Genomic DNA, 72,089 nt, shown 5'->3' with positions numbered 1-72,089 from the left:
GCCTATTGTTGAAACTACATGATAGATAAACCTACCTATGAGTCCTAGCATAGGTCGAGTAGCTGCTATGTTTAGGCTATCGGTAGCGTGAGTAACCTGCCGTTACTCGTAATAGGTGATTATTATTATCACTCTCATAATAAAATGGTGAAAGGAAAAATAGAGACCGGGCAGGGATATGGTACGGGTATTGGTGGGTGTAATATGTTGTGTCCCAAGGCCAATAGGGCATAGCTTGGTTATACTATTTTTCCTATCCATATCGGTTAAGGACCGACCATTGCATTGGATTCTAGTCAGGTCACAGACTTATTATCTTGAGCACATTCTTACTTATGGGAGCAGGAAGGCTCGTTGCTCTCTTGTTGTGGGTTCTGGCTCTTTTCGAGCTGACTGATTAGTGGCGGGGATGGTGGAGGTCTATCGACAGAATATCGTAGGGCAGTCCTCTAAGGAGTGTCCTACGAAGGTAGATTGATCGGTAGAGGTTTGTGTAATCAAGAACAAAAAGACAACAGAGACACAAGAGTTAGATAGGTTCGGGCCATTGGTGTGATGTAATACCCTACTCCTGTGGTCTGTTGGTTTGTATTGGCTTCGTATGATGTTGCGTGTGATCAGATGCCTTAGGTTAGGCCTAGGATCTATATGGGGATGTCAACTAGGGAACCCCTACCCCTCCTTATATGCTTTGGAGGGGTAGGGTTACAAAGAAAGTATCCTATTTGGTATTATATAATATCTTATTGTAGCCTTGCGGTGCACGCCTTGATCTTATAGGCTAGGCCACCTCTGATGGTGTGACCCATGTCTTGTCTTATGGATACCAGGGGTCATATCCCCCATAGCTAGTCCCCGAGCGCCTTGTATCCTTTGAGCAACACTATCTTGAACAAGTCCAAGCACTTTAACGTGAAGTTGATCAGTTTAACCGGTGATCCGAGCAGTGGAAGTTGAAGCTGACAAGTTTAGCTGGTGACCTGGGCGGTGAAAGTCAAAGTCGGGCAGTTTAACTAGTGACCTGGGCGGTGAAAGTCAATATCGACCAGTTTAACGGGTTAGAAGACCTCGGACTTAGCCAAGTAAGGCTTGCTAGAAGGATGTAAGGGGCTCAAGATAAAATTTGAAAATTCTTTCACTTAGGAGAAGTGTAGCCACTTGGACTCCATCAATAAGGAGGGTAAATCAAGAAATAAGCACTACATTCACCGCTAGGTGAAGTGTAGCCACTTAGTCCCCGAGCCTGCTGGAAGATGAAGAATGAATCTTGTAGCGGGGTCAAAGAAAAGAAGTCTAAAAGCTTACCGACGTCATCTGACATGCGCGTATCAAGACCCCAGACTAGCTACCCCAAGATTAGCACCCTGATTCAAATAGCATACAATAGCTTGATAGCACACTAACAAGACATAGCAAGATCCGACCACCAAGGGAGTCCTCAGCTTAGCTGGCGACGCTTGCACGAAGAATTCGAGCACCGGGGAGTCTCCGACTTAGCTAGTGATGCTTGCACGAAGAATCCAAGCACTAAGGAGTCCCCAGCGTATCTGGCGATGAAGCCCATGTGATGAGCAGTCCAACCAACTAGTCATCGAGCAGGAGTGAGCACCGAGCAGGGGTGAGCATCGAGTAGGAGTGAGCACCAAGCAAGAGTGTGCACTGAGTAGTCCAACCAGTTGGTTGGTGGTGAAGTCCGTTTGATAGGTGGTCCGACCACCAAGGGAGTCCCCAACGTAGCTGACGATGAAGTGATGAACAATCCGAACATCGTGGAGTCCCCAGCTTAGCTAGTAAGCCCCCAGCGTAGCCGATGATGAAGCATGCGCGATGAACAGTTCGGTCAACTAGTTGGCGGCAAAGTAGAAGCGATCGATGAACAGTCCGATCAACTAATCAGTGATGAAGTCCATGAACCTAGCGGTCCGACCAGTTGATCGGTGGAGAAGTCTGAGCATCAGGTGGTCTGACCACCTAGATGATGATCTTGTAATACAAATATATAGAACGGGTAGTACATGATGTAAAATATATGAACTTCAGAGCAGAATCAGCAATGGTGATGAAATAGCATATGTAGCTCGATGATCAGTTGGTGTGAACACTTAGTGTTATTATGAAGATGTATTTATATTTAATATAAACCGCTCGACCAGTTAGTGTGCAGCTGAGTCTCCAGCCCTAGCTAGCTTGTTAATCATACTGTAGAGCGCGGGGCCCGTGTGCATGTAGGAAGAACAAAGCGTCGCTAAGGAGTCGCTGCCGACCACCCATAATGCAGAGGGCAGACACTCGTGTATGCGTAGGGAGGAACCGAAGATAGGGTTGTCTCTAGGGACATCCGAGCGTCAACATGACTATTCGGGGGTTTGCCTTAGACTTAGCTATATGTCATCTTTAAGATGATATACAAGAAAGAAAATCGTTTGGTGAACAAACATGGAGAAAACAGCTCAGAGAACATCATGGAGATATATGAAGGTTGGAGAATATTTAGAAAAATATTAAAGCGTGACTTAGCTTTAGACAGAACATCTGGTCAGCGACGTATGACGTTATCTGGTCGATGTTGACGGTGAACACCCGGTGGGCGTTAGTTTTTTATCTCTTTTATTCTTGATGGCGGTGAGGCCCCCAAAGATAGTGGCAACCACTTTGTCGTGATCGTAGAAGGCATTATTATTGTCCCTAGGAGGTCAGTGAGCTTTTAGCCATCCTGATTGATGGAAGCGATCAGATCGTCGTTGCCGACCAGCTTCCTTAAGTAGTGGGGCAGCTGGCGGCGAGCTATTGGTGAAGGTGACCTCAAAGGTGGTTCTGAGATCGGATCTGTTGTTGTAGGGGCTAGCATGGCCGGTGTAGAATCAATCTGCACTGGATTGATGATCTCTTCGTCTCCATTAGCATTGATGACCCAGAAGATCGATCTGACCATAAAGATCTGGCTGAGCTGTGGAAAGGACGAGGAGCCTGCAAAATGTACCATCTTGTTTGTCATGGAAACAACACGCACACCCCTACCCGGCGCACCAACTATTGATAGAATATCATCGACAGTCCTCTGAGGGGTGTCCCACAAAAGTAGATTGATCGGCAAAGATACGTGTAATCAAGAACAAGAAGGCAATAAAGACACAAGAGTTAGACAGGTTTAGGCCATCGATGCAACATAATACCCTACTCTTGTGGTCTGTTGGTTTGTATTAGCTTTGTATGATGTTGCGTGTGATTAGATACCTTAGGCTAGGCCAAGGATCTATATGGAGATGTTGACTAGGGAAGCCCTACCCCTCCTTATATGCTTTGGAGGGGTAGGGTTAAAAGAAAAGTATCATATTTGGTATTATACAATGTCTTATTGTAGCCTTGTGGTGCACGCCTTGATCTTGTGAGCTAGGCCACCTCTGATGGTGCAGCCTATGTCTTGTCTTATAGATATTAGGGGTCATATCCCCCATAAGGTCTAAGCACCACACTTAGTCTGGGACTCAGGTGTGGAGGCTTGGAGTCTAAGTTTGGATGGGGACCTGGACCCTTTGATAGGAGAGTGGTAGGTTGGTCCCGCTTGTGCCTAGGGTATAAGTGGGGTATGTGTTTTAGGGTACCCAGCTAGGCTACATTGGTTCATGAATCACCGTGTAATATGGTACAACTTGTCTACGATCTAGCACCGTAGTAAGAACTAGAAGATGAAAGAAAACGAATGAATTTGATTGCTCAACTCTTGCTTGAAAGTAGAACAGGTGCTTACCTAGAATGGTTAACTAATGAATTAATCATTACTGCTAATAAAATACATACATAAGGATTCACTACTAGTAATACTTTTTTGTAAAAAGGGAACCAAATAAACCATAAAGCTTATCATATCCTTTGGAGTTAAGAAATTATTCTCCCTAGTCAGGTAAGTCTTGCGAGTACATTGTGTACTCAGGGTTTATTTACCCCTGTTGCAGGTATAGCTTGAGGAATAGCTATTGTGTGGAGGATTCTTCTGGTGGGCACAGACGGTGTAACACCTCTAGTGTTACGATCTTGCTTAGTACTTAAATTAAGGCCTAAAAGAAATTAATAAAGCAAGTTTTTGGGTGTTAAAATTTTTAAAACTCACAAGAAAGGATAATTAAATTGTAGGTCTCATTTTTATGAGAAGAGAAGCGAACGGGATATTGTGAGTAGTTTAATTAATGTGTAAACATGCTTATGAAATTCTAATAAGAAAAATAGGATAAGTTGTTTTAGGTGTTCGGCATGAAAATGATTTCTATAAATGAAAATGTGACATAGCTTATAATTAGAAAGTGTCATTTTTGAAGAATTATAATGTGCAAAATACTTAAATAGTGCTTTAATATTTTGCTCCCATGGGTTAGTATAAGGTATGGACTATGGCATGAAGTATTTGTTGGTTGAGGTTAGCAAGGTTTAGAGCTATTAAAAATTGCGACAAAAGAGTTAATGGTTACTTAGTTCTAATTGAAAACCATAACGTTTCTAAGTATGAAGGGTGGTAGACAATCCTATTTTGGCATTTAATTTCTAACAAAAATGTCTAAACACTAACTTTATGTTTCCACACAGTTGGTTGCACCAGGTGAGTACATGAGCATGGTGTAGGTTGGCATTCTGTTGAATGTCACGTGGTCCACTCTAAAATTGCCCTAACATCGCTAGAACATGTTGTGGTTAGGTTTTGGCGCTCTGTTCACGAACGGGTGTTTGGCACGATGAGCTCATATTGGCATCCATCTATCTCCTTCCCTACTTGCTCTCTGGTCATGACGATGGTGTTGCTAGGATGTTGGCAATGTGGACTTCACGATAGGAGAGTTAGTTGGACCTCAACTGTGATAGTTAGTAACTTTTGCTACGCTTAAAAACACGTGCACGTCACCTAGGGCAGTCGTTCGGATAGTGTTCATGATCACCACACATGTGGGCACTACTGGCACTAGGCTTAGGCCATGGTAGGGCTACTGCCGCTGGCCAGCTTGCGTGCTTGGGTGATGCCACGCAGCGACTATGCCTTGGCATTGGCTGGTCCCAACTGGCTACGGCTGGTCCTACTGCTGCATGCGTGCCGAGCTCACATGGCTAGTCGCTGGCCACATAGTGGATGTGACTATGTCACGTGATGGACATGGTGCTCGACCCGCCCCTCGTTCTACTTACCCCGCCTGGTCCTCAAGCTGAAGCCTTGCCGACGTGACAAGTCGAGGGTCAGATGCAGCAACGATGGACGTTTTCCCTACCTCACCCTGTTCCGCTAGCTAATGTCGGTGAGCTGCTCAGGTGTTGCCCCTTCATTCAAGCGCATCATGATAGGCTGCCTAATTGCGTCACCCATGTGCACATGCTCTTACTACAGCTATCGGTCAAAGCCGCCGTCTTAATCCACTTGAGCTCACTCACGTACCTCTCCATGGCATGACCTTGGCTAGAACACCATGCTGCTGTCCAGTGGTTCACCTAGCTCAGGTCCCCACAGTCCGATTCCTCGCACTAGTAAGAGGCATAGGAGGTCAATTAGGTGCCCCATCTTCCCCATGCCCCGCCAGGTGTTACCGTCTACCAATTTAGCGTTTTGCTCGCCGCCGGCCATGGGCGCCGCCGTAGCCCGTGGATCAGAGGTAAGTCCTCATCTATGGGGAAAGAGCCCATGGATTGGGGGTAAGTCCTTATCCATTTCTGGACTCGTGTTGATACCCTCTAGCTAGTGCTCAAGATAGGTTGGTTTGGTTTCCCATCGTTGGCACGGTGGCACGTCGGTGCCATGCTCGGGGCGTCGCCGCATGGTGTGGGCACACATGGATAGCCTGCCCCACAACTCCCCTGCTTCAACCATCGTTGGAGTGTGCACCTAGGAGAGCTGTTGATGCTCTATGACCACCTCTACCCTTCCGAGAGCGCATAGGTTTGTCGGAATAGGCGCGCTGCCACCGTGGTTAGCTGCTCACCGCTACTACTCCCGATAGTATGCCGCTAAGTCCCTAACCGCCACTCATGCTTGTGGATTTGGCCGTAGATGGAGGTCGGCCCATTATTCCTGTCGCAGTGGGTCTAGCTCGCCTGTCGTAACCACCGTTGCTGTCGGTGTGCCATGCCATCGCGTACGGGTATGCTAGGGCCCCCATTACGAAGGCAACATGTTCCAAGGTCCTTAATGTAAAGTACATCTCTCGTGCAATAGTGATCCAAGGTGACACGTAATAACCGATTAGTTCGGGGGTTCTTTTGCAAAATACGAGTGCGCGGGGGGGCCTTTTGGTCTTGGACTACGTTGGGCCGTTGCGATGCGCGCGTGGCCACCCCCGCGGTGGGCTGCTGGGCCAAATCGGTTATCGCCAGCCCTTTTCGATTTCTAGAGTATTTTCTAATTTAGCTTATAAGATAAATTTGTAAATTCAATATAAAATTTTACAGTTAACCAAAAATTATGAACTAATTTTGTTAGATTTCTAAAATCATGATCTATCTGCTAGTATATTTTGTTCACATAGTTTTATAGTATTCTTAGGAGTTATATAATTAAATTAAGATACTTAATATTGTTAAAATATAAACTTATAGGAATTGTTGTGAGAAATTGGTGATAGTGTTGGCTCTTAAATTTTTTACACTAAAAGTCCTAGCGATATTAGGTGCTCACTGTAATTTTTGTAGCTCCATAGGAATTAGTTTGGTAAGGTAACTAAATAAGCCCTAGTACAAAAATATATATATATTTAATCAATCAAATGTCAAAAATAATTAGAGGTTTGTAGAACGAAAATATTTTCGGGAATGAGCCTCACTTGATGACGTGGATACGTAGACTAGCACATTAGAGCTATCTCGTTAGCTTATGAGGCGTAATCAAATTTCTAAGAGTTTCGGCTATCATTGATTATTTACATCTATACGTTGCATCTACGTATATCATAATAGGAACAATGATGGACTATGGAGACGATCGGAGTAGTAGAAAAGATAGTGCCTTGGTAATCGCGTCGCCATGATGGAATTCTAACTTTTGGTTATATCTTAACTAGGCAAGCCCCAGTGCATAACCTCTATTATTCTGCACTTTATTTTATGCCTGTGCATTAAGTTTTAAGGGGTTGAATGAAAACCACTTGTATATATATATATATATCCTATGAGTCTTATTAGTATGACATGATCGTATAGATTGCTATGCTATAGGACTCCGGTAGAAGTCGAGTGTTTGTCTGTCACTCGTGAGAGATAGAAAAGATATTATTATTGCTATTATATTATTATCATCTGGAAAATATATATGAATAATAATTGGAGACCAGGCGAAATGATACTTTAGATCTGAACTTGGTTTGGCATTCGAGCGAGGCTCAGATTGCACTTGTTCCACCTATGTCGGTTAAGGACTAGCCATTGCATTGGGTTCTAGGTAGTTCACAAACTTATTATCTTGAGCACATACTTGTTTATGGGAACAGAAAATGTTCGCTGCTCCCTTGTCATGGGTTTTGGCTCTTTTTGGACCGACTGATTGGAGGCGGGGATGGTAGAGGTCTAAGCACCATACTGAGTCCAGAACTCAGGTGTGGGGGCTTGGAGTCCAAGTTTAGACGAGGACCTAGATCCCTTGATAGGAGAGTGGTGGGTTGGTCCTATTTATGCCTGGGGTATAAGCGGGGCATATGTTTCGGGGTACCTAGCTGGACACATTGATTCACGAATCGCCAGGTAATCCGGTATAACTTGTCTACAGCCTAGCACCGTAGTAAGAACTGGAAGATGAAAGATGGTAAAATAATTCTGATTGCTTACCACCTATTTGAAAGTAGCACATATGCTTATATAGAATGGTTAGTTAATGAACTAATGCTGACTGCTAATAAAATTGAATATAAGGACACACGTTTAGTAATGCTCATGCAGATACAATAAACCCACAAGCCAGATAGCCTTCCATATCCTTGGACTCTTTTCTTTCCTCCTGACAGGTAAGTCTTGTGGAGTATAATTAAGTACTCATAGTTTGTTCTACCCTATTACAGGTGATAGAAACATGTAAAGCTGACACTTATGTGTGAAAACCTCCTGGTGGGTTCAGCGAAGATTTACTTAACGTTGCAGACATAGAGTTTATTTGAAACTTTCACCCAAAATGTTTTACAATGGAAAAACTTATAACATATTATGATGTATATAACGAATCATCATGTTAATATTTAACTTGTCATTAAATGATTTTTATTTTCACTAAAACTCTGATAACATGATTATATTCCGCTGTTATAAATATTAAATATTATACTCTGATGTTGCATAAAAAGTGATATAAGAAATAGCTAAATGTTTTAAGCTTTATTTTCTCATTTGTGATCCTGATGGAAGAATATGGATTTTCGGGTTCTCCCATAGGGTGTGCCCGACGAAACTACGTAATTTAGTATCCTCCTTTGAGTACTTAGTGTCTAATGAAAGACAAGTACTTCTGGGAGGTATTAGATTAGGCTGTTCTACCACAGACGAATCCTTATATCTTATCGTTAGATGTTTTTTTAATTCCACTATTTAAATTTTATACTATGATCTTTGTATTGTAATAATATATTTCTGAGAACTCTTGTTATATGAAATGGACTAAGTATTGTAAACTCGTTTTTATTATTGGATCCTAGAGGAAAATGTGGATTGTTCGAGTTTTTCCTTAGGGTGTGCTCGATGGAACTGTCTGATATAGCCAACTTTCGAGATGCTTAGTGTCTAGTGGAAGATAAGCGCCTCCATAAGCGTGCTATTTCGGACGGTTCTACTCCTTCCATTTTGCTACTCCTTTCGTTCTAAATTATAAGTTACTTTAACTTTTTTTAGTACATCCATTTTGCTAATTATCTAGATAAATAATATATCTAGGTACATAGTAAAATAGATGAAAAAAATCAAAGCAATTTATAATTTAGAACAGATGAAGTAACAAAGATTGCTATAGTGCTTCAAAGAAAATTTTTATAGGCCATTCACTAGTCTAGCCATTTAGATTCTATCAGCGTGGGGACTGGTGATTCTAGACCAACGAGTGGACCACCGGCTCTGCACCCATGGTCTAGCAATGATGCATGCGTGGCCGATCTCGTCGTAGAACTAGCTCTCCCCACTAATGGAGCACACATGTGTGGCTCTCCGTTGATTGTTTCTCAGCCATAACCCACACCTTCCATTGTGTATGGATTGGTGGGATATGAGCTCATCTTATGCCTATCCCATACCGATTCTTATCCCATTCTCGATATATAAACAAGGGTTATGATATCCACCTCATATTTTCTATTCCCACTGTCCTTTTCCCATAATCCAAACGTCACCTGACCTTTCGCTGCTCCAGCTAAGGCACACAACCAACCACTGTTTCTTTGGGCTTATTTGGCAGGGCTCCAGCTCTACCAAAACAGCTTTGGATCTGGCTCATCTGAAGAAGTAGCTTCAGAAGTAGAATCGTTGCTGTTTTGGTAAAACATTTGGTAAAAACAGCTTCTCCTGGTATATAAGAAGGCTAAAATATCTGTAATACCCCCATTTTTCTTTTCTTTTATCTTCTTTTACTTATTTTGTTCTTTCCCATAGAGCAACTCCAGCAGAGCCCCTACTTAAGCTCACATAGCTAAATATGGGTGTCCTGGCCACAAACATCATAGACCCATATTTGGTTGGGCATCCATATTTACCCCAAGGACCCCATTCTTGTTGGCTCGCCTTCAGCCCCCATCCCACCGTTGCGGCCATTTCTCCTCACACGCTCGCACGGAAGGACGGTCATCCAGCTCTCACTCACGTCTCCCCGTTGCGGCAGCGAGCTCCAGCATCAGCGTCGCTGCTCCCTTTCTTCTCCCCGATGTGGCAACGAGCTCTAGCAGATGGTGGCGCATCTCCCTCTCTCCTTCCTTGCCTGCACGCCGCCAGCTCCTTCTTCCCCGGTGGAGCTCCTCCATCCACGGCAGAGCTCCCTCCATGCCCGCACATGACAAGCTTAGGTAGCTCGTGGATCCCTCCGTCCTCGACGAGTCGCTATCTCCAGCGGATCTCCTTCTTCCATGCATGGGGCGAGCTCGGGCCAGGTTCAAGCGGTGGGTCAGGGAGGGAGGAGCCAGTGGAGGGGCCTCTCTGGAGACCTCGCCTGCCTGATGGATCTCCTTCTTCCACGTAGGGGAGGGGCCTCCTTCTTCCATGCTGGGGAGGGGCCTCCTTCTTTCGTGGATCTCCTTCTTCCGAGCCAGGGAGGGGCCTCCCAAGGACCTCGCCTGCCTCCGTTCGAGCGTGGCCGTCGCTAGGGACCTCGTTTCCTAGGTGAGCGGCCTCCGTGCGAGCGCGAGTGCGGCTATTGCCAATCTGTCCGCCTCCGCGCGAGCATTGCTTTCTACATGACGCAGGCCAAGAGGGCCCGTAGGGAGGACAAGGAAGAATACAGAGTGGCAAGCGGGCCCTATTTGTCAGCATCTACTTGAATGAATTTGGGGGCTTAAATTTAGGTACTGCTGCTAGAGCAGAAGTGAAAAAACTATCCCAACAAAAATAGGGGGAGCACCCAAAATCAAAAGTAGTGGCTCTGATTTGGGTGTTCTTGCTGGAGTTACTCTTAGAGTCTGTTTGGTTACATGAACTAAAGTTTAGTCTTTGTCATATTAGATGTTTGATACTAATTTGAAGTATTAAACTTAGATTAGTTATAAAACTAATTGCATAGATTGAGACTAATTTACGAGATGAATCTATTAAGCCTAATTAGTTTGTTATTTGATAATATGGTGCTACACTAAATACGTGTTAATGATGAATTAATTAGGCTTAATAGATTCATTTTGTTATCTGTTCATGTTTAGTCCTCTAAACTTTAATCCCTACTTCCAAACATGAGAAAAAATCTACTTAACCCCCCATCTATCAACCATGGTCTACTTCACTCCTCAAACTATAAAATCGTCTATTTTACCTAGGGATGAAAACGGATCGGATACGAACGGATATCACTCATATTATATTTGTTTTCATATTTCTGTTCGGATTCGGATTCGGACACGGATAGCATTTGGATACATATACGAATACGGATTGACTCGATTATAGATACGAATAATGAGTATCGAATACGGTATGAATCGGATTCGAAGAAGGTCGGATACAAATATCTATTCGGATATTGAGTAAAAGCATCATATATATATATATCATACGTGCACAAACCATTACACCACTCTATGAGTCCATAATCCATCTAGATTAAGCTGAAAGACTAAAGAGTAAAGCAACAAATAAGATAAAGATACAGATATATTATACATCAAACATCATACAAGCACCAATCTTCGCGGCATGAGTAGAAATAACCAAGCTCATGGCTTCATGGGTCTCATGGAGTCATGGTCATGGATTTAAGATCTACAATCCTTATATAGGCCATTTTTTTCATTTGAGAAAGTTTGAACAAAATGTAGTTCAAATTTCACAAGTGTGTGACATAGTTTTAGAAAGTCTATATGAGATTCAAGAATTTATGACTAGTGTTTGATAAAACTTTCTCAAATGGGAAAATGAGCTATGTAACAATTGTAGATCTTGCTGAGATAATCAAACTTGGTATTCAGAGTTTTTTCATCTGAGGTCATTTAGTGTCTCATTTGAGCAAGTTTGACCAAGTCAAATTTGGTCAAATGAAAAAACAACACTTTAACTCTAGTATTATGAACTCTAAATGACTTCAAATTGAAAAGTTTTGAATACCAAGTTTGTTCAACTCATCAAGATCTACAATTCTTGTTTTGGTCAACTTTCCATTTGAGATAGTTTGGACGGTTTAAATTTGTGATTTTTAAATTTCGATGCTTACAAACTAGTTTTCGGAACCCTAGATTGTCTCAAATTGAAAAGTTTTGAATACCAAGTTTGTTCAGCTCATCAAGATCTACAATCCTTATATAGGCCATTTTTCATTTGAGAAAGTTTGAACAAAATATAGTTCAAATTTTACAAGTGTGTGACATAGTTTTAGAAAGTCTGTATGAGATTCAAGAATTTATGACTAGTGTTTGATAAAACTTTCTCAAATGGGAAAATGAGCTATGTAATAATTGTAGATCTTGCTGAGACGATCAAACTTTGTATTCAGAGTTTTTTCATCTGAGGTCATTTAGTGTCTCATTTGAGCAAGTTTGACCAAGTCAAATTTGGTCAAATGAAAAAACAACACTTTGACTCTAGTATTATGAACTCTAAATGACTTCAAATTGAAAAGTTTTGAATACCAAGTTTGTTCAACTCATCAAGATCTACAATTCTTATTTTGGTCAACTTTCCATTTGAGATAGTTTGGATGGTTCAAATTTGTGATTTTTAAATTTCGATGCTTACAAACTAGTTTTCGGAACCCTAGATTGTCTCAAATTGAAAAGTTTTGAATACCAAGTTTGTTCAGCTCATCAAGATCTACAATCCTTATATAGACTATTTTTTCATTTGAGAAAGTTTGAACAAAATGTAGTTCAAAATTTACAAGTGTGTGACAGTTTTAGAAAGTCTATATGAGATTCAAGAATTTATGACTAGTGTTTGATAAAACTTTCTCAAATGGGAAAATGAGCTATGTAACAATTGTAGATCTTGCTGAGACGATCAAACTTTGTATTCAGAGTTTTTTCATCTGAGGTCATTTAGTGTCTCATTTGAGCAAGTTTGACCAAGTCAAATTTGGTCAAATGAAAAAACAACACTTTGACTCTAGTATTATGAACTCTAAATGACTTCAAATTGAAAAGTTTTGAATACCAAGTTTGTTCAACTCATCAAGATCTACAATTCTTGTTTTGGTCAACTTTCCATTTGAGATAGTTTGGACGGTTCAAATTTGTGATTTTTAAATTTTAATGCTTACAAACTAGTTTTCGGAACCCTAAATTGTCTCAAATTGAAAAGTTTTGAATATCAAGTTTATTCAGCTCATCAAGATCTACAATCCTTATATAGGCCATTTTTCATTTGAGAAAGTTTGAACAAAATGTAGTTCAAATTTTAGAAGTGTGTGACATAGTTTTAGAAAGTCTGTATGAGATTCAAGAATTTGTGACTAGTATTTGATAAAACTTTCTCAAATAGGAAAATGAGCTATGTAACAATTGTAGATCTTGCTGAGACGATCAAACTTTGTATTCAGAGTTTTTTCATCTGAGGTCATTTAGTGTCTCATTTGAGCAAGTTTGACCAAGTCAAATTTGGTCAAATGAAAAAACAACACTTTGACTCTAGTATTATGAACTCTAAATGACTTCAAATTGAAAAGTTTTGAATACCAAGTTTGTTCAACTCATCAAGATATACAATTCTTGTTTTGGTCAACTTTCCATTTGAGATAGTTTGGATAGTTCAAATTTGTGATTTTTAAATTTCGATGCTTACAAACTAGTTTTCGGAACCCTAGATTGTCTTAAATTGAAAAGTTTTGAATACCAAGTTTGTTCAGCTCATCAAGATCTACAGTCCTTATATAGGCTATTTTTTCATTTAAGAAATATTGAACAAAATGTAGTTTAAAATTTACAAGTATGTGACATAGTTTGAGAAAGTCTATATGAGATTCAAGAATTTGTGACTAGTGTTTGATAAAACTTTCTCAAATGGGAAAATAAGCTATGTAACAATTGTAGATCTTGCTGGGATGATCAAACTTGGTATTCAGAGTTTTTTCATCTGAGGTCATTTAGTATCTCATTTGAGTAAGTTTGACCAATTCAAATTTGGTCAAATGAAAAAACAGCACTTTGACTCTAGTATTATGAACTCTAAATGACTTCAAATTGAAAAGTTTTGAATACCAAGTTTGTTCAACTCATCAAGATCTACAATTCTTGTTTTGGTCAACTTTCCATTTAAGATAGTTTGGATGGTTCAAATTTGTGATTTTTAAATTTTGACGCCTATAAACTAGTTTTCTATTTGAGAAAGTTTGGACGGTTTAAATTTTGAAGCACTAAATGATTTCAAACGAAAAAGTTGTAAATAACAAAGTTTCATAACTTTTTGAGATCTACAATTTTTATTTTGATCATTTCTCCATCCAAGATCGTTTGAATAATATCCGGATAATATCCGTTTTTAAATATTCGGATATATCCGCCGGATATCCGATATCCGCCGGATATCGATGATAAGATATCCGTTTTAGTATCCGTATCCGAAAAAAATTACGGATATCCGAGTAACTATCCAGATAAGTGTTCATATTTGTTCGGTCGAACGGACGGTCGAATAAATATCCGTACCGTTTTCATCCATAATTTTACCCTCTGAACTTTTTAAAACTGTCTATTTTACCCCCCAAGCGGGTTTCGACGGTGGTTTTGCTACAGTAATGGTGGTTCTGCTATAATGATGGTGGTTTTGTCTTTTTCTTTTTTATTTATTTCTGGTGAATCTTTAAAAAATCATAGTAAATCACAGAAAAATTATAAAATGGAAAATCTAATTTTGTTGGACTCCACATGAATAGATATACACAATGAACATATAATATGATATGCTTTAGTACAAAATTTTTGCTGTAGTTTTAGATTAATTGAAAAATCTAATTTTGTCTGTAATTAATTAGAACAATTCATAGCTGCAGCTTCTGTGGTCCAATTATGGTGAAATTTTTATGGTAGGCTAATTATTGTATGCTTGAACTATAGTAAAAATTCGTACTCATTAGACCATGTATAACTTAGTTATAGATAAATTCCAATTAATTATAGACAAAATTAGATTTTCCAATTAATTTAAAGGTACAACAAAACCTTTGTATTAAAGCATACCATATTATATGTTAACTATATAGATCTACTCATGTGGAGTCTAATAAAATTAGATTTTTTATTTTATAATTTTTCTATGATTTATTATGATTTTTCAAAGATTCAACGAAAATAAATAAAAAAAGAAAAAGGTGAAACCACAGGTAGCGTAGCAAACCATCGTTACTGTAGTAAAACCACCGTCGAAAATTAAAAAGTTTGGAGAGTAAAATAGACGGTTTTATAGTTGAGGGGTGAAGTAGACTATGGTTGATAAACGAGGGTTAAGTAGACTTTTTCCTCCAAACATGCCCTTAGTCGTTAGCCCAGCGCTGGGGCTGGGGAGACGCCGGGGATCCCGCGGCGCATCACCAACTGTTCTTTCTTCTCCGCCGCCCCACCGCTCCTGCTCGGACTAGCACCACCGCCCCACACCTCCCGTCGCGCCGCCGAGCGACGGCGCGCATCCGCCTCATCCGCTCCGTCCCTCCCGCCCTGCCTCCCGCGCCGTCTCGCCTCTCATCGCCGCCCCGCCTCCCTCCGTCGTTCCTGGCCGCGGGGCTTCTTCTCCGTCGCCGGCTACGCGCGTGAGGAGGGAGGAGGAGCCGCAGCGCGTGGATCCAGGCGCAGCGGCGTCCATCCCGCGTGAGAAGGGAGAAGGAGCCAGTGAGATCTACTTTTTTCAGCTCCTCCATCTCTCGCAGCTCTCTCTCGGTGCGTTTTGCGGAGATTCGTCGGTAGCGACGGCGGGGCAGTCCCAGGCTCGCGGCGGCGTCAGGGATACTTAATTGGAAGCGTTACCTGTCCGCTTAGCGCTTCAGCGTGCTTCAGCGTGCGCTTAGTGCCGCTTTTTGGAACCCTGAGCTTAGTAATGGCGACTTCGGCAATCTATACTGATCGTATCAATACCAATGCTTGCTTAGATGAATATCACATGTCTGGAAATCAGCCTGTGGAAGAAATGAGATTTGGCAGTGCACATCCCTTTGAGCTTCCATCAGAAGTATATATTTATTTTTTCATACAATTAAGTATCCCTTTCTGTTCACTGCATTTTTTTTGTTAACTGTTAGTTGTTTGTCTTCTACCAGGGAATGGTAGCTGATTCTGAGGAAGAAAGCATGCCATCCAGCCCTGACACTTCATCTACCAGTAATTATGATGTGCCGGGTAATATGCTCGACTTTTGTAATGGCCTCTGCTTGAACTGTGTTCAATTCTGGTAATCATTGTGCAATTCCAGGTTATATGGAGCAAAATTTGCAGCATATCTATAATTCCTATGATGCGCTGGTATGTCTCCTTAAATTATAATTTGTGATTGTACGGTAAACATTTTGGATAAAAAATATTAGATGTCCAATACAACACCGCTTCTGTTTGTTTGTGCTCGCATCTTGACATCTTCTCTCTCTTTCCCGATAAGTGGTTAGCTACAAAAAGGATCTTTTTAGGTGAACATGTCAAACCTTTTCAGTTTATTTTCTGAGGAAAGCTTGAGTAATTGCATTGGAAGCAATTCATAAGCTGTGGGGCCATACATTAAAATTAATCATCAGGATTTTGATGCGTGCAATTACTGACCTTGGTATACAAGCATGATTTATGAGCCTTTTCTTTAGACTAGTTAAGTGTGAGTTGACCTACATCCTGATGTCTCTCTTCTTCTTCTGCACTGAGTTATGTAATATACAAATTTGTATAGGCAACATGTCAAGGCCACCTAAAATCTTCTAGTATGCTTTTTAAAATTTCAGTACCCTGCCACGATAGAATTTCGTCGTTTCCCCTTCAAGGTTACTCTAAACTGTTAATTTATATGTTTGATCTTTTTCTTAGATTGCTGCAATTTTAGATGCTTAATATATTTTATGCCACCTTGGTCTGCTAGATTTTGGACCACTATGTTGCTTAAAGCCACCGGCACTTGTAATTTTCTTCTGGGGCCTCTTTTTAGGTTGACAAAGCAGGACTGGTTGTACTTAGTCCTGCCTTCATGACATGTGACAAAACTTTGTGTCTTGAACCTCACCTTACTTTCTCATTGGACGGGATCAAGATTGAGTATTTGGATTTAGATTCCTTGGAAGATGAGAAGTTGGTAGCTCTACAATGGGATTTATCTAATATTATTTCCATCAGTTGTAAATGGGCTCAGAGTGTAAGCAATTCACTTTATTTTACTGTTACTATCCCTATTATTTTGTGTCTTTCATAGTTTTCTTTACCAATTTATCATCCTAACCAGGTTGGATCTGCCTTAATAACACTCCTTGTTGGATCCGAAGCAGAAACAGGAAATGCAGGTATCATATGTGTTCAAGATATTGTATTCCAGATTTATCTGCTTTCCTCCATATTTCAATGCTGATGACATATATCTGTTATTAATACTAAAGCGGCAACATGAATCTTTGTCCGTCGTTTTTTTTGTATTTGGTCACGATCATTTTTTTCGCTCATCTGTCTTTTTATTGGGGTCACATTTTTTTCTTCGTCAGTTGTTTTCTTTTTGCCTTTTCCCCGATTTTCCCCTCTTTTCCCCGTCGTTTTTTTTCTGTTCTCACATGCTTGTTTTTTTTTTGTTCTAAGTTTTCTTTGAACCCTGTGAAGGGGGAGCGGTGGCCGGTGTTTTGGATGAAACCAGGAGTACAAGGGGAACATAAACATAATTATAACAAAATAATAATAAATATGAAAAACATTGATGAAAAGGCAACATCATGGGCTTTCGAACCCTTGACCCTTCCCTTAGGAGGCTGATGGTTGAACTAATCAAACCGTTAACTGAGATTTTGATCGGTTCGTTGTTCAGTCTGGTCTAAATAACTTTGCCCCTGGGCTGTACACATGCATTAGTGGAATCTGCAGCGAGGGCGGCACATGGAAATCGAGAGAGGTCTAGTTTTCATGTTTGATGGAAGTGTAACAATATTCCTGCCACTAGCAGAGGTCAACATTAGTTTTCTGTCTTCGATAGAAAATTCTATGTGGTCCCCTGACACATTCTCGGTGACCCGAAAGTAGTATGATGTTGTAAAATATGACAACAGTTTGGCTTGCACAATAGTTTGTATATTTTAAGCTTATAATAAGGTGGCTAAGGGTGTTTTTTTTTTTCATTTTCTGTTGCACTGTTGCGTGTGTTTTGTTCAGGAAAAATGTAAACTGAGGCTAATACTGAGTGGCAAAGTAACATCCGTTTCCATGTTCATCGAGTTAGATTTTATTTTTAATTTTCACATGTTTATTAGCTAGCTTGAAATATTATCAAGTACTAAGTACCATAAGTTTGAGGTGATTTGAACATTTGGCATTGCCATCCTTTTTTTATCTAAAAGATATATTGGGTGTTGACTAGAAAAATTACCTGTGCATTGCAACAGCAAAACGGACCAAACAATTAAACACGTGCACATAGTTCTTGTAAGAATGGTGTCACAGAGAATACAAATGAGAAACATGTAACTATTACCATTTACAAATGAAATAAGACAGTCAGCAAATTCCCATTACTTAGAGTCAGAGGCAAGGTGGGTAAATAAGAAAAAGGTTTTGGGGACAGATTGGTGGTGGTGGCAGGCACAGCATCACCACCAACTCCTGTTTTAAGTAGCAGAAAAATGTACCAGTTTTGCACATTTTCAACCTTCAAAAGCCTAGCTCTAAATATGCCACTATAATGGCGGCTTATTATGCCCACTAATGGCGTCTAATAAGCCATATTTGTCATTAGCATCCCATTACCCTTCCAATTCGCTTCCCCACACCTGTCACATTGTAGTAGTTCTGGCAGTGGCTCTATGTTAAACCATATGCTTTTCATGAAGTTCACGCAGCGGCTAGCAGCGCAGAGTGGAGAGCGCATTGCCTCTGCATGGTTTAGGATGGTGCCAGATGCATCCTGTCTGGAATGCATCCTACCACTAGGGTTCATGTTGGTGGACATGGTTTTCAAGGAACCTCCTATGTGGCATGTCAAGGTCGGTGATCCCATTTGGCATGTGCTGTTGATTGTTGACAGCTGTTCCCTTGCTGCTGCCGAATTCCCCAGACTGCGTTGGAGATGAGGTAGCTTTAGGCGTGGAAGGCACTTGTGGAGGTGCGTAGTTGCTGATGATGTTGGGGCTGAGCAGTGGCGGAGCTGGTCAATTTCTATGCCTAGGGCCACTATCTAAATGCCTAAACAACTTATACCAGGCGTCCAGGCCTAAGTGCCGATAGTCAACAGTGGTTCTAGGATTTTCACATTAGGTATAACAAAGAACAGAAAAAACACATATTTCTTTTGGGTATAGGTGAAGGAAGGCTCATAAAAAGAACCAAATAGTTTCATAATCTATACAACATAATGGTTTATATAAATTATAAACTAAACGTGAAATACTACAAGTTGATTGGAAGATGGGTTTGTTGAAAATGAGAGGTTGTGGCTTTATCAGTTATCACCGACTTGTAGAAAAATGGCTTTTATTTTTGATAGATCAATTATAAGCGTGGAATCATCCAAATATTGATTTCCTGCACTATTTCTTAGCTTATTCATCTCAAAACGAATGTAGGCACTATCTAGAAGGTAAAATATTCAATCATGAGGCTGAATCTCCCTCCTCACTGCTAGAGGTAGCTCTAGCTGCTGCACTCACAATTGGCGGACCACAACGGGGAACTAAATAGAGATTGGGGAATGCGTAATTCTAATACCTTCAGACCTGCTGGAAGTGCTGGCTGTTGTCATGCTCGCCAACGCTCGCAGACGGTCGTTCGTCTACATGACGGAACGAGATCGGGAGCACGGCGCGCTGAGCACAGTCGCACGGCCTCTGCTAGCCACTCCCTGCCCATGACTGGCTCGTTCATCAATTTGGCAGCACCGTCGCTCACTGCTCATCCTCGATTGGCCAATTTGGCCATGGCCCCACCCAATATGGCCACTTCGCCACTGGATTTTGCCATGCCGCCGGTGCTACCGCGCTAGGGTATCGTATTGCGGAGAACGGCCAAGGGCCAGCTGCCTACCTACGAGTGCCGTCTGCGCAGAGATAGAGAGTGAGCAGGCTGCTGTCTTGCTGGGCCATGAGATTCAATGGATTGGGCCATAAATTTTCGACAGGGTAAGTGCACTTTTTGGGACACGCCCTAGGCCCATATCCGCCCCTGGGGCTGAGGGATAGGCATGGTAGGACAGGTGACGGCAAGAAGAGTGGAGGTGGAAAAGGTGGGGCAAAGATTCAGAGCTACTCTCTTGACGTTTTTTTACATGTATGTGTGAGATGTTTCTGGGCTTGTTGGCTACTGTGGGATAGGGAAATAGGGATAGCCGGGGAGAGGTGGTTCTTTTATCTTTTGCCCTTTTTCCATCCCTCTGTGTTTGCCATTTCTATCTAATCACCTCTAGGTTCTGTTTTTATGCCATCCATTTGTCAAGTGTTGAGCACTTCTGTGGTATGAAGGTGGTAGATTGCCTCCCCTCCATTTACTAACTACAGTGATTTCACGGAGGAGCCGGAGCCCCTGGGAGCTATGCCAAACACAGCCTAATAACCATGATTCGGGGATTGAACTTAATTATCTCCAGATTGGGGTGCACCAACTTTGGGTGTCCTAGATAGCATCGCTTCTGAAAGCAATAGAGATTGCGTGGAATATTAGATTGGATTGATTGGAGAGTCCTATGTACATATATATAGGGAAGAGGAGATCTTGTGGCTTATAGAAACAGAACCAACAGAGATCTCCTCATATCTCTCTAACCAAATATAGTCTAACCAAATATAGGGCTGGCTGGCTATACCAGGCACAGGCCCACCATACACGCACAACACATATACATGTATATTCTAACACGCCCCCACAGTCACAGCATCGATGGGTCGAACGTTGAGACTGGACCGAAACTTCGTGAAGACAGCAGTAGGCAAGCCTTTGGTAAAAATGTCGGCGAACTGGGACGTCGTCGGGACGTGAAGAACGCGGACAGCACCAAGAGCCACTCGTTCTCGGACGAAGTGAAGATCAATCTCAATGTGCTTGGTACGCTGATGCTGAACAGGGTTGGAAGACATGTACACGGTGCTGACATTGTTGCAGTAGACCAATGTGGCATGGCACAGGGGTGTATGCAGCTCAGACAACAACTGGCGCAACCAAGAAGCTTCGGCGACGGCATTGGCGACCGCACGATACTTAGCTTCAGCACTGGAGCGAGAGATCGTGTTCTGGCGCTTGGAGGACCAGGAAATCAAAGTGTCACCGAAGAACACCACGTAGCCCGAGGTGGACTTACGAGTGTCAGGACAGCCGGCCCAGTCGGCATCGGAGTAGACAACAAGATCAAGCTGACTGGACGCTCGAATGTGTAACCCCAACTCCAAAGTGCCACGAACATAGCGCAATATGCGCTTCAAAGCTGCAAGGTGAGGCTCTCGCGGATCATGCATATGAAGACACACTTGCTGCACGGCATAAGCAATGCCCGGCCATGTGAAGGTGAGATACTGCAGAGCTCCTGCCAGGCTGCGAAAATCCGTAGGATCTGCAATGGGGTTGCCATCAGCTGAGAGCTTCGGGTTGATATCAACCGGAGTAGAGCAGGGCTTGCAATCTGCCATACCAGCACGATCTAAGATGTCCAGCATATACTGATGTTGAGATAGGAAAAGACCACAGATGGTGCGCTGAACCTGCATGCCCAGAAAATGATGGAGTTCTCCCAAATCCTTCATAGAAAATTCCCGCTGAAGCGCTGCAATAATGCGCTGGCGCAGATCCGCTGAGGAAGCAGTCAGCACAATATCATCAACATAGAGCAGGAGATATGCAGTCTCAGAACCCTGATGATAAACAAATAAGGATGTGTCCGACTTGGCCTCAACAAAGCCCAACTGGAGAAGGAACGTGGCGAACCTACTATACCAAGCACGGGGCGCCTGTTTCAGTCCGTATAAGGACCTATTCAAGCGGCAGACAAAATCCGGGCGAGAAGTGTCCTCAAATCCTGCTGGCTGGGCGCAGTAGACTGTCTCGGAGAGGGTCCCATGGAGGAATGCATTCTTCACATCAAGCTAATGAACTGGCCAACTGCGTGAGACAGCCAACGAGAGAACTGTGTGAACAGTGGCGGGCTTCACAACGGGGCTGAAAGTCTCATCGTAGTCAATGCCTGGGCGCTGGGTGAATCCACGAAGAACCCAGCGCGCCTTGTAGCGCTCGAGAGAACCGTCTGCCTTGAACTTGTGTTTGAAGACCCACTTGCCAGTCACCACATTAGAGCGCGGTGGTCGCGGAACTAGATCCCAAGTGTGGTTGACAAGCAGAGCTGAGAACTCCTGCATAGCTGCACGCCAATGGGGGTTAGCAAGAGCAGCACGATACGTCCGCGGGATCGGCGACAGGGAGGTCGTCTGAAGTGCCGCCGGCTGTCGGAAACCGGCTTTCCCACGCGTCCTCATGGCATGCTGATTGGCCACAGGGACGATGGGAACCGCCCCAGGTGGAAGGCGAACAGCAGCAGCAGCCGGTGGTGGTGGAGCAGTTGGAGATGGAGGCCGTGGGCGACGGCTGTATGTCACCCGAACTGGTGGGACCGGCGCCGTAGCAGCCTGCCCATCCCAGCGCTGGAAGCCGGGTGGAGGACCAACAGGGCGACTGCCCAGACCAGCCGGCTGGCTGCTGGAGGGGCTAGCTGCTGGTGGTGCACGTGCCTGACTGCCCAGACCAGCCGGCTGGCTGATGGAGGAGCCAGCTGCTGGTGGTGCATGACCGGCTGTTGCAGCCGGGCTTGCTGTAGATGACGCGCCAGGGGCCAGGGGAGCAGCAGCAAGCCATGGGGCGCTGCTCCCTAGAAACACAGCCGCACGTGGCTGTGCAGCGGCGGCGCCGGGAGAACCTGCAGGCATAAAAAATGACGGCACTGGTGGAGCCATCACAGGGTCAGTAGAGTCCAAGAACTCGAAATCCTGGGGAGTAGGACGAGCGGAATCCTCAGAGAAGGGAAAGGATGTCTCATCAAAGACGACATGCCGGGATATGATGATCCGGTTGGATGACCAGTCAAGACAGCAGTAGCCTTTGTGATGAGGGGAATAGCCAAGAAAGACACACAAGGAGGAGCGGGGGGCGAGTTTGTGGGGAGTGGTGGCTGAAAGGTTGGGATAGCAACGGCACCCAAAAACACGAAGATGCTCATAAGAGGGTGGAGACCCATATAGTACCATATGAGGGGTGGAGAAATTGAGTGTCTTGGTAGGGAGAATGTTAAGGAGCAGTGTGGCGGTGGAGAGGGCCTCAACCCAATAGGCTGGAGGGACACTAGCCTGGAACAGGAGGGAGCGAACAACATTATTGATGGTACGAATAATGCGTTCGGCTTTACCGTTTTGGGAGGAGGTGTATGGACAAGACATGCGTAGCTGCACGCCGTGAGAGAGGAAGAAGGCACGGGAAGCATGATTGTCGAACTCGCGTCCATTGTCGCACTGAATACCCTGAATAGAGACACCGAACTGTGTAGCAACATATGCAAAGAAGTTAGACAGGGTCGAAAAGGTGTCTGACTTAAACCGAAGTGGAAAAGTCCAGAGGTAGTGCGAAAAGTCATCAAGAACGACAAGATAATACTTGCATCCAGCAACACTTGGAATAGGCGAGGTCCACAAATCGCAATGTATTAATTGGAAAATATGAGTGGTTCTGGAATTGGACGCATGAAATGGCAAACGAGTATGACGCCCCAACTGACAAGCATGACATAATGTTTGACTAGCACTATTATTACATGGAATAGCAGACGATTGGGCTAGCCTAGACAAGACTTCATGACCGGGATGACCAAGACGCTGGTGCCAAAGCGAAGGACTGGAAGTGGCGATCAGAGTAGAGGCAGGCTCCTGGAACTGTAGTGGGTAAAGGGGACCGGAGCTGTCACACCTGACGATCTCTCTCCGAGAATGTAGATCCTTCACAGAACAGCCAAGAGGGTCAAACTCCACAGAACAATTGTTATCGGAAGTAAACTGACGTACCGAAATAAGATTCTTAATAAGGCCAGGAGAAACAAGGACATTATTAAGATGAAGGTTATGAGGAAAATTGGTAACGCCAGTGGAAGTAACGGGAAGAAGGTGCCCATTACCGACAACAATATGGGATGGTGATGATGAAAGTGGAGTGAAGGGAGCAGTGACTGTACCAGCATCAGAAGTCATATGGTTGGAGGCGCCGGAGTCGAAGTACCAGTTGCTGGATGGGGGCTGCTGCAGCGACATCGTTTGGAAGTTGGCAGCCAAGCTCGCCGCATCCCAGCCTGGGGCGCCAACAGCCGGGCTGTAGAGGCCCGCTGGGGGCAGCGCCCACTGCTGCACGCCCGGGTGGACACCCCAGCCCTGCTGTGCGCCGGCCAGCAGTGCATGAGGCATCTGCTGTCCGCCTGGAGGCTGCTGCACGCCGCCGAGGAGAGCGTGAGGGTGCGGGAGCGTCGATGGCCGGGGTCCAGGCCACATGTTGATGGACCCGGTCCATGGTTGATGAAGATTAGGCCAAGGCGCCGATTGCTGCCCACTGTTGGGCATTTGGCCACGGCCACCACCACCGCGCTTGCCGCGCCGGGCGCGCTTGCCCCCCCCCCCACCGTTGGAGGGCTGCTGCTGACCCGGCGGCCGCTGCTGTGGAGGCGCGGCTGGAGGTGCTGGAGGAGCAGACGGCGGCCGCGAGCCGCTGGAGGGGGCGGCAGCCCCGGACATGAAGAGCAGTAGCCGGCGCAGTCGCCTCCATGGTGAGCTCTTCAAGGAGAAGATCATTGCGGGCCTGCAAAAAGGAAGGGAAGGGATGCCCGCGACGAAGGTGGAGCCCAATGGCTTCAAAGCGGCCATTGAGACCGCGGATGAGGTTTAGCACAAGCGTGCGGTCTAGAACGGGCTCGCCAAGGTCGCGGAGAGCATCAGCCATGCCCTTGAGCTTCCTGCAATAGGTGGTGATGTCTTGATCGCCTTGCTTGAAGTTGCGGAATTCCGCGTCGAGGTGGAGGGCGCGGGTTTCGCGATTCCCACGGAACTGGGACTCGATGGCGAGCCATGAGACACGGGCAGTGTTGCCCGGTTCGATGGCGGTCTCGGCGAGGGCGTCGGTGATGGTGCCGCCGAGCCAAGTCCGAACGACGTAGTCCATGCGTACCCAATCCGGCGAGGTGGGAGTGGACACGTCGGAGAGAACGTGACTCTCCAGAGAGTAGCGGCCGACGACGTGGAGGAAGGACTCGCGCCAGCGCCCGTAGAACGTCGAAGAGACGTCGAGGACGAGCGGCACAAGGAGACGGATGTTCTGCACAGCCACGGCTTGGGCATGCAGATTGATCAAGGCTGCGGCCTCGTGCTGGAGGAGAGCATCCTGGAGGGGATCGTCGCCGGCGTCGGAGTCTTCGCCGCCGGAACCGTCGTCACTTCCAGGGAGGGGTTGGGTCGCAGCACGCTCGAGGGCGGCGCGAGCCAGGGCAGCGCGGAGGCGAGTGTCGGCGGCGTCGCGCTCAGCCTGCGCTGCAGCAGCCACGCGGTCAGCCTCAGCCACGCGGGCGAGGGCAGCGGCGTGGCGAGCCTGGGCCGCGCGCTCGCGGTCCTCCTTGGCGAGGCGAGCAGCGTCGGCATGGGCGCGCTTCTCCTGGGCAGCGATGGCTGCAGCACCAGAGGCGTCGGTGAGGATGCCGGAGGCTGCGCTCGAGGGCTGCGGAGCGTGCGGCTGGGGAGCAGGGGGTGGAGGATCGCCGGCCATGATTGGTGCTGCAGAGGATGCGCACGCGAATTTGCGGCGAGCAGGAGCGGAAGGGAACCCTAGACTCGTGATACCATGAAAGCAATAGAGATTGCGTGGAATATTAGATTAGATTGATTGGAGAGTCCTATGTACATATATATAGGGAAGAGGAGATCTTGTGGCTTATAGAAACAGAACCAACAGAGATCTCCTCATATCTCTCTAACCAAATAGTAACAATATAGGGCTGGCCGGCTATACCAGGCACAGGCCCACCATACACGCACAGCACATATGCATGTATATTCTAACAGCTTCGAGTTCCAACTACTCAGCCAATCCATGCTTTTGTTCACTGCCTACCCATGGGGGGGGGGGGGGGGGGGTGTAAAGGGGCCATTACGATTATTTACATATTACATAGCATAATTTTGCCTTCTATTCTTGTAGATTGAGAAAACTCTTGTGCTTTCTTGCGAAAAGCTTGAACTTAGACATTTTTAATGGAAAATCTCAAATTGAGGGTCCAATGACTGTCAAATATGCCATTTTCCTTGAGTTATGCTTGCTCTTTCCATTTGTGGTGTGGTCTCAAGATGTTTACTTAGTTCATTAAAAACGACAGTAACTCTAATGGATAAGTAATAAGCAGCTTATATATATGTGTGTGTGTGTGTGTGTGTGTGTGTATTGTTGAGATTGAGATACTCCTTGCTTCTTACCAACTAGCTTGATTTTCTTCTTATATTCGACAGGTCCTGTTAGAGCACAATTTTCTCTTGATGACTTACAATGGCCAAGGAGACAACAGAAGATTTGGGAACTGGAACCAAGATATCAAGAAATATGGAAAGACATCCCATCGTAAGTTGTGGGATAACGTTTGTACTTGCTGAGTGCTTAACTGACCATGCTACCCTTAATAATTAAAGCAGATGGTTTTGTTTTTTGTGCTAACATATTAGGTAGAGAACAAACAGTAGTTATATCAAATTATCAATTCACTATCCAAAATTTATAATAAACTTTGTTAAGTTTGATATTGCTCAGATTTGGCAAATATTAAATATCAGATGTGGAGAAATATGATGAATCATGGATATGCAGTGTCTATTAGAATTAACTGTTAATTTATAAGGGCCTGTTTGGATCCATTAGTGCTAGCAGTTAGCAGCTAAATGAATAGGTGAGGATCCAAACTGGCCTGGTTGGTGGAGAGACACTAACAATTACTTTATTTCATTAGTTGTTGGTGGAGAGGTGCTAATAGGTGCTAATAGTTCATACACACCTCCAACCAGCTATCCAGCCACCTATTAGCTGGTGTATCCAAATAGCCCAGCCCCCTGCTAATAATTAGCTAGCTAATAGTTAGCAGCTATGAGCTAGCTTAACACTAGTGGTTCCAAACAGGTCCCAAGTCTAGACAAGCAAACACATAGCAGAAAGTAAAGCAATAAATTGAGTTCTTTATTCGCTGATTTACCAGATGATGCATGCTGCAAATTGCAAACTCTAGTAACTTTTAGTTATTTTTTGGACAATATGCTAGTCTATTGGGCTTTTGTTTGGATATGGATGTCAAGTCTCAAGCATGGGCATAGAGCCATAGACCATGGCAGGGTAAATATTATTGTAGTCAGCTGCTTGATATTTTTTTGTTTACTTATTTACACTCTTAATGTGAAGTTTGCACCTTTTTAAAGATCAATTTCAATTTTGGCTGTTTTATTGTGACTACTTTAACAATTGTATTGTTTAATTGCACACATTTTTCAGAGATGATTTTGCATTGGAGAATTGGAGCATCGAACCCTGTCTGTTCTTCCCCAGGCAATACTTTTCCAGGTGATTATATGACAATTGCACAATTTGTTCTCCGTCTTGCCTGTTATTTTTTCCCTTTTTTGTGAGAAGTCTTGATACCTAAAAAAATTAAGGCTTCACAACATTCATGTCAGCGGTCATATTGACAATGTTTATGCCATGGTAAATTTCACAGCATTGTATCTCCATTTTAGTTTGTGTTTCACATCCTGACAAAGGATATTCTTTACTATACTCGAACTCTATTTGAGGCAATATTTCCAGTAAGGCAAATATGTATATTTTCTGTTCTGCCTGTGCTATTATTAACCTGAAGCATCTATGTACTCAGAGGCTAAAGTTATTTTTGCATGTTTGGCAATTTGAACTTGTTATACTTATTTTTTTCCTGTTATTTGTTTTCATTGGTTCAGCACTGAGGACTTTGAAGATGTTATTTATCCCCAAGGAGATCCTGATGCTGTTTCCATTAGCAAAAGAGATGTTGAGCTTCTACTTCCTGAAACCTTTGTCAATGATACAATAATTGACTTTTATATCAAGTAGGTTGAACCTTTTGTTGGACAGCATCTTGTCGTTATAGTTTTAGTTGTTAAATATCCTATTACATTTTTGTACTGCTAGTAATATTTGTACATCTTGTTTCCTGTTTTTTTCCAAGCACATATATTTTTGCTGCCTTAAGTTGATTGTGGTGGAAATTGTTATTTTTGTGTGTGTTTGTGTTGAAATTTGTCACTATTATGCAGCTGGTTGCTGCATTATGGTTTGATACCAGAAAGTAGGAACTTTTGAATCTTTCAACTTTTTTTCTTACTTTAATCTAAGCAAAGGACCGAAGACTTTAAATTAGATTCTTGATGACAAGTTAAATATTCCACTTGTTGAGGTGTATGAAGAATTGAAGATTAAAAATGACACATGTATTGAGAACAGTGTACATTAAACCATGTTTACTACTTTTCCTTGCATTTGGATATGCTCTGTTTCTCGACTATTTTAATGCCTGGCTGCCTAATGCAGATTTATAAGATTACTGTAAAAATTCTCATGCCCCAAACATGATATGAAATTACATGTTATGTTTGTATAAAAAATTGCTCTTTATGTGCGCTGAAAAGTCACTGCTCAGTGCTCACCAGAAGTCATGATAGGAAAGGACCCCCCCCCCCCCCCCCCCCAAAAAAAAAAAAAACTTGAACAAACAACTGGAGAGAACACTGACTGCAAGGCCGTTTCAAGGAAAAAAAAAACTTTGGCACACAAAGTTCCACTCAAAATAGGTTCAAAACCGGGGGGTGGATGTATGTTCTAAAAAAAAACCTCGACCTGCAGTTCGGGGTGGGGAGGGGGGGGGGGGGGGGGGGGGGGGCGTGAGACAGACGAGGGGATTTTTTTTTTTAACCCCAGCCTGAAAATTCGCTCCCACGGGAGTCGAACTCAAGACCTAAGGAGTGCTACTCAAGCCACCTAACGAACTCAGCTAGAGGCCCTTTCGCTGGATTTGTTCTTGGAAGGAAACAAAGATGTTTCCAAGTTATTAATATGAGGTCTATCTTTCTTAATTAGTAGTAAGAGAAACATGGTCACCATTCTTTATTATTTGTTTTAACATTTAAGTTGTTCTGCAGAGTGTTTTTACTCGCATTAAATGAGTCCTTAATTTATGTTCTGCAGATACTTGAGCACAAGAATTGAATCTACCGTGAAGCGCAGGTACCATTTCTTTAATAGCTTCTTTTTTTCGCAAGCTGGCAGATCTTGACAAAGATCAGGGGAGAGCTCCGGAAGGTAGAGCAGCCTTCTTACGTGTTCGCAAATGGACCCGCAAAATAAATGTATTTGACAAAGATTTTCTGTTCATTCCTGTCAACTTCAAGTAAGAACCTTCTGACAACAAAAATTATGCTTATGTGATGATAATCAATGTAATCTGTTATTATGTGCCGTTGTTGCAGCTTGCATTGGAGTTTAATTGTCATTTGCTATCCTGGCGAAGTGGCGACATTTGAAGGCATGTATATAAATTGAAAATGGCATCTTTGACATGTTTTTAGTAGTTTTTTTTTTCTTTAAAAATGTGTTTTTGCTTCAGATGGTGATGCAAAGGTCTCAGCTAAACTCCCATGCATTCTACACATGGATTCACTTAAAGGAAGTCACACTGGACTCAAGGATATCATTCAAAGGTAAGTCTATTTCCAGAGGCATGGTAGATTTGCTACTTTTGTTTGACCTGTGCATAATTGTATTTACGATTGAGGGATCTAGATGATATTTGAAACACACACAAACTATTTCCTTTCAATTTTTCTGATTTTAAAATGTTGTGGACTTTGACAAGAAGGGTCTTTACAAAAGATGTGAAGGACCCGGGGTGGGGGGGGGGGTGTAAAAACAGCAGTCCTACTACCTGAACTTCGGTATGAAGATTTTTCTGGGTCATAGATTGCCTGGGTTAGATTTAGCAGTGACTGTGGCTTACCTAGAAAAAGGTAACAGTCAGTTCTATGCAACATCTATTTTGATCAGGGCACTAACTGAGAATGATGGTTCTTTGGCCCATAACTTCTGTTTCTTTTGTCAATCCACACTCTGTGATCAATATCTGGTGGATCCTATGTGAAGTTTGATTCTCTCTGCCACAGTTTATTTATGGGAAGAGTGGAAGGAAAGGCACCCTGAATCAGCATCAGATCATTCAGACAAGTTCTTGAACTTGAGATTTGTCCTCCCTTGAGGTTCGTACATAATAAGTTTCAGTACCTGTTCTAAATCCCTAGGTGAAATTCTTAAAAGTACCCCGCATTCACTTCTGTGGCTTCAGATTTTCATTTGTTGTTTGAAGAGTGCAGGAACTTTGAATCTTTAATCTATAAATACAAATAGTGGTGGAGATAGATTTGTGTTATTACTTCGTGTCGTGGATGATTGATTTTTCAGGGTATTTGTAACAAACCCCTCTATGGCCTGTATGGTCAGATCTGTCGTATAATGGCCACATTTGACCATATTTACATGTATATGTAGGTCAATTCCCCTAATTTGGACATGATTTTTGTTCACGCTTGCATCCTAATTCATATTCTTTCCATGTATCTAGCAATTTTTGGGTAATCAAAGACTATCAATCTTTGGGTACAAAATATGCAATTGTTGGCATAAACAGCATCTGCTAATTGTCTAATTTGCATTAGATTAAGTTGATCAGATTTGTGCTCTCTGTTTCAACTGAAATTGCAGTCAATAGACTGCTTGACTGAATTCCTTTGATCATGCACATTGTATATTCGCTGATCTTGGCTTATCCTTCCCCACATGAATTTATGTCTGGACTTGTTTCATGGCACACTTCTGCTTATATGTACAAAGTGTTGGGTTTATTTGGTTTATCACATTTTTCTGGAGAAAAAAATCCTGGCCACAGTTAACACTGTTTTTCTCCCATGAATGTGTACTGCCAAATTTTTGTGTGGTGGTTTATAGTGAGCATGGTATATGCATTTAAAGAACTAGAAGGATACTCCACGCATTGCTGCGGGAATTGCAGATGATTTCAAATGAAATTATACTACTTATATTTACTTACATGAATAGATAAATATCATAATGCATGTTAGTGGATGGTGTAGCACGCTGACGTTGACAACTAAATGTATGTTAGTGGATGATCTGGCTTGCTAATGTGAATAGCTTGAATGAAGACATAATTGCATATACTATTGGGCTGTCACAATCACATGCGATCACAGCCTTTTACATGTATGCTAACCAACACTTAGAATTTTACCTTTTCTATAACTTTGGTGTTTTAATTTTGGATTGTAATCCAATTATGTTATATTTGCGGTGCAGCTCCCTCAGCAGGATAATTCATATGATTGTGGCTTGTTCTTGCTCCATTATGTGGAACTATTTTTGACAGATGCTCCAAGTAACTTCAACCCTCTGAAGATTGATGTATTATCTGGCTTTGTGAGTTCCAAAGTCTTAATTTGTTTTCTTTGTTGTTTAATGGCATCCTACTGTTTCTCTGCCATTCTGAAGCAAGTAGTTTGCTTGGTCTTCAAGCTCAATGTTAAACAATATGAGTATTTACAATCTTCAACTATAATCCTGATGTGCCTTCATATGTTGGAAATATTCTAGTACAATTATCAATTAAGTCAGTGAAAATTGCACTGCTCTAACCTAAGTACAGTTGGTGAATTACACAAGTTAAACAATATGAGTATTTACAATCTCACAGAATTATGAGTGTTTGATATTCAAATTCGTAGTTAAATTACAATGATAGATATTGTCTGAACATTTATGTATAAAAAGGTTACCTTTACATTCTTTTATAGCTTTTGTTAATAAAACTTTTCCTTGGCATTAGTTTTGTTTGACTACGGCTTTCTTTTTCTTTCACTATTTTGTTTGTGCTTTGGACATTTAATTCTGGTTTTCTTCAAATTGAGTCATCACAATATCCTTGAAGAGCAAAGTCATTCTCTGAAATATTTTGAGTTTGGATTTTAATAGGTGTATTAATTTCTTGAATTTTCACTCTTAATGTACTTTTCAGCTTAGTGATGATTGGTTTCCACCCCCTGAAGCTTCTCTCAAGCGTTCGGTGGTCCGAAAGTTAATTCTTGAGCTGGTGACTGGATCTTTTCAGAATCATCCCATGCTAGCTTGTGGTGGTGAGCAGCTTGATGAAAGACATCAAAGATGCTCAAATGCTGAACCGGAACCAACTAGAGAGTTTCGTGCTCAGAGGTGCTCTGCTGGTGAACCTGAAACAGTTTGCACAGTTGATGACGGGACTCGTGAAATTCAGCCATCCAAGTCCATCTGTTTAAATGACTCCAAAGAAAAGGGGCTACCTACTTCTGGATGCATGTTGGACACTGGAAGTCTTCTAATTGTCGATGTACAGAATCTACAAGAGTCAGAGGTATAGTTATTAGCTGATAAGTTTAAACTCCTATTTTACTTTGCTTGAGCTTGATTACTGATACCATGATGTGTTATATTGTTTGGTAGCAGGTGTGTGCTCCAGTCAAGGATACTATTGTTTGCCTGTCAAGCCAGGATGGGAAAAATGAGCCACTTGTATCTAGCAGTCAACTTAATATCAGATCATATGCCCCAGAAGATGATGAAGTGCTTAAGGAATCAAATCATGTGGTAACAGATAAGGAAAATGAGAAGTCTTTGTTTCTTTCTCTGGACAATGACCAAAAAGTTCACAGCCAAGCAGAAGCTGAGGTGCAGGATATTATGGTTTCTACAAGCTGCTCAATCTCTGAAATTTTTGCTCAGAAAATTACCAGCAAAGAACAGTCCTTTAAAAAAAGCATAGAAGTTGGGGATGAGTGCTTTATACCTTCTCAAGATATGGATTATGTTACGATGTTTGACTCCAGCAAAGATGACAATGGACCAAATCCAGAAAGAATGACAGCTGAAGGTGATTGTGTCGATCCTCATGATGATCTGGATTCAGTCACACTAGGTGATATTGGCAAAAATGTTGTAGACAATGCAATCATTGAAGATGTGAAGAGTATTAACCCAACTGCAAGCAATGTCAATCATGGTGAGCTGTATGTTTCATTGCAGTTGCCAGAGGGAAATGCGGACAATGGTATGACTGGTGTTAGCGCAGCTTCCTCAGACTTAAAAGAAGGAAATATTGAGAAAGTAGTGGCAGGTGCCTCTGCACATGAAAGTGATATAAATGCCAATGGTAGCTCTGAGTTGAAAATAGGAAATACGGACAGTGGTATTACTGGTGTTAGCACAGCTTCCTCAGACTTAAAAGAGGAAAATATTGACAAAGTAGTGGCAGGTGACTGTGCACATGAAAGTGATATAAATGCCAAGGATAGCTCTGAGTTGAAAGATGGAAATACTGATAATAGTATTACTGGTGGTAGTACAGTTTTCTGTGACGAGAGCGAGGGAAACACTGACCAAACAATAGCAGGTGATTGCGGAAATAAGAGCGATTTAAATGCTGATGGTCAGGGTGCTGACAAATATTTAGCAACTGACAGTGTTCTTCCTTGTGAAGATGACACAACCTGCACTGATGGTGTGATTCTATCACTAGATTTACCCTGTAGCATGAAGAATGAAACAGTTTCCAAGAACACATCTTCTGATGCTGAATTGCCTCTGCTTGATGGCACCTGCGAACTTGTAGGTAGACCTTCCACGCCAAAGAATGGCATGTCTGAGAACACATCTTTTGATGGTAAAAGGCCTGCGTCTGATAGGACCTTGGAAGAGAATGAAAGAGTTATCCCCGGTGATGCAAAAACAGAAAGGCATTACAAGCGACGGAAGGTTTGGCCTTAGAGAAACAAAGCTCCTTCTCAGGAGCAACTTCTACAGATTAGATTTGGCTGGTGTGAGGCCTAGTTTTAGCTTGTGATATATGTAACCCGTCTAGTCCTTGGCAATATGCTGTGATATGACGTAATGTCACTAATGACCATAGAAATGAGAACCCCCCCCCCCCCCCCCCCCCCCCCCCCCCCCCCCAGTGTCTTTTGAGATACTATGGGAAATTCTGAAAATATTGCAAGACCTGCGCTGCATAGGCAAATTGCTCGATCTACGGTTTCTAAACATGTGGAAGGCTCAGTCCATTTGTGGATAATCTGTAACTTGATAACCCCTTGGATAATCTGCATCAGTAGTAGTAGTGTAGTGTCAATCCGTCGATAATCCGCACAAATAGATGGACAATTCACAACTAGACACATATTGGACAGATTAACAGCGGCACAAAAGCTGTCCAACCACGAATTATCCACAACATGAATAGGTTAAGTAATAGCTTACTTTTCCATCCAACCTACAAGTGTCGTATGTTTCTCAGGTTTTGTCATTATATTTTGAGCACTTTTTTCAATGCAAAAGCCATGAAAAAGGTGTCGTCTATGATAGCCTCTCAATCAAAAGGAGGTGAATTGAGTGTTTCAAAAGTTAAAGGGGTCTAAAAAAATCCAATTTTCTGAGTGAGGCAAATTGGATTTTTGCGATGGTTGAGTGAGATCATATAGACTTTCATTCATTTTTTTTGTGGGGTGAGGCCCAGTCAAAGAATTATGAAATCTAAAAGGGAGCATATCCCGGCCCAACTGGAGAGATTGCAGCAGGTTCGCTCACCCAAGCTAAGCTGCTGGGTTGCTGCTGATCGTCGGCGCGCCGGGCTCATGATCGGAAATTCGGAATCAGATCCCCTCACCTCTTACCCCATCTCTGGCTCCGGCGAGCTATCGGAGCATGCGGCACCACCAAGCCTGCAGCCGCGCTCACCAGGTGGGCGCTCTGCTCCTCGTCGCTGCCACCTTCCTCCTCACCCGCCTCTTCGACCGCCTCCTCCTCGACACATCTTCCTCCGCCCCCATAACCCCCGGCCGGCCCTCCTCTTCCGCTGACCTCCGCATCTACGTCTACGCTGAGGACGAGATCCAGGGCCTCCGCGCCCTGCTCCGGGGACGCGATGGCACCATCACCGCCGCCACATGCCTTAAGGGTCAATGGGGCACCCAGGTAAACGTTGGACCCCACCACCTCTTTTCTCTTCAACCCCCCTCCCCCTTAGTCACAGAACAGCGGCACTGATCTTGTCTGAGGAGGCAACGCACAAATAATTTGTTGCAAATTGCGCTCCCTAGATTACAGTACAGCTGCTGCCCCCCTGGTCCTAACCTAATTCTACGCAGAGGGCGTATACTATTGAACCTGCACAACATCAATCATACTTGTGTTGTCTAGGCCGTCCATCTCAATCAGTGTTTCAAGCAACGTACTCTGTATCACGCAATTCGATAAATTCCTGATTCAAAATTTTGTTACTTTATTACACACAACTTAGGTCAAATTTTCAGTTGTTCATCTTGTCAGAGTAGCATAGCAGGAGCTACTCCTACCAAACTAACGACAATTGCTAGTATAATCCTTGCTGCCATTCATTAGATTCTGGGTACCTGCACCCAATATCTCTTACAGAAAACTGAAACAATAAACATCAAGTCAGTGGTTTTCCATTTCATAGGTCAAGATCCACCAGTTTCTTCTAAAGTCAAGGTTCAGAACATTCAACAAGGATCAAGCAAATCTCTTCTTTGTTCCGAGCTATGTCAAGTGTGTTCGCATGACAGGGGCACTAAGTGACAAGGAAATCAATCAGACCTATGTCAAGGTAACCCCCCACATGATGTTCCTGTCATATGTGTATGAAAACAAATTCGTTACTGTTTCGCCTTCATTTGCTTTAGGTTCTGAGTCAGATGCCATATTTCCATAGATCAGGTGGGCGTGACCACATTTTTGTCTTCCCAAGGTACATCCTGTAACTACTATTTGGTGAACCAGTTTTCTTCATTTTTGCCAGAGCAATATATGTTTGGGGACCTTTTTATTTACCTGAGAAAACTATGCCTTTTCTGTCATATGTAGTGGTGCAGGAGCTCATCTGTTTCGCTCATGGGCAACATTTCTGAATCGATCTATTATCCTTACTCCAGAGGTATGTGCTGTTTGTGATGCTATTAACATGTGCCACATTCTTTTTCCACAAAAGAAAGGAGTTGTAGTGTTTAAATTATCCAAATCTTAGGATGTGGCTCTAGTGCTGTTTTATTGTTGTCTATTTGAGAAGTCTATCTATGGCCCTGTGTTTCATTTGTCAGGGTGACCGGACTGACAAGCGTGGTACGAGTGCATTTAATACATGGAAAGATATTATTATACCTGGGAACGTGGATGATTCTATGGTGAAGTCTGATGCTCGTGCTGTCCAACCAATCCCGCTAACAAAAAGGAAGTGCTTAGCCAACTTCCTTGGACGTGCCCAGGGGAAAGCAGGGCGCCTTCAACTGGTGGAGCTTGCAAAGCAGTATCCTGACAAGGTTAGCTTCCATTTCATTTACAGAATAAGTTTAAAAATGTATTAAAATAAAAATTACTCCCTCCTTTCCAAATTAGAAGACGTTTTGGCTTTTCTAGATACATTGCTTTAACTATGTAGACATAGTGTATATCTAAGTACATAGTAAAAGGTATGTATCTACAAAAGCCAAAATGTCTAATAATTTGGAATGGAGGGAGTAAATGAGATTATTGTAAACTTTTTTATGATTTCATTCAATATTAATGGATGAAAAGTGATAATTCAAAGTCTGGCACCTTAATTCAATTATCTGGGTATAGTCACATTGCAATGCATGGAAGTTAGCATTAAACATCCTTGTTTAGTTGTCTACCTCAAATAAATCATGATTGCACCATATTCATTTTTCTAGGCTGCCCCTGTTGGACAGTGCTCTGAACACATCCTTTTTGTTTAAAACTCTGATCGCATGTAATGTAACTTTGGTTTTGTAGCTGGAATCTCCAGAACTCAAATTATCTGGCCCCAACAAATTGGGAAGGATCGAATACTTCAAGCACCTGAGAAATGCAAAGTTCTGCTTGGCTCCACGTGGAGAGTCATCTTGGACACTTCGGTTCTATGAATCCTTCTTTGTGGTTAGCTATCCTATTTCTCCTCCTGCTAAGAGATGCTTTTTTTGTAGCATGGTGATGATCAACTTGTGAGAATCTTGATGATAGGAATGTGTGCCGGTGATTTTGTCAGATGAAGTTGAGCTTCCTTTCCAGAATGTGATCGACTACAGTGAAATCTCGATAAAGTGGCCATCGTCCAGGATTGGACCTGAACTCCTTGAGTACCTTGAATCAATATCAGGTATTGCATTATACTCGTCCAACCTCTAAGTTATTTTAGCTTTTCTAGTTATATAGTTTTTATTATGTACTTAGATATAAAATATGTGAAGGGCGGGCCTGGTGCAAGCGGTAGAGTCTTACTTAGATATAAAATATGTCTAGATACATAGTAAAAACTACTCCCTCCAATAATCATAAGTTTATAGTTATAAATATAAGGCGTACACGCATATCAAGGTTCAAACTTTACGATCTTTAACCAATAATTGGGCCTACAATTTTTTTTACGATTGTAATATAGACTTAACACGGTTATATTTGTAATCAAATGTATTATCCAATAATCATAAGTTTATAGTCGTAAATGTATAAATGAATGCTCGAAGTATATCCTAGGAGATCATGCCATATCAAGCTGTGCATTATAAACTGGACCGAAGAGTATGTATCAAAACAAACTTATAATTTGGAATGGAGTAGTTATCAATTGTAGTTGTAAATATATGTTAAGGCTGCACCGGATCAAAGGGAAGCTGACGTCTGTTGGTGTTGCAGATGAAAGGATCGAGGAAATGATTGGTCATGGGCGTCAGATGAGATGCTTGTGGGTGTATGCAGCTGATACTGTGCCGTGCTCTGCCATGACCGGTATCCTGACAGAGCTGCAGAAGAAAGTGCAGCGGTTCCATCAATCACCCGAAACGTTCTGGCTGCACAACAGATCGATTGTGAATAGAGATCTGATTGAGTTCCACAGCTGGAGGACGCCTGTTCCGTTGCCATGAACCATGGATTCTGATTTCAACTATAGTCGGCATCTGTTCTGTACGGCTGTACCATGTAGACATTTTCTAGTGAAGCTGTGTTTGTTGTTCTTGCTAATCTTGAGAAGAGACACATACGTCGTGTTAAGGATTGACAATAGTAAGCTAGATTTTAGCCGTTTTTTTACTGTATCGAGATATCTTACACTCAGTCAACAGGCCATGTTCGGCTTACCTTAAATCCGGCTTGTTTGTCTTCTTTTTCAGTCGGAATAGTGTTTTTCTCTCACAACATTTCAGCCAGAACAGTATTTTTCAGCTAATTTCAGTCGGGGTGTAATTAGTCTTTGACCAATATTTTTCTAAATTATTACTATTAGTAAGGGTTATTGATTCCAAAATATAGTGATTTGGAAATATTTTCTTAGGACAAATCTTCTAATATCATATTGCTACTAGGTGTTAAACATTTGTTGCTAATCCATCTAGGTTTGTTTAAGTCTAGTTTTTCCAACTCTAACAATCAATATATAAAGTCTATTGTACCGATACAATAATGTTAAAAGGAGCCTCATGTTCATTGAGAGGGCCTAAAATTTATTAAGATTAATCGATAAAAGAATATGTAACGTTGGATTTTATGATGATTTAAAGGTCTAGATCAACCAAGTCATGCAAAGATCCTTTGCCTTCAGTCTTGAGTCCTTTTGCGCTGCTTGACTCTGAATCACCTTTTTATCTTCAACTGAGTCCTCGATCACCTTCTCATCGAAGAGAGGGGGCAGGGAGGGGGGCATCTTCATCCTATCCTATGCATTGTGATCTACAGTGGCGTAAACAGAGTTTTAACTAGGGTGGTGCAATATAATATATATTTTTATTAGCAATATAAACGTATACAATTTACTGAAACATAATACAAACATAAAAGTCTTACAAAAACTATAAAATTCGAGCAATAAACACTGAAATTTACATAGTAACTTACTACCTAAATATCTACACAATATCATTTCCGAAAATTCTAGGGTGGTCCATGGCCCACACAGACAACCCTGAGCTACGCCACTGGTGATATAACATCAACACTTATTTCTCCAACAAGGCAGCAACATACGTTAGTGAGTTAGTCACAACCGCATAGTTATTATCATTAGCCACCAAAACCACTTATCTGAGGAGCCTAGATGCTCACATATGAGTTCAGGATGTTTGAGGGGGGAAAAGGCAACTGAGTCACGGCCGCAAGAGAAGCTATAGGATCACATTAATAGAAATACGAGAGGGGTAAGGAAAATGGAATTTTTGTTGAAACTTATAGTGGTTTTATCGAGGAATGGAGCTCACAAAAAGAAAACTGAAGACAACCTTGATTTGGCATCAACAGGAATCTCACAAGTCACGGCCCGCTCGACTGAATATGAGTGGGGAAAAAGAAAGGAGGAAACGACAATATCTTTGAACTAAAGAAGCTGTTGCCGATAACTATACAGATTTTATATGGACGGCTGAGGGAAGAGGGACAAGTATACAATAAATAAATAAAGAAAGAAAAACCTACTTTCAAAGGTTATTTTTAAGTAAAAGGACCCAAATATTACCATGAAGAAAAACTATCTACACACGCTATTTGGACGGACCCCATGCCCATATTTACATAAATTGAATTCATTACAATATTCATAAAAAAAGAACTTTCATAGTTAAAAACCTTTCATTTAAGATAAGATAATGCTACTCCTTTTATATATAATTGTATGGATGTTGCTACACAAAATTAAAAAAAATCAACTTATGGCAAAATTAGATGAAATATCAATGGAATGAGGGTAGTAGCTTAGAATCTGTTAGGATCTATTAGCTATTAATAGTTAGCTAGCTAATAGTTTATAGCTATATTAGCTGCTATTAGCTAGTTTGATCTATTGATAATTACTGAAATATTATTTGTTAGATATTCAGTTAACAACTAGCTAGACCTGTTTGGATCCAAGTAACTAATTATTAACGGCTAACTACTATCTCTGTGCATCAAACGCTGCCAGCGGCGACGACGCAGACCGCTATCCGTCTGGCCAGACCACCCTGCATTGGGAATTACCGGCACTCACGGTCAGAGAGAACAGTCTATACGAGCCGTGCCAAGCCATATTCTCAAGTCAAAGGGCGTCCCCCGTATCGGTCGTCCAACCGCATCGCCGTGCACAACTCCTGATTTGGTTAACTAGCCAAATCCAAATCGTTGGTCACTGGAGCTCAGAAAATTAGGGCGTCCAGTTGATCGATCGGAGCCGGGCGCGCGTGCAGAGAGACTGGTGGTGGATTTTGTGGGAGTGGTGCGTCCATCACATCGAGGTCGATATTGTTGGTGGATTTTGTGGAGGACAAGGGAGAACGGACATGGAGACGCAGTGCAGGACCGGACCGGCCGGCCGGAGGGTGCGCGCGAGAAGCTAAGGCCTCTCAGAATGGTTTTTTAGACCAAATCCCAGGTTGTTGTGCGCGAGAGGATAAAAGAATCGCGAGTGATCAAAGTGAGGAGGTCGAATCTGATTTCGACGAACACGTCAGGACAACAGGCCTTCCGCCATGCACATCGTCGCTCTACTTGTTTATCATTTTGACTGCATTGACCATATTCATCTACACATACGTCCGTCTGATTTTATTGACTGTATATATTGACCCTAAATAAAATTGATTGTCCTGCAGATCAGGTTATGCAGACGTACATATATATTTCAGGAGATCCCTACGTTTGTGAAATCTACTACGTACGTTCACTATCTATTGGGGCAGGAATATATGCATGGTGCAGTAATTATTATTGCCACCAGATGCATGGATCTTGTTATGATCTTTCAGGGTATCCCACATGAGGCAGCTATAATGATCCATACTTACTACTATAAGCCCATGCATTTAAGCTCCACAAATTCCAATTTGCTTTACTTTTGATGATGCCCTGTCGGAGACAAAGTAGTCCTATAGCTAATCAAGCAGAGTACGTGACCCCTCACAACGTAGGATGAGGATACCGACCAAATAAATACACCATATATATATATAACAAATCATCCAAAGCAGGCCACGATAATTATTATCCCCCCCAAAACAGCTTTACCCGGAGGAGCCGGTTCATGCACGGGCACGAGCCTTCAACACACGCACACCTGTGCTGTGCATGATAAAAAGGATCTCCTCCATGCATGCATGCACGTCAATCACTTTTGCCACGAAAAGACGCACACGTAAACGATTCGGCGAGCTAGGCCGATCAGGAGGAGAAACCAATCATGGCATGGCCCCCGTCGCGCGTCGCGTCCTCCGCCCAATCCAAATCCATCCATTCGTCACGCGAGACAGGATTGCGCGATCGCGAGTTAACTAATATAATCCCCGGCTCGATCGGCGGCACGTTAGCAATCACGACGTCCTTCTTTGGAGCTGGACCACGCTGAGGCCGGCCGGCCGCGCCGGGGCGATCCGATCCTCCGGCCAGCCGAAGGGTCCAAATTAAGATCCCTCGACGACGACGCGACCCGGCCGGCCGCGCCCGCGCCCGCGCGCCTATTCCTCGGGAATTGGCTCCCACGCAGCACGGATTTTCCGTGCACGGCGCGCTCGGGAACGCCCAAAGGCCGTAAAGCCGGCACGGCCGGCGCCACGACCGACGCGCCCGCCCACGACTGGACTGCATGCCTGCCCATGGAGCAAGCTACTAGCAGGGCCGCGCGCGACGCCATGGGGGAGGCCGGGCATTCCACACCACACCGTAGACGACCGGCGGTGCGGCGCCCCGGCATTATTCAAACGGCACGGCACACGGCAGCTTCCCCCTGATGAGCCGGCCGTGACAGCCCGGGCTTAAAAAACGCGGCAAAGCAAAAGGAATGAGGTGGTGCTGCCGCCGCTTTCCGGAGCGGCCGCTCGCGATCTCATTCCGACTGCCCGCCCCTGCCGCGGCCGGCCCGTGTGGCCCTATCATTGGTATCTGCCGAGCGACGCCCCAAAAGCATGACATCCGCCTCAGCTTTTCAGGAGCTCAGCCCCATGGTCGTCGAAAAGCCCCATCTCCCGCGGACTTAACGGGTGTGAGTGTGACTGTCTGTGACCCAATCAAGCTACTACTACGAACCTCTAATCTCTACTAGAGTGCGCGCACTCCGAACAAGACGGATCACGAGCGGCGAGCGGCGAGTGACGAGAGCTGCTCTTGTTTGTCCGGCGCATGCATGAGACTATGAGAGGACTGTTTTGCCTTGCTTAGCCTCGTACGTACGGTCTCCTAGCTGGTTGTTGGAACGTGACATGATGCTGCTGCCACGCCTTTTTGAGCTGGCGCTGATGAGAGTCTGTGCAAATTAAAGCAACTAGTAGTAGCTAGCAGACGACAGGAATTCGGCCGGATCGAGTGTCATGCACGTACGGCGCTCGCGTTTTTGCGTTAACTTGCATGCACGTCGTCGTGATGATTGGGGTAGGCGCGTGGCTGTCGCCGTGTGAAAAACAAGCGGCCGGGTGGTGCAGGCGGCTATCGATCGATCGCAGGCAGGCCAGGCCGCGGGCCGCGGCTACTACTCACATGCTCAACAGTGTAGTTGCCTCACCAATGGAATTGCCGTGGTACTGCCTACAGTTAGCTGGTGAGAACAGGATCGGGAGACATATATAGCTGGAACGGATAGATAGGCGCAGGTTGACAGAACACAAAAGGCCATGCAACATGTTACCCGCCCTGACATCTCTTTTGAATCCCATGCATGCACGACTTATATCACACTAATTTTGGCAAGCATGCATGCACTGACAAGTTTGACTCCAAGTCGGATCCCCAACCCAACGCATGCATGGGTGGAGATTTTTTTTTTTTTGAGACGTGCATGGGTGGAGAAATTGAAACCTCCAGCAGCTACCAATAGTTAACTCGCTTGCAAATACAAACTCACTACTATACAAGTGATAAACAAGAGAGCGAGGTGATTATGTTTTCTGTGAAACTGGCATGCATCTTGGCAATCGGTGTAGTTTGCAGCGGGAGAGATGCAGGATCTCTGTCCTTTTTGCCGCTTAACTTGTTCAGAGAAGCTATATACTCGTCAAGAGATAGATGTTAGCACGCCGCGCCGCGCGGCCGTTTATTCAAAGGCGCAAGAAGTAGAGACCAGCCGGTCGGCAGCCCGAGCGAAACTCCGAAACGGTGGGACACCTGTTCTTGGGATGCGTCTTCGCAAGAGAGCTATGGTTCTCGCTGCTGTCGCCAATCGGCTTGGCTATGCTCGTGCCGGAATATGACGAAGAGATCAGAGAATGGTGGCTGCGCCGCAGCGCTAACGTCTAGACTCGTCCGCTCGACCGATCTTCGATTCCATGTTCCTGCTCGTCGATTGGAACTTATGGAAAGAAAGGAACAGCGTGACCTTTGGGAGAGCAGCAGCCACGGATGTCACGGCACTACGGCAAGCAGTCGCGCTGGAGGCTGAAGACTGGGTCGCGGCGGGGTTCACGTCGCTCGCGGTCCCTTCGGCAACTTGGTCGCCGCAGTCAGGGCCAATGTAACAACGACTCACATGTCCAGTAGTTAGGTTGTAGTCGCTCGATGTTGGCTTCTCGCCACTATCAAGGATTGCTCTGTAACACTTGGTTACTATCCTCTTAATGAAAAACGGGTTGAACACCCAATCGAGAGAAAAAAAAAAGCGAACTCCTAAACCAGATCGCCGATTGCCCGTGCGCTGTGAGCTAGGGGAGCCGGCCTGCTGGTCCTCGCCGCGATCGATTCCCTTCGACTAGGTCGCGACCCATGCAAGGAGACAGAGATCACCATGGGACGCCACGCCGCGCACCCCAAATCAGCACGCGCCACCTCGGCATCATTAGATTAGAATACTCTCATGGACTCTCTCGGCAAACAGGGCTCATTCTAAGACATGGTGCTACGCGACAGGACGGCACTTAGATTTGCATGCATGGGCGACCAAAACCGCATTATCAATCGTGCTTAAGGATGTCGGGCGCGCCTCGCCTAGTCGCGAGAGCGTTTTGCTAAACAGTGGCAAAGCTTTTGCGCATGTCTCCACCCCCCCCCCCCCCCCCCCCCCCCCCCCCACACACACACCCCCCACCCACCCACCCACCACACCTCGCGCGCTCCTCTCTTCTCGCACAGTTTCGAGAAGGAAAGGAAACAAAGGAAAGCACCGAGACCTTCGAATCCGGTACAGCCACTGCCACGACACGGCCTCGGCACTGCCCCTGCGCCGGCTTATATAAGTACCCCCTCTGTGCATCTATTGATTTCAGCATTTCCTCTGACGGAAGAAGATCCCGGAAGCAAGCCAAATCAGAAGCAGAAGCTAGCTAGCTAGTGAGTTTGCATTAGCACGCAGCTAGCGCAGCTTCTTGCATTCGTTCATCGATCTTTCATAAACCCAACACACATATAGCTGAAGCAAATCCGATCTTCCACTACAAGCTACACTACGATCGCTATATCTATCTATAGGTCGTGGAGTGATTGATCGACGATCATGGAGGTGCTGAGCGGGCGGGTCGGCGTCAAGTGCGGGCGGTGGAACCCTACGGCGGAGCAGGGTGAAGGTCCTGACGGAGCTCTTCCGCGCGGGGCTGCGCACGCCCAGCACGAGCAGATCCAGCGCATCTCCACCCACCTCAGCGCCTTCGGCAAGGTGGAGAGCAAAGAACGTCTTCTACTGGTTCCAGAACCACAAGCCCGCGAGCGCACCAACACAAGAAGCGCCGCCGCGGCGCGTCTCCCCCGACGACAGCGGCCGCGGCAGCGGCAGCACGAGGAAGACGGCGGCCGTGCTGCCGCCTCGCACGACGCCGATGCCCGACCTCGTGCTGCAGCCACCCAGAGAGCAAGCCGGGAGGCCAGAAGCCTACGGTCCCCATCACACGGCTCGCCGTGACATGTAAGCATGCAGCACACATACATCGTCGTCCTTACTAGCAGCTACCTACAAAGTCTACAAATATATGTATTGGCCGGGGCCCTGAGCCTGATGAACTAACTGATCGATCGGGTTGCCGTGCTCCGTGCAATGCAGGCTACGTCAGGGACGTGGTGGAGCAGCAGGAGGCGACGTGGGAGCGGCCGACGAGGGAGGTGGAGACGCTGGACCTCTTCCCCCTCAAGTCGTACGTCGACCTCGAGGCGGCGGAGAAGGTCCGGTACGTCAGGGGCAGCGCCGCCAGCGAGCAGTGCAGGGAGTTCTCCTTCTTCGACGTCTCCGCCGGCGGCCGGGATCCGCCGCTTGAGCTCAGGCTCTGAAGCTTCGGTCCCTAACTAGATCGGCCAGCAGCATGCATGCACACGTACTGCTAGCTGCATGTTTGCGCGGCTGCGACTGTGGCCTTGTCGCACGCATCATTGTGTAGTCCTTGGTTCTAGTAGCTAATACCGACATGAAAAGATGTGTGAGATGAAATACGGCATAAGCTGTACGTACGCTCTAACCAACGGACGTTGCATATGAAGAATCTGAGAGGATCAGGGAAAGAGCATGCAGCTGAGATTTCAGCTGCCTTTTCGTTGATCTTTTCATCATGAGAGATGTACTGCGTGCCACTTCTTTCGTTCATTTCTGGTCCTACCTTCATGGCATGCTAAAATTAATTAACCTTGTGCTCCCTACTGATGACATATCATCTAAATTCCATAGCCATTTTATATTTATTATATTCATTCATGCATATACCTACGCATGGTAATTCTGTAACGTGTAGTCTCTGTTTTGATCGGTCTAGCACTAATCTATTGCATAAGCTCTGAGCGTCTTTGACCCTTCTATGAACTTGACTGTGTTTGTTTTATATGTTTGTGTGGTTGTGATCTGTGATTCACGCATGAATATACTTTAGGTGGGAACTAAAGACGCGTGCAGTAGGAACACAGTAGGCTTTTACAGGATGCATTGGATTCAAACTGTCGTGCTACGGCCACCCATTTTTAACCGTGAGCTCGTGGTACCGTGAGTGCTTGCTGTTGCTGGCTATCATCATAAGAAAATACTTCTGACTTGTTCACAGCATGTGATAGTCAACCACCACCCGCTTGCCTCTAGGAAATTGTTGGCTATATAATCAGTTTGCTTTGGATGTTGTCGTTGGACATGGAGTTTCAAAGCTTGCAGCTAACTTTTCGGCAATCTGGGCCATGCTCTCTTGTTTGTTGACTCTTTTCACACTGACTACTGGTCACTTAATCTGCATGCCAACAGTGAACATACTGGTACTGTTGTACCACATTCCATGTGCAGCTTTGCAGGTTCCAAACTATGCAAAAAGAAACATTCGATTTGCCTGACGGACTCACCGGCCGAAAAGGAGAAGTACACTAGTGTGTTGCAGAATGTTTGGTAGTAAACTGTACTAACGTTGAAGAAAAAGGTACTAGTGTTGAAGAATGTTTGGTTAACAAATTTATTTGTAAATAAGTCATGTACTTTCCGTTTTACAATTACAGTTTTCTAAAATTTAGTATGTTTTTTATTCGGATTATTTGCAAATTAATTTGGCACTCCACTTAATTTTCTATATGTAGCAATTGCAATTTTGAAGATCAACTAAACAACTATATAGAATAATAACAGATGAGAAACGCGCGCTTGCAAAAGGAAGAGAAAGAGGGTGTACTAGATAAGAAATCAACTTTCAAAGGAAAAGGAGGAGGCCAGGATTTTTTTTTTGTTTAGCAGAAGGAGGCCAGGATTTGGATAAGGAAAAGTCACTTGTAAAGGAAATGGAGGAAGCCTCTACTAATCAGAACCCATCATTTCAGTTTGGAAGGGCTGAAAATAAATGGGTTCGGAGGCTTGTCGCGGGAACATCAGCCTCTTCGCTTGGTCGTATTTGGCTTATAAGTTATGGCTTATCAACCAACGAACAATATTTTTCTTTCGCACCAAATCAGCCAACAGTACTTTCAGCCATGGCTTATAAGCCAAACAAGCCAATAGTACTTTCAGCTATGGCTTATAATGCTGGCTCGTACGCTTGTCGTAGGAACATAATGCTTACTGGGCTCGTCTGTGTTGTAGCCCAGACCGGCCCAGCGACCCAACAGGTTGAAAGCACGGACGAAATGCGAGAAGATGATTAGAATTTTATTTTTTTTCTTGAGACAACAAATGGAATAGACGTATACATGGCCAACGGGCCGGCATGGCACGCCGTGCCTCCCGGGCCGTGCCTCACAGGGCCACAGGCCTGGCCTTCGGCCCAGGCACGGCCCTATGGGCCGATTTCTGTGCCGGCCCGGCCCGAGAAGCACGGCCATTTTCACAGGCCGTGCCAGCCCGAGACCCACTGAGCGGCCGTGTCGGGAGGCGAGGCGGAGGTGGCCGCTGGGGCTGGGAACGGCGGAGCTCTGGATCTCGGGGGCAAGAGCTACGCAGGTGGCGCCCTCCCTCAAGCGATGGAGAGGAGGAGATGAAGAGGGGTCGAGGGGGTGAGCGAGATGGAGAGGAGAGAAAACAAGGGAGGGAGTCGCCGGATCTGCCCACCCGCGAGCTCCTAGCCACATGCCGCTGGGGGAGAGTGAGTGAGGGAGGGAGGCAGGGATGGGGAGGAGGCGCCACGCCAGCGTCGAGGCAAGGGTGGGGAGCCGGATCCACGATGGAGAAGACCTAGCGTGGCCAGATCCACGGCGGAGATCCAGCGTCGCCGCGGAGGCGAGGGATGGTGAGGAGGATGACGGATCTCGGGGCACCGGATCTGCATCGGGGCGGAGCTCAGGGCCGACGCTAGGGTTCGGGGTGAGGCGTGAGGGAGAGGCGGAGAGGGAGCGGCGCCGGTGCTAGGGTTCGGGGTGAGGCGAGGGAGCGGCGCCGGCGCTAGGGTAAAGGGTGAGGCATGAGGGAGAGGCGAAGAGGGAGCGTCGGGATTCGAGGTGAGGCGTGACTGCGTGAGGGAGAGGCGGAGAGGGAGCGGTGCCGGTGCTAGGGATCGGGGTGACGGGTGAGGCGTGAGGGAGCGGCTCCGGTGGCTGCTTATATATGAGGGGGGGGGAGGCGGGCCGGGGACGGCGGGAAGCGCGTTGGCCGTGGTGGGCCTTGGGGAGGGGAGGGGGCGCGGGGAGGTCGTGGCTGCAGGCCGGGCCGCTAGCGGGCCGGCTACTCTGTAGTGGGCCGTGCCGTGCCGGCCCACGTGTCTGGGGTAAGGCCCAGGCACGGCCTGCTCCTTCGGGCCAGGCTTTGCTTGGGCCGAGCCAAAAAAACGGACCTTGGGCCGGGCCGACGGGTTCGGGCTGCATGGCCAACTATGAATAGACGTGGACATCCACGTAATCCGTGTGAATGCGAGCCAACTTTCTAATAGTTAATTAAAAAACAATTGGTAAATCAATGAGGTTTTCTAAGTGGCTAAAAAATGTTAGGAGCATATTTATTGTGTTCTCCAATCATTTTTAAAATCTCCAATTATTTTCAAAATCTGAGATAGAAGATAAATTTTCATCAAGAACCACCGACTATTTTTAAATATATCCAAACCACGCTTGTACTTTTTTTCCATACATTTGCATCGGGAACCTTGAACCTTGTTTTTACTCCTTATTGGCTCATTGATACGTGTTGGAAATAATAGCAATTTAGTGATGCATAAATTAATTCTAATATTGAGAAAAAAAAACAACAGCATATATCATAGGTGTGCGAATTAACACTAGCACTACGATCCGAGGCAAACTCAAACTCTGTTGTGCTAGTAAAAGAAGGAACGCAAGAACGAACAACAGAGTAAGTGTAGGCATCATTATTACAGTGGGATTATCGGTGCTAGAGATAGCGCAATAGTAGATGAAGTAGACCGTCGGTAGAGATCCTCGAATACTGGCATAGAGGGAAGAAGACGTTCAGTGAACAATCACGACAACACTTCTCAATAACCTGATACATCCCTACCCTTTGCAAGGACACAAGGGGACATAGGATCCAGAGATATGCTCTCTCGACGCCGATGACACGTCGGCGACAAGATAGGGAAGACAGCGACAGCGTAGCACAGTGGTAAGAGAAGGAGATGAGTTATCTGTACCGAGGACAACTTCTCGTTCCAATATATACACACGCCAGCTATGGTAAGGCCCTGTTCGCGTGTCTTATAATACGTACTTTTCAGCTTATTTTTTCAGCCAAAACAATGTTTTTCTCCCACAACAAATCAACCAAAACAATGTTTTAGCTTGTTTTTTCGACGAAGCGAACAAGGCCTAAGTAATTAGCTGCACAATCGTAACATTAAGGTGATTGACCTACAACTAGAGCAATTTTCTATCAATAGGCCAGCGCATGTATGAGTGGGGCTTTGGATTTATTTGGAATCTCTACAAGACGAAATCTACACCATGGTATCTAGCTTATTTTTCTAACACGTGTCCTACAAGACATAATATGGCACCTCACTTTAATGCATCATCAAACCATTCTACAGTACGTGGGGATCTGGCACCTCAATTCAACACATCATCAAACCATTTTTCTAGGTAGTACTAGAACGTACATATTTTTCCCTGTAAGAGAACCTTACATGTATCGTGTTCTGTTCAAATTCTAGAGAACTCTCCAACCTCCACCTGAACACCTTGTTTCATAGGTAGAAGGATAGCCACAGTATTATATATATAATAAGACAACCGGAGAGAAGTTCCCATCTCTTTATCGATAACTTGAGACATCGCTCACTCGAGTTCTGCCCTCCATCACCATCACCCTTCACAAAACAAGGCCAAGACACTATCTGAAACGACACAGTAAGTCAACGGTGGTGAACACCAACATCAAAAACAAATCGAGGTTCTTCATCAGGGACCGCAAGGTAATAACTCGATTTTTTTTCATTATCTTCAGTAAAGATCGATTAGTAACTCCGCCTATGTTGTCTCAACGTAGTACGTCTCACGCCTTAGGCCCCGTTCGCTTGTCTTAAAAATGGCTTGTTCGGCTTCTTTTTTTCAGCTGGAATAGTGTTTTTCTCTCACAACAATTCAGCCGGAACATTGTTTTTCAGCTAGTTTCAACCAAGTTTCAGACCAGCGAACGGGGCCTTAGTAAAGGAGGAGGATTGTGATAGGCGTGGCGAGCCAACGTTAAATCTAGTCATTCTAATAGAGTTGAAACCCAAAATAAAACCGTTGGGGGCGTAACCCTCTTAGCGACGTGCCATATCAGAACCCGAGTATGGTGTTAAATGGGCAAGGGTCGGGTCAGCACCCCTTGGTGACGCGTCGTATCGTGATCTGAACATGGTATCAAGTGAGCAAGGATCGGGTCATCGCTTCCTTAATGACGCGCTAAATCGGCGCCCAGGTGTAGTGAAAAATGAGCAAGGGTCTTCACATCTGAGTCGACGGGTGCGAAGGATAAGGAAGCTAGTCGAACCAACTAGGACCCGTTTAGGTAGTTGAAATGTAGGGTCGCTTACAGGTAAGTTAAGAGAATTAGTTGATACCACGACTAAGAGGCGTGTAAATATATTATGCGTTCAAGAGATTAAATAGAAGGGTCAGAAGGCGAAGAAGATGGACAATACAAGCTTTGGTACACAGGGACAGTCGTGAATAGAAATGGAGTAGAAATTTTGATTCATAAGAGCCTGAAGAATAGTGTGGTGGGAGTGAGAAGACAAAGAGATAGGATTATCTTAGTCAAGCTTATCATTGGTGATATGGTCTTGAACGTAATTAGTGCGTATGCCCCCAAGTAGGTATCGACGAGAGTGCTAAGAGACAGTTCTAGGAAGACTTAGATGGCCTGATTAGAGATGTACCTAATAGTGAGAAACTTTTTATAGGAGATCTTAACGGGCATATAGGTACTACAAGCGCAGGTTTCAAGGCAGTTCATGAAGGTTTTGGGTATGGTAGTAGGAATCAGAAGGGGGAGGAAGTTCTGGACTTCGCGGTAGCTTTTGACCTGATGATAGCCAACTCTTTTTTAGAAAGAGAGAATCTCTTCCAGTGACCTTCAATAGCGGACAACACTCTAGCCAGATTGACTTTGTCCTCACAAGGACAAACGAGCATGCTTGGGTTCCAAGGTGATACCAAGGGAGTGTGTTGTTTCTCAATATAAGCTTTTGGTGGCAGACTTTCGTTTTCAGGTGTGTGCCCGTAGGGATAAACAAGCTAAAATTGAAAGAACAAAGTGGTGAAAACTGAAAGAGAAGACGTCAGAAGTATTCAGGGAAAGGGTTATCAAAGAGGACTCTTGAAAGAAAGAAGAGGACATAAACATGTGGGAGAAGATGGCAACTAACATTCGGAAGGTGGCCTCAGAGGTGTGTGGAGTAACCAAAGGAAGTAAAGGCGAGGCTAAAGATACTTGGTGGTGGAACGAAGAAGTCCAAAGGGCTATTAAGGAAAAGAAAGAATGCTATAGACGCTTGTACCATGACAGGAGTGTGGACAACATAGAGAAGTACAAAGTGACAAAGAAGACTGCAAAGCAAGCTGTAAGTGTGGCAAAGGGTAGAGCGTACGAGGATCTTTACCAACATTTGAGTATGAAGGAAGGAGAGAAGAATATTTATAGGATGGCTAGAGTTCGTGAGAGAAAGACAAGGGATTTCAACCAAGTTAAGTGCATTAAGGATGAAAGGGAACATCTCTTGGTGAAGGTGGATGAGATCCGACATCGTTGGCAAGGGTATTTTGACAAATTGTTCAATGATGAGAATACGGACACAAACTTTCAGTTAGATGACTCTTTTGATGACACCAATAGGCGCTTTGTGCGGAGAATCCAAGAATCTGAGGTCAGAGAGGCGTTGAAAGGGATGAAAGGAGGTAAGGCGATGGGACCGGATGGTGTCCCAATCGAAGTGTGGAGATGCCTCGGGAACATAGCTATAGTATGGCTAACCAAGCTGTTCAACCATATTTTTCGATCGAACAAGATGCCTGATGAGTGGAGAAGTATATTGGTACCGATCTACAAGAATAAAGGGGATATTCAAAGTTATACTAACTACCGGGGAATTAAGTTGATGATCCATACTATGAAGCTATGTGAGAGAGTTGTCGAGCATCGCTTGAGAGCAATAACACGGGTCTCTATGAACCAATTTAGTTTCATGCCTAGAAGGTCAACCATGGAAGCCATTTTCTTAATAAGATAAGTTATGGAGCGGTATAGGGAGAAGGACCTACACATGATTTTTATTGACTTGGAGAAGACTTATGATAAAATACCAATGAATGTTATGTGGTGGGCTTTGGACAAACATAAAGTCCGAACGAAGTACGTCGGGCTCATTAAGGACATATACAACAATGTTGTGACTAGAGTTCGAACAAGTGATGGAGACACGGACGACTTCCCGATTAGGATAGGACTACATCAAGGATCAGCTTTGAGCCCTTATTTGTTTGCCTTAGTGATAGATGATGTCACAAGGGACATAAAAGGAGGACATCCCTTGGTGTATGCTTTTCGCGGACAATGTAGTGCTAGTTGATGAAAGCAGGACAGGAGTGAATCAGAAACTGAAGCTATGGCGGGAGACTTTGGAGTCCAAAGGTTTTAGACTCAGTAGAACTAAAACTAAGTATATGAGATGTGACTTCGGCACTACTACTCGGGAGGAAGAAGATATTAGTTTGAAAGGTCAAGTAGTGCCTAAGAAGGATACATTTCGATATTTAGGATCAATGCTACAGAGAGACGGGGATATTGATGAAGATGTTAGCCATAGAATCAAAGCAGGGTGGATGAAGTGACGCCAAACGTCTGGTGTCCTATGTGACAAAAGAGTACCACAGAAGCTAAAAGGCAAGTTTTATAGGACGACGATTAGACCTGCTACGTTGTATGGTGCAGAATGTTGGTCTACGAAAAGATGACATGTTCAACAGATAAGTGTCGCGGAAATGCGTATGTTGTGTTGGATTTGCGGTCATACAAGAAGGGATCGAGTTCAGAACGATGATATACGTGATAGATTAAGAGCAGCACCATTTGACGAAAAGCTTGTCCAACACCGGTTGAGATGGTTTGGACATGTCCAACGGAGACCTCCAGAGGCACAGATGCATAGTGGAATTCTAAGTCAGGATAATAACGTGAAGAGAGGCAGAGGAAGACCAAAGTTGACTTGGATAGAGGCAATAAAAGGAGACTTGAAAGGATAAAATATACCCAAAGACTTAGCTTTAGACAGGAGTGCTTGAAAAACAGCTATTCACGTGCCTGAACTTTGATTGCTTCTGCTGGGTTTCACTCTAGCCTACCCCAACTTGTTTGGGACTTAAAGGCTTTGTTGTTGTTGTTGTTGTTGTTGTTCAGTAAAGCTCGATTAGTCAGCAATACATATAGCAGTGGCCCTTCCTCATCCTTAGTTTCTCCTGTCTTGATCAGCTAACAGCCCCAATAGACACGGGTCACATTGTCATATAATCCTCATAATCAAAATCAAACAAGCTGATAAAACAACCCCGTTCGCGTGCCCTTAAACCCGGCTTGATCCGCTTATTTTTTCATCCGGAACAGTGTTTTTCTCTCACAAATTCATCCAGCATTCCTCCAAACCATCCAGATTCCTCCAGAATTCAGACAAGCGAACAGGCCCAATACACTAATGTAAATTCTAACCTGCTTAACAAACTACTTTCTCCATATTATATTTAATCCATGTATCTTCTAAAAAGTTAAAGTTTATTTAAGATATGCACCATGGACTATATTGTTTTATACTATTAATACCCTGTTGTAATATTACATTTCTATTTCATTCACATTTACTAACTATTGATTTCCTCTTATGCAATAACAATGCCACATACTGTTCATTATAGAAATGGGAAGAAGAGCATATAAAAGACAGAAACAAGTATATTCTGTGGACAAAAACAAGATACATGCAAAAATAGAAGAGAGAAAACGGAAGATAGATGAAAAGAACCAGGTTGTACAAGAAGCTATAAAACGAAGATGCTTACAAGAAGATAAAAAACACGCATACTTATCTTTACCTCATGGTATGATAAATTTCTCTGCTGAACAAATTCAATACCTGAAAGAAACGTATGGGCAAAGATCATACTTGGGAATACTAAAATACAGTTGCAAATATTGCAATGCAATATTCTGGTATGAAGAACGAAACAAATATGATACTGAACGAGCTCATGGACAGGTATGAGACTCCAACTGCTGTAAATATGGCAAAATCAAAATACCACCATTCAAAGAACCACCCCAGTTTCTCAAAAGGTTATTGGATTACAGTGGAGATGGATACTCGAGACATTTCCTACAAAAGATAAGACAATACAATAGTATGTTTGCTTTTACATCTATGGGGGGCAATATTGATAGAACTATCAATAAGGGAGAAGGCCCCTCGTATTTCGAATAAACGGCAAAATACATCATCGCATAGGATCATTGTTACCTGAACCAAATAAAATACCTAAGTTCGCCGAGCTATATATCTTTGATACTAAAAATGAGATTGAAAATAGAATACGAGCCTTAAGTAAAGAAGATCCGGATGGAACTGATCTTAACCAAGCTGTAATCGAAGGATTACAAAAAATGCTCGATGAATACAATCCTTTAGTAAAAGTATTTCACCATGCACGTGATCTACTTGAAGAACATAAAGGTATTGATGTCAGTATCCGAATCATAGGAGACGATAAAGGTGATCAAATAAAATACAAAATGCCACACCTAGAAGAACTAGCTATGTTAATTATAGGCGATATGACATTGGAAAACTATAAAAGGGATATAATTGTTAGCACTCGAACAAAGACACTACAACATATATCTATATTTCATCCAGCATATATGCCACTGCAATATCCATTATTATTCCCTTATGGGGAAAGAGGATTTCAATTAGGCATAGAATATCATGAGGAAGCAAGAAATCAAACAACTTAGCAAAAAAGGAACACGGTGACAATGCATGATTTTTTTTAAGTACCATATCAACAACAACAACAACAAAGCCTTTAAGTCCCAAACAAGTTGGGGTAGGCTAGAGTTGAAACCCAACAGAAGCAATCAAGGTTCAGGCACGTGAATAGCTATCTTCCAAGCACTCCTATCTAAGGCTAAGTCTTTGGGTATATTCCATATGCACTATAGAAATAACCAACCGAACCCATATTTATGTTATGGATGATTATCAAAACAAGCAATTGTAGATGCACGAGCAGTGGAAGATGAAGATAGACTTCGATTTGTTGCAAAAAATCAAAAAAAAAAGAGAGCTGAATACATACAGGGAATATTTGATGCAATAGAGAAAGGAATACACGAAGGAAATCAAATAAGGGAAAAGAGTTCTCTTACCTTCTAGCCACATTGGTTGTAGACGTTATATGATACAAAATTATCATGATGGCATAGCAATCTGTCGTGTATATGGACCACCAGATCTTTTCATAACATTCACATGTAATCCTAAATGGCCAGAAATATCATTAGCTATATTAAATGGCCAACAACCAAATGATACACCTGATATTATAGTGCGTGTATTTCATATGAAACTACAACAACTTCTAGATGACATTCGCTCGGCTGCGATCTTTGGTCCTATGTTAGCAATACTATATTCTATAGAATTCCAGAAAAGGGGTCTACCACATGTTCATATCTTAGTTTGGCTAGATAAAAGAGGAAATGAGGTGACCACTGAGACTGACACTTGGATAACTGCTGAAATACCTAACCCCACAAAAGACCCATTGGGCTACATACTAGTATCCGAACACATGATGCACGGACCATGTGGAGAAAAAAAAACTGGGATTGTCCATGTATGAAAAAGGGAAGATGCTCTAAATTCTATCCTAAACAATTTCAAGAAGAGACTACTTTCACAGATACAGGTTTCACAGTATATCGAAGACGAGACACTGGTATTTTCATACGTAGAGATACCCACAATCTAGATAATACATGGGTTGTTCCACATAATCTAGAGTTACTCAAGAAATACCAGGCACACATAAATGTGGAATACGTAAACAAAAGTAAAGTTTTAAAATATTTATGCAAATATGTAAACAAAGGTCCTGACCAAGCTAAGATAATATTTGAACATATCCAAAAAAGGTCAAGATGCACCCATAAATCAGGAAACCAAAGATATTGATGAGATCAAAGAATATCTTGATTGTAGATACTTATCTGAACAAGATGCACTATGGAGATTATTTGGTTATGAGATACACCATCATTGGCCTCCAGTTGAAAGATTACCTGTCCACCTACCACTAATGAATATAGTTATATAAAAAAGATACTAAACTAAGAGATGTCATCAAAGATCCCAAAAATACAAAAACAATGCTCACTGAATGGTTTAGTGCTAACAAAGAATATGACAGTGCAAAAGAGCTTACATATTGTGAATTCCCACTAAAATGGAGATGGGATAAAACGAACAAGAAATGGGTCAAACGTCAACATGGGTTTAAAATAGGCAGATTATACTATGTAAATCCAACGGAAGGAGAACGATTCTATCTACGCATGCTCTTAATGATAGTGAAAGGTGCTATGAGCTATGCTGACATAAGAACATATAATGGTATTGTTTATGAAACATTTAAAGAAGCATGTTCAGCACGAGTACTACTAACCGATGACAACGAGTGGTACAAAACATTTAAAGAAGCTACAAATTGGGCAACAGCTCCGCAATAACGAAGCTTATTTACAACAAGGCTTACATTTTGTGAATTAAAAAATGAAAGAGAATTCTTTAACAGAAATTGGCAAAAAATGGTTGATGATATTGCACAACAATTGATGTGTAGATATTATCCAATTGAATATGTACCTACTCAAAGTGAACTACAAGATTAACTGCTAGAAGAATTTTTTTCAAGGAATGGTGAAAAGTCCTAAATGGCTAGAGGGGGGGTGAATAGCTTATAAAAATTTCTACAATAACACTTAATCAAAGAGGTTAGATAACTAAATGGCGTAATGCGAGTTTTGCGCTAGCCTACTAAAAATGCAAGACACCTATCCACAATTCTAGTTGTTATGATCTCTATATCACACAAAGGTCACTACTTCTAAGCTAGTGAGCTCTCAAAGACTAACTAAAGAGCCTCACTAACCAAACTAACAAGCTCTCAAAACTAACTACACTAAAGAGCTTAACTGCACAAGTATATATGAAAGTAAGTACAAGAGAAATAATGAGGGTTATAACGTCGTGGCAAGTGATCAATCACAATATATCAATGAATACCAAAGAAATCCTCGGAGACAAGATGACACAAGATTTTTTCTCCGAGGTTCACTTGCTTGCCGGCAAGCTAGTCCCCGTTGTGGCGATTTACCGACTTGGAGGTTCACGCGCTAATAGGCATCACACGCCTAACCCGCAATCGGGTGCCGCACAACCAACACAAGATGGGATCCACAAGCCACGCGCAATCCACTAGAACTGCCTTTCGTGATCTCCCACGGGGAAGGCACAAGAACCCCTCACAAGCACTTTGATTGGAGGCGGACACAATCACCAAATCCCCTCACCAATCAACAAATCACCAACCGTCTAGGTGACGGCAATCACCAACAGTAATAAGAAATCCACAATCACAATCGCCACCTAGTGCCACCAAATATGCAATCACAAATGCACACACTAGGGTTTCCCTCAAATCCTCTCAAGAATGAGCACCACGCTTGGAGAAGGAGAGGAGAGGGAGGAGATACTCTTGAAGCTCTCAAGATCAATCACTAGAGCTCAACTCACTTGAATGGAGCACAAATGCTTGGAAGTGAGAGAGAAGAGAGAGCTTGTTCTCTGTTCTTGGTTCACAGGATGCAAGAATGGGGAATAGAACTAGAGAGAGTAAAGGAAAGGGGAAGCGCTGCCTTATCCCTTCGCTGGACCAGCCAGCCAGGCCGAATGGTCTCCCCAACGGGCAGAAACGCAACAGCACCACGCGCTCCCACTCCTCACAGGCGTGGGTCCCAGCGGACCCCACGCGGCCCCTCTCTCTCGCTCGCCTCTGCTTGGCCAACAACGGGCGGAACAGGAGCGAGCCTCACGCAGCCACGTGTGCAAACGGAAAAAGGCCTTTCCTCTGGTCGCGGTCCCACGCCGAACGAAAGCAAGCAGCGGCACCCAAGTCAAACGCGTGCAAGCACGGCGCCTGCATGCACCTGCGTGGTCCCCAAGAGCCAGCGGCTGCATGCCACACTGCCTATTTCTGGTGCGGGCCCCACACGGCTTTTCCTCTTCTCAGATCAGCAGCACGCCACAGAAGAAATTCCAGCCCAGAAGCCACTAACAGCACTTCCAGAACCTCCAACAAGCCTTTTCAAGTTGCTAACATTCCCAAAAAGCACCAACCAAATTAGCACTTAAGTTAGCATTTTCACAACCTCGTCACTAAGCGCAAAGATATATGCAAATGAGACTCACACTTAGTGGCATTAGATAACCATTGCAATTAAAGATTTCCCCTCTTTATAGTACGGTTATCTATCGTAAACCCACTCACACCCACTTGGTGTCAGTGGCAAAACAAAATGGCTCTATCAAATATACCTTTGCCTTGAGCCCATTTCGTTTTTCTCTTTCTTCTTTTCCAAGTTGGAGCACTAATCATCATCTTTTGGTCACCACCATCACCATGACCATCATCTAGCTCCATCACTTGGTGTGTACCAACCTATCTTTGCATTTCACTCATACACATAGGTTTCATCAATTATCCAAAACCAAACTAGGGCTTTCAAATGGTCAACAAATAAATAATTATAATCTCCCACGTAGATCAACCTATCATGTATTGGATACTGACAATCGATTAATTCAAGAAGAAATGAACTATGACGTCCAATATCTAGAAGAAGAGGCAAATAAATTATACATGCAACTAAATATTGATCAAAAGGAAGCTTTTCATCGAATAGTTGAAAGTGCACTAAATAACAAATCAAAGTTTTACTTCATCTCCGGTCATGGAGGAACCGGAAAGACTTTTCTGTGGAATACAATTATATCATATCTCAGAGCACAGAAGAAAATAGTACTAGCAGTTGCATCATCAGGGGTAGCTTCTCTGCTACTCCCAAATGGTCGTACAGCCCATTCAAGATTCCAAATACCCATTCATACAGATGACATATCCATCTGTGATATAAAACGGGGAACAAAGCTTGCTAAACTACTGATAGAAACTTCTCTTATAATATGGGATGAAGCTCTGATGACAAATAAACAGTGCTTTGAAGCATTTGATAGATACTAAGAGATATAATGTCAGAAATAAATGAAGAAGCTAGCGACATACCATTTGGAGGGAAGGTCGTTGTTCTAGGTGGGGACCCAAGACAAATACTTCCTGTTATAGAAAATGGCTCAAAGTCACAGATTATAAATGCTTCAGTTATTAAATCCTACCTATGGAAAAATATAAATACTATATATCTAACTGAAAACATGCGACTAAAAAGGATAAATAAAAATAGTACTGAATACAAGGAGCTAGAATCTTTCAATGATTGGATGCTAAAGCCCCCTTTGGCACAGCTCATCCAAAACGGCTTCACCGGTGAAGCCAAAGCCGGTGAAGCCAGAAAAACTGGCTTTTCCCGGCTTCTAGTTCATTTTAACCCCGGCTTACAAAACGGCTTCACGCTACAGTGCCTCGATTTGCGCAAAATAGATGAAGCCGAAGCCGGCATAAGCCGTGCCAAAGAGGCCCTAAGTATTGGCAGTGGAACAATCAAGGAGGCATCTCATATTGACATTGACTCTGATTCTGTGCTAATTGAAATACCAGAAGAACCACTGATACGAACCACAGGGGATAAGATAAAAGCATTGGTGGACTCTACTTATCCAGACTTTGAAGAAAAAATTCAAGAAGTAGACTATGTAAAAGAAAGAGCTATACTAGCAACCACTAATGAAATTGTTGATGAAATAAACAACTACATGATAAAATTACTCCCTGGCTTAGAGAGAGAGTATTTAAGTGCAGATAGTATATCAAAATGCTCAGATACATATAATGATGCCAATATTTTATATCCTATTGAATACCTTAATACACTCAAATGCTAATAACTTTCTGTCACATAAACTACTACTTAAAATTGGTGTTCCAATAATGCTATTGAGAAATCTCAACCAGAGCTTAAGCCTATGTAATGGGACAAGACTGATAGTAACGAATCTAAGGGATAATGTTATTGAAGCAGTTATCATAACAGGAACACATACTGGACATAAGACACGTATACCAAGAATAAATTTAACAACAAAAGCATCCCATTGGCCCTTTACTTTAAATCGCCGTCAGTTCCCAATTAAAGTTTGTTACTCGATGACAATTAACAAGAGCCAAGGACAGACACTATCAAAAGTAGGACTATATCTAAAAAAACAAGTATTTACACGTGGACAGCTATATGTTGCAGTATCACGTGTCACAAGCAAGAAAGGTCTAAAAATATTGATAGAAAATGAGGATGGGTCTTGTGGATCAATTACAAAGAATATAGTCTACAGAGAGATAATCCCATCAATATAATTTACATAATGAATAATATTCTCCATAGTCCGATTGAATAGAGATACAAACTGCTCTTGTGGCCTCAGTCACTTTGATAAAACCTTTTACAATTACATGATCTGCGTACGTATTTCAAGAATGTTGAATTAATTATATCTATTAGACTGTTCTAAGCTAAAAAAAATAACATGATCTTTTTAGTTTGCAGGAATATTTATAGGACAACCTGATAGTCTGGGAGACCCTAGATTTTACCTGTGTTGTCCACTGTGTTGCTGGGGGCGTCGGGCGCCAGAGCGGTGCTGCCACAGCGCCGTTGCAGCGGCGCGGCGCTGTCTCCTGGAGTCGGCTGCTGGCCCCTCTCCACTCAAAGCTTCAGCCCCTCATGGAGGAGCGCAGCTCCGGATCCTACCAGCCGCCATGGAGAGCAGAAGCTCGAGGCCGGTAGCACTAGCGCGGATAGCAGCGGCGGGGGTGGCTTCGGTCTGGGCGTGAACGCGCGGTCGCGGGAGGGCGCCATGGTGGACTGTCGAAGTGTGGAGGCCGGAGGCGTCGTAGCTAAGGGAGCGGCGGCTCGCGTCCTGGCCTGTGTTCGTGAATGAATCGTGAGTCGCCATCGCCAAGGACTCAAGGAGTCGGGAGTTGGAGAGTTGTGGCACCGGTTGGGCCGGTGGGCTGGAGGCTGCGCGTGAGGTGAGCCTAGCCGGGTTGCCTCTGAAGAGCTATTCTTATAAAATATGGGACACACACTGGGCTGCCCCTGAAAAGGGCCCTATACTAAACCTCTTTCCGGGCCACGACATGGAACTATGAAGCTTGGAACAAGATTCATCTTTATGTTATATCTTTATTTTTTTTATATATACGTATATCTCTATAAGAGATCAATCTAAACTATTTTAGGTACACCAAACAATATGTCCCCCGCTGAGGGAGCTAATCATTGTGCACCAATAAAATTGCACCCAAGATTTTAACATCATTAAAATATATGGCTCATAATCCTCCCTCGCAGGCTTCAACTCGATCCGATAGCGAACGTTATTTGAATTTCCCCACCCTCCAGGCTTCAACGCGCAATCAGGTGGAAACAAAATTGTCGTCGCATGCGTCTCCGCTCCCCTTCCCCGCAAGGCCGCAGCCCCTCCCCGAAATCACACACGAGCGGGCAAAAAAATTTCCGTCAATCACGATCACGTCTGCATCTCCCCCTCCACCCAAGGCCACAAGCCCGCAGCCCCTACCCGTTTCTCAAAGAAAATGTGTGGTTCCCGTACCCGGCAGTGTGACACCACAGCCTCCGCCGTTTCCCTGCTCATCCACCGCAGCTCTCTCCTCTCACCCCCTCCGGCTCCCCCATCCGCTGCCCTCCTCAACGCACGCTCTTCGACGGGGATCGACAGCCGCGTAGGAGTCTAACGCCGCCACTGGCCACAAGGCGAGATGGGCAACAGCGACACCGCATCGCCCGCATAGGCGGCGGCCGCGCGCGACGCCAAGAAGAAGAGGGTAAAAGGGGGTTGTTCGCCATGCGGCAGCTCCCAGATCCTGCGCGTCTCCGCCTGCCCCGATGGCAGCAGCGCCACCACGAGCGCGGGTAGCGCCGCCTTCACGCCCTGGTTGGACAGGAACAATAGCGCGAGCACCTGCTGCAGCCACGTGGACGCGGAGACGTCGCTGCCCATAATCTTCGGGGTGATCTCTCTGGTGTGATTCCTGGTTTGATTTGGTTTGGTTTGATTGCGCAACATGCTGATCTAATCTGAGTTTTTTGTTCCTTTCAGGGAACCGCTCGATGGTGAAGCTGAAGCAGAGCGAGAGCGAGACGCCATCGTGGGCAATTTTTGTCCAAGGGGCTAAGGTCTGGTCTCATGTCTGGTCTGTACGATACATTAATCTTAATCCGTGTTTTCTTTTCTTGTCAATCTACGATGATGAGTAAATAGCTCTACGGTGCTTGCTTACGATAGCTTATAACTGATATCTCCACGAAGTATCATGGACCTAGCAAACCCATGGAAGCATAGTGAATAAAATCCATGTCGGTTCCACGGTGAGGTCCTCTATCTTTTGGTCTAAGTTTCCAATGTGAGCTCGCGCTGGCAATGCCTCGCCGTGCCCAAGCCATGGCACACGCATGCGCGACTCCGGCGAGCAAGTAGCCCCGCCGTGCGTGCTCTGTTTTGCTGGTTAGCTTGTTGACATCATCGTGACATCACTCACATTTATGGCCGTTTTCTTTTGGAAAAATAAATCTAGAAATACAACTCCAAATACACCATTGTGGACATGGTCCATGGTGGACTGCTCTCAGCACCTCCACCGGTTCACGACCCACAGACTCGGTCCACAGCATAGTGCACGCGCACTTTGTATTCTAACCCATGTACTTTTCTGTAATCAATCTACTGTTTTGTGAGTCTTGTATATCTTTCAAGCTAGCCCCTGTCATCTACGGCTATTTCTGTTTTAGCCCAGTCTGCAACCGTAGTCAGCCCAAGCCATGCACATTTTGTAGTTAAGACCCTCTATTTTCGGTGAATGGCAGTCCAGTCCAATTCAAAATAAGGGGCTAAGGTCTGATCTCATGTCTGGTCTGTATGATACATTAATCTTAATCTGTGTTTTCTTTTCTTGTCAATCTACGATGATGAGTAAATAGCTCTACGATGCTTGCTTACAGTAGCTGATAACTGATATCCCCACGAAGTATCATGGACCTAGCAAACCCATGGAAGCATACTGAATAAAATCCATGTTTTGAATGTGGCAAAATTGAAATTGCATATTCTACTATAAAGGACCAATCTAAACTATTTTAGGTGCACCAACGAAATTGCTCATAATCCTCCCTCATAGGTTTCAACTCGATTCGATGGTGAACATTATTTGGATCTCCCCACCCTCCAGGCTTCAACGCATAATCAGGTGGAAACAAAATCACTGTTGCACGCGTCTCTGCTCCCCTTCCCCGCAAGGCCGCAACCCCTCCCCGAAATCACGCATGAGCGGGGAAAAATTCCCGTCAATCACGATCACGCCCGCATCTCCCCCTCCACCCAAGGCCACAAGCCCGGAGCCCCTACCCACAATCATGCATGCATGGAAAAAAGATATCCCGATCAATCATGCATGCTGCCGGTGTGACTGAAAGGTCCCTGTGTGGTTTTGGTAATTGAGTGATAACCTAGGTGGACTAATTGTGTTTATGTAAGATACATAGGTGATTAGTCCACAGGTACATGTGTGTGAGCAACATATGCCATGAAGGTGAAAATAGCTTAGAGATGTTGCAAAGCTCACACATGTGATGATGAAGGAGCTCATTGCACATGAGACATAACATTGAGTCATGTGATCAAGGTGGAGGAGATCAAGACAAGACTTGGTTTGATGGACCGGTTGCAAGCATGAAGGGCAAGTCGGAGGCTTTGGAGTGATGGACCACGTGGCGGTGAAGCTTGAGTAAGACTTGGCGCCGATGGACGAAGGCAACAGTGAAAAGCAAGTGAAGTCAAGATCGATGAACCAATATGATCATGTGATGATATGAAGTGGATCATATCATTGTTGATCATATTGGTGCATGTGTTGCATCGATATTGAAGAAGAGGAATGGAATGCGCAAGGCAAAGGTATAACCTAGGGCATTTCATTTCATCGGTCATAGGTGTGTAGAGAAGTTGATGACTAGGTTTAGGATAGATGGTTGTACTATCAAGAGGGGCAAACTTGTTTGCATATCGGTCATCTAAGTGCCATTCGAGTGATCTAACTTTGCATTGTTGCTAGGATTTAGTGGTGTGGCAAGTTGAGTGGCTAATTCTTTGGAAAAGGTTTGTGAAAATGCTAATGCACATACACATGGTGGTGTACACTTGGTGGTGTTGGCACATTTACAAAGGAGATGAAGTTGGAGTTGATGTGGATCAACTCGGTGAAGGAACGGAGGCAAGGGTTCAAACTCCACCGGCGGAGTGTCCGCTCGTAGAGTGCGGATAGTCCGACGATGCCACTGGCGCCCTATATAGAAAAGACAGGGTCTCAGAGTGGACCGGATGCAAGGGTCCTGTGTCCGGTCAGTGGCAATAGTGAGCGTTCAGGCATCAGTCTTTGACCGGACGCTGGCACTGGAAGTGATCGGACGCTGACAGGGTGTGTCTAGTCAGGCTAACGTACAGTGATGTAGGTGACACGGAAAATTTGGAGAAGGACCAGATGCTAACGCCGCATTCGATTGTGATCGACCGGACGTGTCCGGTCGTGACTGGTATCTTACTAGAAACGATCGAACGCTGGGGTTGTTGCGTCCGGTCAGTTTGTGCAGCTGCGTCTGGTCATCACTTAACCATCAAGATCAAGTGACTGAGGTTGAATGGAGATGGCATGTGGCAAGCATCCGTTGACCGAACACTGAGGTCCTGCATCCGGTCGATACGACTAGAGCGTTCGGTCGTCCTGAGTTTTGCCCAGTGAAGGGGTAACGGCTAGTTTAGCCCGTGGGGCTATAAATAGAAGGTGGCCTCGGCCATGGCTGGTGCTGAGCACCTCGAGGGACTTTGTGTCCATGCTTGTGAGTGCTTAGGATCCCTCCATCTCACATATGCTTGATAGTGATCATCCGATTATATGAGAGAGCGATTCTAGTGTGATTGCATCGTGAAATTGCATCGAGTGGCACTAGGTGATTGAGTTGTAAGCCGATGATGCTTGTTACTCTTAAAGGTTGCCACCTCCTAGATGGCTTGGTGGTGGTCTCCGTCGAAGCCCACAAGAAGCTTGTGTAGTGCTCCGGAGAAGAGCTTTGTGAGGGGCATTGTGCTCGCCCCGCGGGAGCCGCGAAGAGCAACTCTAGTTGAGCATGTCATTGAGCTACCCTCGCTTTCAGGGTAGGTTCTTGCGGTGTCCGACGTGCGAGCTTAGCGGGTGATGCCAATTAGCCGCCAGACCACCAAGTGAGCAGTCAACACAACTAGGACTAGCGTATTGGCAAACACATGAACCTCAGGAGAAAAATCACCATGTCAACCTTGTTCTTCTCGTTGGTTTGCATCCTCATTACACAAGCTTGTAATTACTTTTGCATACATTGTGCTTGTGTAGTTACTTTTATAATTAGTTAGCTTGTGTAGCTTACTCGTTACCTTCTTGCTTGTGTAGCATAGAAGTAGCTCCCTTGCATGGCTAATTTGGTTTGTGTGACCTTATTAGTCACATTACTTAGTTTGTGTAGCTAAGTAATTATGCTCTCTAATTTGGCATTGGTTGCCTTGTTATTGAGCATTGTTAGTGAGCATTGGGTGGCTTTGTGCTTTTGCTTACTAGCATGTGTAGGAGCTCCCCTGTTGCTTAAAGTACTAGTGACATAGATTTGTGTGACCTTGCTTCTAGAATTGGTTAGGTGAGCTCTAGCTAGCCCGACACCTTTGTTGCTTAATTAGTATCTTTAAAAGGTACTAGAGAACATAGATAGAGGGGTGTAGCCTTGGCTAGACCGATAGTCTTAATTCCGTACTTATTTTGGTTAACCGACGCAATTAATTTTAGAAAGGACTATTTACCCCCCCCCTTTAGTCCGCCATCTCGACCTTTCAAGTGGTATCAGAGCTAGGTCTCTCATTTGTGGTCTTCACTGATCCGAGAGGATGGCGTCTAGTGGGCTAGATGTTTGTGAGACACACATTTTTGATGGCACAAACTTTGCACTTTGGAAAAATCACATGCTTGATTATTTTCGTGCAAAGGGACCTAAGTTTTGGTGGATTATCACTAGTGGTCTCACTCATGTTATGGACCATAGAAATCTCACCAAAGCTCAAAGAGTTCTCTATAAACTTGATGCACATGCTTGTTGTTTTCTAATGGATGCATTGAGTTTTGATTTGATGAAACAGGTAAACTACACGAGAACCGCTCGTGAGATATGGGAGTCCATCAAAGACACCTTCGGTGATTCCTCCACATGGGATGATGGCAAATTCAAGAAGGTGGATGAGCCCAAGAAAGAGGCGCATGAGTGTTGAAAGCTCTAGTTTGGTTTTGGTGAATTGATGAAACCCTAAGTGCTAACCTAGTTTATCAAGTGATCATGACATAGGTAGCACACTTCAAGTAGAAGAAGCTAATGAAGATCATAACATGACAATGGTGATAGCATGGAGATGATCAAGGGCTTAAACTTGAAGAGAAGAAAGAGAAAAACAAAAAGCTCAAGGCAAAGGTATAACTTGTAGGAGCTATTTTGTTTTGGTGATCAAGACACTTAGAGAGTGTGATCACATTTAGGTTTGATAGCCGTACTATTAAGAGGGGTGAAACTCGTATCGGAATGCGGTTATCAAAGTGCCACTAGATGCTCTAACTTATTGCATATGCATTTAGGATCTAGTGGAGTGCTAACACCCTTGATGATATTTGTGAAAATATGCTAACACATGTGCACAAGGTGGTTGTAGGGTTGAGATGGGTTTGGGCGGGATTCGACGCTTTCAGGAAAATGAAATGTCTATTTTCTATTGCGCCGGATGCAAAATTCTTGGTGATTGGCACATTTGAGCAAGGGTGAAGAAGTTAGAGTTAAAATAGAGTTGGTCGAAATGATGCTGGCGTCGGTCTACTGACCGGACGTTGGGTCACTCAGTGACCGGACGCTGAAAGGCTGCGTCCGGTCGAGCTATCAGACGGCACAGTAGGCTAGGGTTGAGCACCAGACGCTGGCTGTGTCCGGTCAAGGTGGACCGGACGCGTCCGGTCGGAAAAACATGCCTCGGGGAGCTTACTGGAAACGACCGGACGCTGGGGCTTTAGCGTCCGGTCAGTTTTGACCGGAGCGTCCGGTTAGCTTCGTAGCCGTTGGAATCTGACAAACAGCGTTTGAAGGCGATGACACATGGCGTCCATCGGGCGACCGGACGCTGAGGGCCAGTGTCCAGTCAGTTTGACTGGAGCGTCCGATCAGAGCGCGTTTTGCCCAGTGAAGGGGTATAACGGCTCTATTTGATGGGGGCTCTATTAATAGCCCCATGGCCGGCTCAAGGGTTGTCTCTTGCATATTTTCATTGACATAGCAACCTTGTGAGCCTAGCCAAAGCCCTCCCACTCATCTATATCATTGATTCATCATCATAGTGAGATTGGGAGTGATCCAAGTGCATTGCTTGAGTGATTGCATCTAGAGGCACTTAGTGATCGTGTTTCGCTGTGGATTTCGCTTGTTACTCTTGGTGGTTGCCGCCACCTAGACGGCTTGGAGCAGCGAGGATCGTCGAGCGGAGGAGGTGATTGTCTCCGGCTTCGATCGTGGTGATTGTGAGGGGTTCTTGACCTTGTCCCCGGCGGAGAGCCAAAAGGTACTTTAGTGAATTGCTCGTGGCTTGTGTGATCCTCATCTTGTGTTGGTTGTGCAGCACCCTATTGAGGGTTTGGCGTGTGAAGCCAATTAGCGCGTGAACCTCCAAGTGAGTGAATCGCCACAACGAGGACTAGCTTGCCGGCGAGCAAGTGAACATCGGTAAAAAATCATTGTCTTCATCATTGATTCCGAGGTGATTGGTCTTCATTGTTATTCATCTTTGTGATTGATTGGTTATTTATCTACACGGCGGTATAACTATCCTAACCACTCTCTTTACTTTACCGCAAACTAGTTGACAAGCTCTTTAGTGTAGCTAGTTGTGAGAGCTTGCTTGCTTGGTTGGTGTGGCTCTTTAGTTAGTCTTTGAGAGCACATTAACATAGGATAGTGTCTTTGCTATTATGTGAATAGACACTATCTAAACTAGAATTGTGGTAGGTGGCTTGCATTTTAAGTAGGCTAGTGCAACACTCGCTTCGCCTCATAATTGTCTAACCATTTGGTTAAGTGTTGTTGTAGAAATTTTTATTAGGCTATTCACCCCCCCTCTAGCCATTAGGACCTTTCAAGTGTGTCGAGCATGATCACAATTTGGTGATTGTGAAAGATTGCTCCACCTCATGGTCAAATGATGATGATGATAATCGATTCACTACAAGTTCACTTGACAAGATTGATGATGATGTCACAAGTGTTGCAAATGATGATGCTACCCCATGCACACTTGATAGTTATGATGATGGATCATGCCCGGATGACATTGCTACTACAAGCTCTCCTACTTCACCACATTGCTTCATATCACAAGGTGACACCAAGGTATCAAATGATAATGTGGTTGATCATGTTGATTCATATGATGAGCTTGTTAGTAGACTTACTAGCATGACCATGTCTTTAGAAAATGAGAAAGCTAAAATATTGAAATTGGAAAACAAAAACTCATTTCTAAAGAATTCTTGTGAAGAACAAAAGAAATTACTTGATGCTTTCAAATCTTCACATGATGAGCTAAAATTGAATCATGAGACACTACTTGCATCTCATAATGATTTATTAGAACAGCATGCTTCTCTCATTAAAGTGTTAACAAAGAAACTTAAAAATAGTGAGAGCTCATCACATGGATCAATTGATCAATCACAAATTGTTGCTAACCCTTGTGATGTAGGCAAGAAGCATGTATCCACCTCTTGTAATGATTTATTAGAAATGTCATATTTTTCGCATATAGATGCTTGTTCTACTTCTATGTCTTGTAAGACTAACCTTTTGAAGGAGAACAATGAGCTCAATGAACAAGTGAAAAAATTGAGCAACAAGTTAGAGAGGTGCTACAACTTTCAAGTCACCTTTGAGCATATATTAAAAACTCAAAGAAACTTTAGTGACAAGAGTGGAGTCGGCTTCAAGACTAGCAAAGTCAATCATCAAGAAAGCCAAAATGACATAAGTGGCATTGGCTTCAACAAGAGCAAGATCAAGGGCAAAAGATGGGACAAGAGAAGATATGAAAGAGAGATGAAGAAGCAAGAACAAGAGAAGATCTCTCATTTTATGTGCTTCAAGTGCCATGAAGTGGGACATCTTGCAAATGGTTGCCCCAGTGAAGAAAAGCTCAAGTTGAAGAAAGAAGAAGAGAGGCTAAGACATGTGAAGTGCTTCAAGTGCTGCACTTGGGGTCATCTCACCTCTATGTGCCCAACCAAGCAATTAGTGAATCAACTAGAAGAGCCTCAACCAAAGCCACAAGTTGAGCAAGAGAAAACACCCCAAAAGGAAATCAAGATCAATCATGAAGATGGTGGTGACTTGATGATGAAGAAGAAGAAAACAAGAAGGGGTGGAAAGGCAAGGCATCCAATACAAACTCAAGATGCCAAGATGATGAGCAAGAATGAAGATGAGAAGAAAGATTATGCTCACATCAAGTGCTTCAAGTGTTGAAGTATGGGACACTTTGCCTTTAAGTGTCCTACCAAGCTTAAGAAGAAGGCTCAAGCAATCCATGAGAGACAAGACAATGAGAAGCACCACATGAGCAAGGAAGAGAAGGCTCAATTAAAGAGAAAGTGCTATTCATGCTGGGAAAGGGGATACATGGCATATTCATGTCCCCTAGGTAACACTCCTAAACCTATTTCAATTGATGATGATTCTATACTTAGGAAGGATAGAAATGGTACATCTATGGTTGCTATTGCAAAACATCCCGCTATTCATACTAATGCTATACCTAAGTATGTTGCTCCTAACTTGAGAGGACCTAAACTAGTTTAGGTACCATCAAAAAGTGGATGGTTGTTTGTAGGTACCATCCGCATTGGAGGCTTGGTTCAAATGATATTCATCTTGTTGATCATGTAGTTGAGTCAAGTATTGCTAAGTGATGATCATTATCCAAATGCCATGACAAATTGAGTAAAGTCCAAATGTGCTACAACATACAAGTGTCAAATTCAAGTTGTTGGTGATTCATTGGATATATTTGATGGTTTGAAAATAATTGAGTTGAAGCTTACAAGTTGGATGATCATGAGCCAACCAAGGTATATCTCTTGTTGATCATTTCATTTGGGTGCATATAAGTTGATTGAAATGGACAAATATGCAAAGTTGCTTGCTATAAGTTGATTGAATGGATAATTGATTAGTAATCAAGGTTGGATTGATTTGTGTTGGATAAATTAATGAGATGACTTTTAGTAAGTGGTTTGAATGGATATATGTCTTATGGAAGTATTCAAACAAGTTAGTTTTAGGTTTGATTCACATTTGATGAAGTATAGCTCAAGTGATTGAAATCTGTCCTATATTGAAAAATCTGAGCTAGCTATGATTTTAGCCATGTTTGAGTGATCAAAACTTATTGGATTGGCATGAAAATTGGTGTACATGCTCTAGACTTATGTTATAAGATGCTATAAAATTTTCATGAGAATTGGATAAGAAATACTTCAGTTTTGGAGTGAATCTTGTCAGCTATAGTGCAACAGTTTTCGGCATGAAGCAGTGGTGGAATAATTGAAATCTGGTAGCAATCTAGAAGTCAAAAGAAGCTCAAATTTTTACAGCTACTAGATAACTAAGTGAAGCACATCTCCACCAAATTTTGTGATATTTAGATTTGTACTTTGGGAGATATGCTTATTTCTTTGAAGGATACAGAATCTGTCAGAAAAGTGACAAATGTTGGATTGATCTAGAGTCACTTTGATTGAAAGATCCTCAAATTGAAAACATGTTTATAAATAATTGAGACACCTAAGTTTGGTTTTGAGATGATCTAAAAGCATGACAAGCAAAGAATACAAGGCCATTTAATTGTGGAGTGTACTTTGCACACATTTGATACTTAAGATGAAGATCAAGATCAAACTCAAGTTAAAGATAAAGTTTAAGTTCTAGATATGATTGGAGATCATTTGGTAGAAAGAAAAGGACTTAAACAAGTAGAAAGAAAAGGACTTAAAGAAGGAATCATGGTTACTCATCAAATTAAGTTCATCACTTGGATCAATCAATCAAGCTATTTCAAGTGAGTATCAATAATGGTTCTTTGGAGAGAGGTCACTTCTCCCTAGTATAGGGGCTTGCCGCCTATGTGTAGGTGAACCAAGTGTGGTACTTGGAAGGCTAACATAGAAGTGGTGATCTAAGGAACATTTGAGATGCTTAGTTGAAGCAATCAAAAGGGATTGATCAAGAAAGCAAGCAACACCCAAAAGAGAGCTAGTCATGATATTTCAAGTGGTATTCTCAAATTGATGCTCTCATGCATGTAAAGATCAAAAGATGAAGCAAGCCAACCACAACAAGAAAGTGCACTTGATCATAAGTGGTATTCATTTCATATGGGTGAAGAGTGAAATTCAAAATAGTGTTTATTGGTCTTCACCAAGCTTATAATTAGACTTCACATTGCTATTGGAGTAATAAATTGGAATATATGTGACTATCCTCTACTCTAATATAGCAAAGGTATCATTGTAATGTGCATGATCATTTCATCCCTTACTAGTATACGGTTAATGCATATAGTATATGCTATATAGGATCATGCATAACAAATACAACAACAACAACAACAACAACAACAAAGCCTTTAAGTCCCAAACAAGTTGGGGTAGGCTAGAGTTGAAACCCAACAGAAGCAATCAAGGTTCAGGCACGTGAATAGCTGTCTTCCAAGCACTCCTATCTAAGGCTAAGTCTTTGGGTATATTCCATCTTTTCAAGTCTCCTTTTATTGCCTCTACCCAAGTCAACTTCGGTCTTCCTCTGCCTCTCTTCACGTTACTATCCTGACTTAGGATTCCACTACGCACCGGTGCATCTGGAGGTCTCCGTTGCACATG

The 72,089-nt window shown here is 43.7% G+C and overlaps 2 protein-coding genes, 1 long non-coding RNA gene and 1 pseudogene across 6 annotated transcripts; 3 read left to right on the top strand and 1 right to left on the bottom strand.

Annotated features, from left to right (window-relative positions):
- Positions 1-15,091: 15,091 nt before the first annotated feature.
- Positions 15,092-33,853, top strand: LOC136456869 (probable ubiquitin-like-specific protease 2B). The gene is given in 17 exon segments (XM_066456853.1): positions 15,092-15,783; positions 15,872-15,950; positions 16,024-16,073; positions 16,738-16,941; positions 17,029-17,086; positions 26,279-26,387; positions 27,303-27,371; positions 27,764-27,892; positions 29,028-29,088; positions 29,090-29,229; positions 29,309-29,364; positions 29,446-29,539; positions 30,000-30,079; positions 31,195-31,325; positions 31,921-32,292; positions 32,385-33,687; positions 33,690-33,853. Coding segments are annotated over 17 exon segments (3,120 nt in total). The 5' UTR covers positions 15,092-15,651; the 3' UTR covers positions 33,743-33,853.
- Positions 33,854-33,953: 100 nt separating this feature from the next.
- Positions 33,954-37,959, top strand: LOC136459464 (probable glucuronosyltransferase Os03g0107900). Its single transcript, XM_066459313.1, has 8 exons — positions 33,954-34,904; positions 35,410-35,556; positions 35,633-35,697; positions 35,814-35,883; positions 36,047-36,265; positions 36,741-36,884; positions 36,969-37,104; positions 37,641-37,959. The coding sequence occupies exons 1-8, from the start codon at positions 34,635-34,637 to the stop codon at positions 37,868-37,870; spliced, it is 1,281 nt and encodes a 426-aa protein (XP_066315410.1). The 5' UTR covers positions 33,954-34,634; the 3' UTR covers positions 37,871-37,959.
- Positions 37,960-44,379: 6,420 nt separating this feature from the next.
- On the top strand, positions 44,380-45,158 carry LOC136459463 (WUSCHEL-related homeobox 9-like; annotated as a pseudogene).
- Positions 45,159-49,193: 4,035 nt separating this feature from the next.
- LOC136456868 (uncharacterized) lies at positions 49,194-60,986 on the bottom strand. 4 transcript variants are annotated; one of them, XR_010759594.1, is made up of 6 exons: positions 60,633-60,986; positions 59,151-59,201; positions 58,403-58,530; positions 55,174-56,088; positions 53,841-53,881; positions 49,202-49,609 (listed from the first exon to the last, which is right to left on the bottom strand). It is a non-coding gene; the product is annotated as an uncharacterized lncRNA (long non-coding RNA). The 4 variants fall into 4 exon arrangements; XR_010759596.1 differs by having other exon boundaries at positions 58,403-58,526; XR_010759595.1 differs by having other exon boundaries at positions 49,194-49,609; positions 55,174-56,102; positions 58,403-59,201.
- Positions 60,987-72,089: the final 11,103 nt, after the last annotated feature.

This window comes from Miscanthus floridulus, chromosome 6, assembly GCF_019320115.1.
Source record: "Miscanthus floridulus cultivar M001 chromosome 6, ASM1932011v1, whole genome shotgun sequence".
Lineage (NCBI taxonomy): Eukaryota > Viridiplantae > Streptophyta > Magnoliopsida > Poales > Poaceae > Miscanthus > Miscanthus floridulus.
This window is presented reverse-complemented; position numbering and strand designations above follow the sequence as displayed.

Coding starts and splice junctions, on each gene's coding strand:
- LOC136459464 (XM_066459313.1), top strand. CDS start 34,635: ATGCGGCACCACCAAGCCTGCAGCCGCGCTCACCAGGTGGGCGCTCTG. Junction 36,885..36,968: donor TCTATGAATCCTTCTTTGTG/GTTAGCTATCCT, acceptor TCTTGATGATAG/GAATGTGTGCCGGTGATTTT. Junction 37,105..37,640: donor GTACCTTGAATCAATATCAG/GTATTGCATTAT, acceptor TTGGTGTTGCAG/ATGAAAGGATCGAGGAAATG.